The 69,689-nt window shown below is 51.6% G+C and overlaps 2 protein-coding genes across 7 annotated transcripts in view; one reads left to right on the top strand and one right to left on the bottom strand.

Annotated features, from left to right (window-relative positions):
• Positions 1 to 17,124, top strand: part of NUMBL (NUMB like endocytic adaptor protein) — a 25,112-nt gene extending 7,988 nt beyond the window's left edge. For 2 of the 4 annotated variants that reach the window (XM_070771056.1, XM_019979810.2), the window contains exons 4-10: positions 485 to 559; positions 646 to 720; positions 1,649 to 1,789; positions 6,713 to 6,902; positions 11,824 to 12,129; positions 14,183 to 14,305; positions 15,708 to 17,124. In XM_070771056.1, coding sequence (XP_070627157.1) covers positions 485 to 559; positions 646 to 720; positions 1,649 to 1,789; positions 6,713 to 6,902; positions 11,824 to 12,129; positions 14,183 to 14,305; positions 15,708 to 16,336 — 1,539 coding nt within the window. In that variant the 3' untranslated portion in view covers positions 16,337 to 17,124. Of the gene's footprint in view, positions 1 to 397; positions 560 to 645; positions 721 to 1,648; positions 1,790 to 6,712; positions 6,903 to 11,823; positions 12,130 to 14,182; positions 14,306 to 15,707 lie in introns of all 4 variants that reach the window. The other 2 variants (XM_019979811.2, XM_070771057.1) reach the window with 2 other exon arrangements.
• A 24,934-nt stretch (positions 17,125 to 42,058) lies between these two features.
• LTBP4 (latent transforming growth factor beta binding protein 4) lies at positions 42,059 to 69,220 on the bottom strand. Of its 3 annotated transcripts, XM_070771053.1 has the most exons (33): positions 69,057 to 69,220; positions 67,220 to 67,278; positions 66,925 to 67,063; positions 66,326 to 66,435; positions 61,269 to 61,460; positions 60,879 to 61,126; positions 60,700 to 60,802; positions 60,270 to 60,344; positions 60,052 to 60,174; positions 59,352 to 59,516; positions 58,013 to 58,162; positions 57,780 to 57,887; positions 57,098 to 57,229; positions 56,888 to 57,013; positions 56,073 to 56,198; positions 55,038 to 55,280; positions 54,173 to 54,298; positions 53,965 to 54,084; positions 52,987 to 53,115; positions 52,642 to 52,767; positions 52,227 to 52,349; positions 51,857 to 51,988; positions 50,562 to 50,693; positions 50,358 to 50,483; positions 49,003 to 49,149; positions 47,679 to 47,945; positions 47,294 to 47,365; positions 46,892 to 47,020; positions 46,535 to 46,681; positions 45,412 to 45,564; positions 44,067 to 44,447; positions 43,520 to 43,672; positions 42,059 to 42,470 (listed from the first exon to the last, which is right to left on the bottom strand). In XM_070771053.1, the coding sequence occupies exons 1-33, from the start codon at positions 69,203 to 69,205 to the stop codon at positions 42,316 to 42,318; spliced, it is 4,866 nt and encodes a 1,621-aa protein (XP_070627154.1). In that variant the 5' UTR covers positions 69,206 to 69,220; the 3' UTR covers positions 42,059 to 42,315. The 3 variants fall into 3 exon arrangements, with proteins under 3 accessions (XP_070627154.1, XP_070627155.1, XP_070627156.1); XM_070771054.1 differs by lacking the exon at positions 57,780 to 57,887; XM_070771055.1 differs by lacking the exons at positions 66,326 to 66,435; positions 66,925 to 67,063; positions 67,220 to 67,278; positions 69,057 to 69,220 and adding an exon at positions 64,837 to 65,114.
• Positions 69,221 to 69,689: the final 469 nt, after the last annotated feature.

The raw sequence follows: 69,689 nt of genomic DNA, 5'->3' as shown, positions 1-69,689 counted from the left end.
AGGGCTGAATTTGGGAGAGTCATATTGACGTATGTATACTACCATGAACAAAATAGATAGCTATTGGGAATCTACTGTATAACCCAGGGAGACCAGCTTGGTGCTCTGTGATGACCTAGAGGGGCGGAATGGGGGGTAGGGGATGGGTGGGAGACTCAAGAGGGAGGGGATATATGTACACCTGATTTATGTTGTTGTACAGCAGAAACTAACACAACACTGTAAAGCAATTATATTCCACATACACAAAAAAAACCCAGGGACAGAGGCAGGGTGAGAATCACTAGTCCGAACTGTGCTTCAGTTTTCTCACTTGTATATCTGGGAGGAGAATGGAGTCCCCCACCTTGCAGGTCTGAGATGCAGAGTAACGAGTTAATACGCACGATGTGCTTAGGACACTGCCTGATACAGCAGCCCGGTGAGCACCAGGGATCACTGATGACTGTGCTTGTTTCATGTCCTCCTTCCCTTCCCCACCAAGTACTTGGGCCACGTGGAGGTGGAGGAGTCCCGGGGGATGCACGTGTGTGAAGATGCTGTGAAGAAGTTGAAGGCGGTGAGTGAAGGGCTGGAGCAGGGACGGAGCAAGGTCAGAGCAGAAGAGGCAGCCCTGACCGCACCCTCTGTCTGCCTCCATTTCAGATGGGTCGGAAGTCCGTGAAGTCTGTCCTGTGGGTGTCAGCCGATGGGCTCCGGGTTGTGGATGACAAGACCAAGGTAGGAGACCTGTGGGCCTGGGAGTGGGCTGGGCCCCCCTCTCCTCAGCCTGCTTGAACGGGGCCTTCTCACCCACCTCTGGGATCTCCCTCCCTCAGGGACCTTCGAGATTCAGCTCTGTGCTCCTATAATATATTGGCACATCTCACAGTCATAATTCAGGATGAGTCCTGTGGCTATTTGTGAACCGGCATGGCGTGTGGGTGAGAGCACAGACGAGAGCAGTTGCCTCAGCTGGTCTTCCAGCCCACCCACTTTCCAGCTGGGTGACCCCAGGCATGAAGGGGGCAGGGTGAGATTTAACCCCTGTCATACCTCACTTGCCTCATCTGCAAAAATGAGGATAAAAGTGGAGCCTACCATTCAATGAGAATGTATGTGCAAATAGTTTAAAACCATGCCCGGTATAGCAGAAGTGTTCTGATCAATAAATGTTAGCTGTTATGCGCTTATTGTCCATCTACCCGGCCAGATGGAAGCACCGTGGACCAGGACCTGGGTCTCTGTCTGCTCACCATTGAATTCCCTCCCCCTAGCCCAGAGACTGCCCGGGAAGCCAGCCAGCACGTGTTGACAATTAGGTTAATGACTGAAAAGGATTCACCCCCTCCAGGAAGCTTTGCCGGACTCCCATCCAGCTTGGGTCAGGCACCTCATCTTGCTCCCAAAAGCCCCTGCACCTCCCAGATCCAGCCCTGAGCCCTCCGCCCATCAAGAACAGCGTGGCTGGGACTCTGGCCTGTCTCCATTGGGTGATGAGTCTGACTCCCGCCCTAAACTCGGGAGCCCCATGTGAGCAGGGCCCACAGCTGTTTCAACAAATGCAGGCCCCCAAGCCATTTGGGACAGGACACAGTCCAGACACGAAGGGAATACTGAATGAATACATGAGAGACAGTTCACATTCCTTTCCTGGCCTCCCTCCCAGGATCTGCTGGTGGACCAGACCATCGAAAAGGTCTCCTTCTGTGCTCCTGACCGCAACCTGGACAAGGCTTTCTCCTACATCTGCCGTGATGGGACCACCCGTCGCTGGATCTGCCACTGTTTCCTGGCACTCAAGGATTCGGTGAGTACCACTGAAGCCCAAAGCCACCTGACTCTGTGTCTCCCATGCCCTGGTATTCTGAACCTCAGCCCGCTGGGCGGTATTGGGCAAGTCACTCAGCTTACCTCTCCTCTCTGTCCTCATCTGGAAAAGGGGGTGTGTTCAGAGTCCCTGAGTGCGTGCGTGCTATGTCACTCCAGTCGTGTCTGATTCTGTGCAACCCTATGGACTGTAAGCCTGCCAGGCTCCTCTGTCCATGGGATTCTCCAGGCAAAATACTGGAGTGGGTTGCTGTGCCCTCCTCCAAAGGATCTTCCCGACTCAGGGATCAAACCCGCAGCTCTTGTGTCTCCTGCATTGGCAGGCAGGTTCTTTACCAATAGCACCACCTGGGAAATCCATTCACAGCCCCTAACAGAGGATTATTGTGAGACTTGACGAGTTTGATACAGAGTATTTGGAACGATGCCTGGCGTATAGGAAGCACTCAGAAAAACATTATTTATCATCCTCCTCCTCTTTGTCAATAATTCTTCATGTTTCTCTAGCTTTTCTCATTTGAGGAATATATACATACAGTAACATGTACAGATGACCCAGGCACAGCTCCATGAATTTTTCCTTATTTTGAAATTTTACTTATTTATGTATTTTTGTCTGCATCATGGGGCATACGGGATCCTAGATTCCCAGCCAGGGACGGAACCCGTGCCCACTGCAATGGGAGCTTGGAGTCTTAACCACTGGACCACCAGGGAAGTCCCAAAGTAATTAAGGTGTATGATTCAGTGACATATATATATACTCACAATGCTGTTACACAATTCCATCACCTCTATCTAGTTCCAGACATTTTATCACTCCTCGAAGACACCTCATACCCATTAAGAAGTCACTGCCTGCTTACTGTCTCTATGGAGTTGTCTGTTGTAGACAATGTGTACAAACAGGGTCATACAGTATATGATATTTTATGACTGGCTCTTTCACTTAGCACAATGTTTTTAAGATTCATGCTTGTTGTAACATGACTCAGTATTTCATTCCTTTTAATGAACCAATAATATTCCATTGTATGGACATACCACATTTTACTTTATTTATCCATTGATGAACATTTGGTTTGTTTCTACCTTTTGGCTATTAGGACTAGCACTTCTATGGACGTTGGTATGCAAGTATTTGTTTGAATGCCTGTTTTTAATTCTTCTGGGTTTGTACTTAGGAGTGGAATTGCTGGGGCATATAGTAAATTTAATTTTTTTTTTTAATTGGGGTATAGTTGCTTTACAATGTTGTATTATATCCCCTCCCTCTTGGACCTGCCTTTCAACCTCTCATCCCGTCTAGGTCATCACCAAGCACTGAGCTGGGCTCCCTATGCTATACAGCGGGTTCCCACTAGCTATCTATTTTACACATAGCAGTCCACATTTTTTGAGTAATTGCCAAATTGTTTTCCTTGGTGGCAGCACCATTTTCATTCCCACTCACGCTGTACGAGGGTTCTGATTTCTCCATATCCTTGTCAACACTTTTTGTATTATAGCCATCCTATAGATGTGAGTGGTATCTCACTGTTGTATTTCCCTGATGACTAATGATGTTGGGCATCATTTCATGTGCTTATTGGCCAACTGTACATCTTTTTCAGAGAAATACCTATTCAAATCCTTTACCCATTTTTAATTGGGTTGTTTGACTTTTTACTGTTGTGAGAGCTCTTTCTATATTCTGGATACTAGATACTTATCAGTTGTGTGATTTGCAGAGCTTTCCTCTCATTCTCTGGGGTGCCTTTTCCCTTTCTTGGTAGTGTCTTTTGATGTAAAAATGTACACATTTTGATGAAGTTCAATCTCTCAATTTTTTTCTTTTGTTATTTCTGTTTTGGGTGTCATATATCATATCTAAGAATTCACTGACAAATCCAAGGTCACAGAGATTTACCAAATGTCTTATTCTAAGAGTTTTATAGTCTTGTTCAGTCACTCGGTCATGTTCAACTCTGCAACCCACGGACTGCAGCACGCCAGACTTCCCTGTCCTTCACCATCTCCTGGAGCTGGCTCAAACTCATGTCCATTAAGTCCGTGATGCCATCCAGCCATCCAGCCATGTATAGCCTTAGCTCTTATATTTAGGTCTTTGATCCATTTTGAGTTCGTTTTTATACATGATGTGAGGTAGGAGTCAACCTTCATTTATTTTTCATGTGAATCTCCAGTTGTTCCAGTATCTGAGCTCTCAGTTTTGTTGGTCTGTATGTCTGTCCTTATGCTAGCATCCCATTATTTTGCATTGACTGCTTTAGCTTTGGGTAAGTTTTTAAACTGGAAAGTGTGAGTTATTCTATTCTATTCTTTTTCCAAATTGTTTTGGCTCTCCTGAGTCCCTTGCAATTCCATAAGAATTTCAGGATCAGCTTTTCCATCTGTGGAAGAGCCCATTGAGATTTTAAAAGGGATTGCATTCAATCTGCAGAATGCTTTGGAAAATATTGCCCTTTTAACAATATTAGTCTTCCAATCCACAAACACAGGATGTATTTCCATTTATTTAAGTCCTCTTAAATTTCTTTCAACAATGTTGTGTAGTTTTCAATGTTTACATCTTTTATTTCCTTGGTTAAATTTATTCTTACCCATTTTATTATTCTAATGGTACTGTAAATGGAATTGTCTTAATTTCATTTTTGAATTGTTTACTGCCTGTGTATATATCACTGATTTTTTCATGTGTTGATTTTGTATCCTACAACTGTGCTGAATTTATTTATTTGCACTAATTGTGGCTCCTTTATGATATTCTAAGTATATGATCATGCTTTCTGCAGCCAGAAGTAATTTTACTTCTCTCTTTCCAACTTGGGATGCCTTTTATTTCTTTTTCTTGTCTAGTTACTCTAGATAGAACTTCCAATACAGTGTTGAATAGAAATGATGAAAATGGCATCCTCATCTTGTTCCTGATCTAGGGGAAAGCTTTGTCTTTTACCACTGAGGATAATGTTAAGTGTGAGTTTTTCATAAATGTCGTATATAAGGTTGAGGAAATTCCCTTCTATTCCAACTTTGTTGAAAGTTTTTATCATGAAAGGGTGCTGGATTTTGTCATATGCTTTTCCTGTGAGAATCAAGAGAGTCATGTGGGGTTTTTTTTTTCTTTCATTCTATTAATGTGGTTGATTGATTTTCATACGTTAAACCAACCTTGCATTCCTGGAATAAATCTCACTTGATCATGGTGCATAACCTTTTTAATATGCTGTTGGATTCAGATTGCTGGCACTGGGTTGAGGATGTTTGTCCTCAAATTTAACTTTAAGAGGTGACTGAGCATCTTTGTTTCTGGGAGAAGGAAGTGGCAACCCACACCAGTATTCTTGCCTGGAGAATCCCAGGGACAGAGGAGCCTGGTGGGCTGCCATCTATGGGGTCGTGCAGAGTCGGACATGACTGAAGCGACTTAGCATGCATGCATGCACTGGAGAAGGAAATGGCAACCCACTCCAGTGTTCTTGCCTGGAGAATCCGAGGGACAGAGGAGCCTGGTGGGCTGCCATCTATGGGGTCGCGCAGAGTCGGACACGACTGAAGTGACTTAGCAGCAGCAGCAGCAGCAGAGCATCTTATTTAGGGAACAGAAGTCAGACATACCTCATGAGAATCCCAACTCGGCCATTCACTTGTTATAATGGGCAGGTTGACCGAACCTTAGTTTCTTCATCTGTACAATAGGTTCACAAGGTTGTCCACCTCCTGGCACTCTTGTGAGGATTCTGTAAAAGGGTGCAAACCAGGGCTCAACCCAGGGCTACACAAAATTTTTGCTGACACATATGTGGGTTTCCCTGTGCCTGGCTTTGTGCCACATGCCCTGCATAGATTCATTCACCTTTCTTGCAACGACCCGATGAAGTGGGTGCTATTACAGCCCTCATTTTACAGATGCGGAGCCTCGAATACTGGAAGGGATTTTCTTGAGGTCACACAGCTGAGAAATGGGAAGCCAGGATCAATCTCAGGCTCTATGGCCTTTGTTGTTGTTCAGTTGCTCAGTCATGTCCAATTCTTTGTGACCCCATGAACTGCAGCACACCAGGCTTCCCTGTCCTTCACTGTCTCCTGGAGTTTGCTCAAACTCATGTCCATTTGAGTCAGTGATGCTGTCTCTGGCTTTGGAGCCTCTCAAGTAGGCAAACTTGAAAGATTTGTAAAGTCAGCAGTCACTTGTACACCCTTCTACCCAGATCCGGCGATTAACATTTGCCTGGACTTATATCACTTACCTACACATCTTATTTTTTGATGCATTTCAAAGTTGCAGACATCAGAATACTTCCCCCAAACACTTCAGCTTGCATACCAGTAAGCAGAATTCATATTTGTTTCCAGCTTTCTCTTTTGGCCTCAAGTTGCAGCCCATGGGATCTTAGTTCCCCAGCCAGGGTTTGAACCTATGCCCGCTGCAGTGAAAGCATGGAGTCCTAACCACTGGACCCTCCAGCTCTTCTTCTTTTGAAGTGAAATTCATGCTGCCAACAAACCTTAAGTATACATTTGTCGAGTTTTGACAACTGTGTACACTGTGTAACGAAACTGTGTGACATCAAGGTCTAGAGCATTGCCACCAACCCAGACTGGTCCCCTCGTGCTCAGTCAGTCCCCATCCCCACTCTGTAAGAAACAACCACTGTTCTGATGTTTTTCCATCAAAGACTAGTTTTGCCCATTCTGTAAGTTCACATAGAGTAATACAATTCAACAGAGCCCTACAGTTATTACGCTCTTGTCTGCGGCTTTTGTCCCTCGTCGTGCAGTTGTGCACGGAGGCCCAAGAGAGGTGAAGGGACTCGGGGTCACCCAGCTGCTGGAACCCGGGGCTGCCGGCGTCCGGTCTGCAGCACAGAGTCGCTAAGGCCAACTCCACCTCTTCCCACAGGGCGAGAGGCTGAGCCACGCGGTGGGCTGTGCTTTTGCGGCCTGCCTGGAGCGGAAACAGCGGCGGGAGAAGGAATGCGGGGTCACAGCTGCCTTCGACGCCAGCCGCACCAGCTTCGCCCGCGAGGGCTCCTTCCGCCTGTCTGGGGGCGGGCGGCCGGCGGAGCGAGAGGCCCAGGACAAAAAGAAAGGTGGGTGCTGCCCGGCGGGCGGGGCGGGGCGGGGCGGGGCATCGGATGGGCCGGGGGTGTGGCTAAGGGATCCGGTTTGAGTGAGGAGAGCAGAGGTACCGGGGCTCTACAGTTTACAAAGCAGAAAAGAAAACACACACAAAACAAAACCCAAAACAAGCCACCCCGAAAAAGAAAAAAAAAAGCAAGGCACCGACCACGAAGTCTGGTTGCAGTTTCTACAGCGTACTTGGGTTTAAGGAGTCCTTTGGGCAATATTCTACCGGCCACAAACCCTGGCAAAGCTCACCGAGCGCTTTATTATCTGCTAACCCAAGGAGGTTCCCAGACTTTTCAAACTGTGTATCCACCCTGTTAATGGGTTGTCGAAGTCAAATTGCTGGGTTGTGGTTGGCATTTTAAGAAATAAAATAGAAAACGACAGGAAAATATCAGCGTAAGGGAATGTAGTAAGGGTAAATGTAGTTATGTACTTTTATGTCAGTGGGTCTATGTGAGTGGTGGGGGAGGGGGACGGGTTACCAGGTAACATATTTCTTACTGTGGATTGCTGTCATGAAAGTTGGAAAAATACCTGGCAAGCTCTAACATTCTAGGTCAAGGCAAACAGTTTGTAAGTTCTCAAACTGTGTTTTTTAAATATTTGAGTGTATTATGTGTTGGATCAAAACATAATTTTTCTATTTATTTTTTACTGCGGCTTTTAGTTTTTAAATTTTTGGACAACTGCTTAGAATTTACAAAGAATTTACCATTGGGATTCAGGATAAAGAAGACTGAAGAGATTTGACAGATATTATTAATAAAAAATGCAATGTTCGATCATGTATTAGATCCTGGGTATTATATAAATATATGTATTCAATGTTCAATTCAATATATATATTTTGAATATATATGTTGAAATATGAATTAATATCCATAAAGAATATGAGTAGAAATTGGAATATGGACTGTAGATTACCTAATGTATCATATCCATGTTTAATTCCCCAAGTGAGAAATTATACTGTGATAAAATTCTTTACAAATTATCTGTTTGACATATAGTAATGTGTATCTGTTAGTCTCAAACTCCTAATTTATCCCCCCCCCACCTCCCCTTTGGTAACCGTAGGCTTGTTTTCTATGTCTGTGAGTCTATTTCAATGTCTGCTTGTTTGGTTTTTTCCTAATTTTATTTATTTATTTATTTTTGGCCATGCTGTCTTCTTTGTTGCGTGGGCTTTTCTCTAGTTGCAGCAAGCGGGGGCTTCTCTTGTTGCAGAGTCCAGGCTCGAGAGCTTGAGGGCTTCCGAGGCTGCGGCAAGTGGGCTCAGGAGTTTCCGCTCCTGGACTCTAGAGCACAGGCTCAATAGTTGTGGCACGTGGACTTAGCTGCTCTGTGGCATGTGGGATCTTCCGTCAGGGATGCAAACTGTGTCTCCTGCATTGGCAGGCAGATTCACTGAGCCACAGAGGAAGTCCTGTTTCTGTTTTGTGAATAAGTTCATTTGTATCATTTTTTTTAGATCCCCCATGTAAGTGACATCTTTGATATTTGTCTTTCTCTGTCTGACTTGCCTCACTTAATATGATCATCTCTAAGGCCATTCATATTGCTGTAAATGGCATTATTTCATTCCTTTTTATGGCTGAGTAATATTCCATTGTGTATATATATATACACACACCATATATTCTTTATCCATTCATCTGTCAATGGACATTTACATTGTTTCCATGTCTTGGCTGTTGCAACTTAAATGTTACAGAAAGACAATTATGGAAGCAGAAACAGCTCGAATATGTAACGAGTTAACACTGGGGAACATTAGTTTAGAGAACCTGTGTGCTCTGTGTTCCATTTTTACATCTTTTCTGTGAGCTTAAAACATTTCTAGCTAAAAGGTTAAGAAAACAAGTTTTTATCACTTGCTATAATGTTCAGGTTTACAATGTCTATTTTTCTTGGTAAATTATGGGACCACTTACAAACCTCTTGACAAATTTAAAGATTTCTGCACAGCTTACAAAATATTTTATGTTTACATCATCTATCAGAATTTGTAAAGAACTTTATCAGTGGCAAAACAGATTACAAAGTATGGTTAACAGAGGGCCTGAATATATGATATTTTATTGTTTGCAAAAGAACACACTGAGTGGGTAAGTTTACTACTTATATAGGATATTAGAATTTACCAAGAATGTCATGTGCTTTAGAGTTTGCAATGGATTTTGCTGTTTCCATCCAAAGGATATTATAACTTCCAGGTAGAAAGCATTTTAGAGTTTGCACCGCAAAAATGAGAGTTTACAAAGTGTGGTATATGATTTGCTGAACACATCATGGTGTTTTGCCCGATGATGCACTGATTCACAGTCTGGAGGCACCGAACGTCTACAAAAGAGCTCTCTTCAGTTTAGGAGATAGGGAACAGTGCCCTTTCCACAAAGTTGTTTACCAAGCTTTTGTGGGATTCCAGAGCAGTTGAACATTCAGTGTCTCAACTGAGGTTCTCAGGAGGCCTGGGAGGCAGCAGGGAGGTGTTTATTCCAGGTTCAGTTGGGGAACCTGCAGCCCAGAGATAGGAGGAGACTTTCTGAGGCCCCAGGTGGTGGGACAGAAGTGGTTTAGTGGTTCTAACCATCCCAGCCTGGTTCCACTGCCCCCAGCTTGACCTGGAGAAGGAAATGGCAACCCACTCCAGTATTCTTGCCTAGAGAATCCCGTGGACAGAGGAGCCTGGTGGGCTGCCGTCTATGGGATCACACAGAGTTGGACACGACTGAAGCGACTTAGCAGGCATGCATGCATTGGAGAAGGAAATGGCAACCTACTCCAGTATTCCTGCCTGGAGAATCCCAGGGACAGAGAAGACTGGTAGGCTGCCGTCTATGGGGTTGCACAGAGTCGGACACGACTGACCTGGGGGAGAGCCTCATCGCCCCCTCGTGGACGATGGGAGAAGCGCTGGACAGCCTCCTTGTCTTCCTTGTGCTAAATCACTTCAGCTGTGTTCTACTCTTTGCGACCCCATGGACTGTGGCCCTGATGCTGGGGCTCCAGCACTGGAAGACGACACGCTGATCTGCATGCAGAGGGCACTGATGTCAGGGCAGACATGCATAGGCTGTCGCTGTCACTGGCACCAGGCGGCTCCATCTCAGGCACTGGGAAGTCAGAGAACAGGCCCAGGCTCTGCCCTTGACCCCAGTTCTGTGGCCCTCACAAGGTGTGTGGGTCAGCGGATTCATTCTGCGGTAACTAAATGGCCATGGCCACAGAAATAACTGTGCATGTGTGTGTGTGTCACACCTGAGTGGTACAAGAGCCAAGCAGTATGTGACTTGGGCCTCTATGCACAACTGCACGATGAGGGATAAAACCCACAGACAAGGGCATAATACCGTATGGCTCTTTTGAACTGTATACTCTATGTGAACTTACAGATTGGGCAACAGTAGTCTGTGATGAAAAAATACCAGGACAGTGGTGGTTTCTTAGGGAGTGGGGACTGACTGAGCATGAGGGGATGGTCTGGGTTGGTGTCAATGTTCTAGATCTTGATGTTACACAGTTTCGTTACACAGTGTATACAGTTGTCAAAACTCACAAATGTAAACTTAAGGTTTGTAGCCAGCATGGGGCTCCTCTATCTGTGGGATTCTCCAGGCAAGAACACTGGAGTGGGTTGTCATGCCCTCTTCCAGGGGATCTTCCAACCCAGGGATCAAACCCATGACTCATATCTCCTGCATTGTCCGGCAGGTTTTTTACCACTAGTGCAGCCTGGGAAGCCCCTGAGTTTAACCTCACTAACACTCATCTTCCCTGGTGGCTCAAGACCGTAAAGAATCCGCCTACAATGCGGGAGACCTGGGTTCAATCCCTGGGTTGGGAAGATCCCCTGGAGGAGGGCATGGCAACCCACTCCAGTGTTCTTACCTGGAGAATCTCCATGGACAGAGGAGCCTGGTGGCTACAGTCTGTGGGGTCATGAAGAGTCGGACATAATTGAGTGACTAAGCACACACACACAACGCTCAGGCTGTGGCTCAGGTGAGGTCACATGGAGGATGGCTGTGTGTTTGTGTGTAGGCAGGAGTGAGGAGAACCCTGCCATTTGGTGCTGAGTGGGGAGACCAGGTACCCACAGAGGACAAAGAGCAGCCCTAGAGGGGAGCGATCCCAAGCTGAGGGGTTGAAACAATCTGGAAAACTCCTCAGAGCAAGTGTGCCAAGCTGGGTCTAGAACAATGGGTAGCACCTGAAGGAATGGAGGAGGCACTTGAGGCGGGAAGAGTGGTGGGAGGCAGACAAGGAACAGAGCAGATGGAATGACAGAGGGTGACAGCATGACGTGGAGAGAGCAGGCCAGAGGAAGAGGCAGGTTAGCACAGTCGTTTGGAGCTCAGATTGTGGAATAAGCCTGCCCCTTCCTTCACAGTGTGGCTTAGGCAAGTCACTTGCCAATGCTGGGCCTCAGTTACCACATCTGTAAAATGGGGATAAAGATAGTTTCAACTTCATTGGGTGGTGGTGAGGATTGAATGAGTTCATCCTTTCAAGGCACTTGGAACAATGCCTGATACATTGGTCATGCACCAAAGAAGTGTTTGTTAAATTGATTAGAAAGGGAGACAGGAGATCTCAGAGGGAGAAATAGCAGAAGCAGCAGAGGAAGATGGATGGAGGACAGAAAGCTTGAGACACCCAGAGGGTCAGGTTGGGTGATGACTCCCCATGGGCCTCCTGGGGAAAGTGGTCTTGGCTTGAGAGGGGATGAGGGACATTTCAGGGCTCTGACCAGCTTGTCTTAAGGCCAGGGCACATGGGGTAAGGAAGGCAGCATTGGAAAACAATCAAGGGGATTGAGGAGAGGCCCCCATGCCAAGGTGGGGTATCTAACCATCTCTCTCTCCCCCATGTCTCTAGCAGAAGCAGCAGCTGCCCCAACTGCGGCTCCTGGCCCTGCCCAGCCTGGGCACGTGTCCCCAACACCGGCCACCACATCCCCTGGTGAGAAGGGTGAGGCAGGCACCCCAGTGCCTGCAGGCACCACTGCGGCTGCCATCCCCCGGCGCCATGCCCCCCTGGAGCAGCTGGTTCGTCAGGGTTCCTTCCGTGGGTTCCCAGCACTCAGCCAGAAGAACTCACCTTTCAAACGGCAGCTGAGCCTACGGCTGAATGAGCTGCCATCCACACTGCAGCGCCGCACTGACTTCCAGGTGAAGGGCACAGGTGAGCCCAGGACTCAGCAAGAAGGAACATTGGGATCAATGCCCCTGACTGTTCTGAGCAAGAGATAGGGAAGAGGTGGTACACATCACGATTGATTAGCACAGTCTGCCACAGCAAAGGAAAGGTGGAACGCATCATGATCAATTAGCAATGTGTGCCATCAGTCTGGGCGGGTGTAAGCTGTGATCCATTAGCAATGTCTGCTCCAGGTAAGGGATAGCACAAAGGTGGCTCAAGTCATGATCAGTTAGTACTGTCTGCTGTAGTTAGGGACAGGAGAGAGGTGGCATACATAATGATTGACGAGCAAAAGTTCGTGGGCAGGGGAGAGGAGAGCAGCTGAGCCTGGATGCCATGCTGTTGCTCAGGAGGAAACTGAAGCATCATAGGCTAATGCTCCCTTCCCAGCTTTTGACCAGTAGAGCCATGAGATACAGGTGAAGGATACAGGTTCAGAGGAATGTCTGTTTAGGGCAGGGAGAGCTGAGTGATGGCAGACATTACGGTCTCCTTACAGTGTCTGGCATGAACAAGAAAAGAGAGTAAGGTGGCACACCACATGATTAATTACCAAAATTTGTTTTGGGCAAGCAAGAAGAGAGAGCAGGATTATTACATTTTGCTCAAGAAATGAATCCCAGAATTTGGCTTATGGAAGCAGGAGATGAAGGGCACGAGTAGCCTGGGGATCATGGAATCAGGGAGCACAGTGACAGATTCGTCATGTTGCTTGTGAATAAAGGACTGTGGGAGGCAGGACCCATTGTTATTGATTAGACATGCCTTCCTGGGAGAGTGACAAGGCCGAAGGTAGTATGTCATCATTGATTAGCAATGTCTGCCATGCTGGTGATAGGAGAGAGGCGGTACAAATGTCCTTTTACGTTGGAGGAAAGATGGAATTTCGAGTCCTTTCTTCCAGCATTTGGCCAGTAGAGCCACAAGGTCTTGCCAGGTGAGGGGTAAAGTGAGCAAAGACGGGAGAAAAGCATCGTGTTTGACTACTAATGTCTGCCATGGACCAGGAAAAGGAGAGACACGGCATATGTCATGATTTAAAAACAACGTCTGCCGTGAGGAAGAGAGGAGAGGTGGCATGGAACTATGTTTTGCCCGAGGGAGACAGGCTGGAGGGCTGCCTTTCCTCCCAGCTGTCAGTGAAGTCATGCGGTCTGGCTTGCTCTCCTGTTTCCATATGCCAGATCTGTGACACCTCCCCCTTACGGCCCCGGGGATTGGTGTGGGAGGTGTTGATCTGGATCCAGGAGGCTGGGCTAGTCCAAAAGGTGACTGCAGAGCAGGTGCCAACGCTTGTTGGGAATGACGCACGCTCACTCCATATCCTGCAGCTCACTCTCGTGTCCTGCACACACCCTCGCATTTGCTGTCCTCATTAAGCAGCCTGCCAGTAAGCACACCCCCAGGGCTCTCACATCTGCTCTCTGAGGGGGCAGACACCCCAGACTTTATGTGGAAGCCTCGAGTGCCTGTAGCCAATTGCACACTTGCTTGGATGTGACTTGCTACCCAGAAATTTCATAGACTCACACAGATGGCCCACTCTGCTGTGGGTATCATGCTCGGAAGTCACATACTTAGAGAGAGGAGCAACTGAAAGTCACATACACACACAGAAGTTGCAGAACCAGGTGTGACCATTACACACACTTAGAAAACACATAATCAATACAAACTATTGTATATAAAATAGATAACCAAGGCCCTGCTGTATAGCACAGGGAACTATTAATATATTCAATATCCAGTAATACACAATAATGGAAAAGAATATGAAAAAGAATACACACACACATATATACACGGAGGTATGTATAACTGAATCACTCTGCTGTCACATACTGCTTGGCTCTTGTACCACTCAGGTGTCACACACACACACACACACACACACACACAGTTATTTTTGTGGCCATGGCCACTTCGTTACTGCAGAGCGAATCTGCTGACACACACACCTTGTGAGGGCCAGCCACAGGGCTGAGGTCAAGAGCAGAGCCTGTTTGCTGACCTCCACCCTTTCCTGACTTCCCAGTGCCTGAGATGGAGCCGCCTGGTGCCAGTGACAGCGACAGCATCAGTGCCCTCTGCACGCAGATCAGCTCGTCGTTTGCCAGTGCTGGAGCCCCAGCATCAGGGCCCCCGCCGGCCTCAACAGGTAGACTCTGCCCTTCTCCTGATGCAGATTCCCTGCAGTGATGCTCCTGCCGCCCCCCCACCCCTGCTCCTTTCAGGACCACTGCAGAGACTCTGGGAATCTTGGAATCCCACAAGCTTGGAACCCTGGGTCATCTAAGAGCTATGAGATTACCATAGAAACCATAGATTACCATAGATTATATTACCATAGAATCCATAGATTACCATGGATCATTCAAGATCATCCTAAAATCATGGAATCAATCACTGTAGAACCATGGAATCATCTTAGAGCCATGGAATCATCTTAGGGCCATGGATCATTTAAGAGCTATGAATCATCGTAGAATCGTGGAATCTACCACTTGAGAACCATGCACCATCTTAGAACCACAAGGTCATCTCAGGGACATGGATTCATCCTGCTGCTGCTAAGTCGCTTCAGTCGTATCCGACTCTGTGCGACCCCATAGACGGCAGCCCACCAGGCTCCCTTCGTCCCTGAGATTCTCCAGGCAAGAACACTGGAGTGGGTTGCCATTTCCTCCTCCAATGCACGAAAGTGAAAGTGAAGTTGCTCAGTCGTGTCCGACTCTTAGTGACCCCATGGACTGCAGCCTACCAGGCTCCTCCATCCATGGGATTTTCCAGGCAAGAGTACTGGAATGGGTTGCCATTGCCTTCTCCAGGATTCATCCTAGAACCATGAAATAACTTAAGAATTATGGGATTAGAACTTTAGAACCATGGGATCAATGTTTAAACCTTCCTGTCTTAGAACTGTAAAATCTAGACACCTACAGTCTTTGAATCACAAGATATCAGAGCCTAATAGATTTGGAGCCACAAAACCTTGGAATCTCACAGCCTCGAAAGCAGGCTCTCTGAGAAAATAATGCCAGGCAATTCCCCTCAAGCCACATGCTTATCCCAGAACTGGTGAAGCACCTTGGAATTCCAAACAATGTAAATTTAGAACTCTAGAATCTTCGAAAATGCAAATTTAAAACTACTGAAACTTACCCACCATGTTAGAATAGTACATTCTGAGAAAGAGCCATGCAATCTTAGAATCTTAGCCTTCTAAAACAATACTGTCAAAATATTAGAGCCAAGGGTAATATTGAAAAGTATTTAATAACAGGTTTGTTACTGACCAGCAGAAGGGAAGCCAGCCTGTGTGATTGTCACCCTTGCCTGTATTTTCCATCTCAGGACCTTAGAATTTCAGAACTGAATTTTCTGAGAGCTGTATGACCTTATGTGGTTCAGGAGGGGTCAAGTCATTTGTCCAAAGTCCGTGCAGTTAATGAGGAGCCAGGCTAGAAGCAAGGCGAGCAGCCTGGTGCAGAGTCTGGTCCCCAGCCTGGGGTTCTCTCTGCTGCAGCCCACACCCCTAACTGCCCCTCTTCTCTCTCCAGGGACTTCTGCCTGGGGTGAGCCCTCCGTGACCCCCGCAGCTGCCTTCCAGCCTGGGCACAAGCGGACTCCTTCGGAGGCCGAGAGGTGGCTGGAGGAAGTGTCCCAGGTGGCAAAGGCACAGCAGCAGCAGCAGCAGCAGCAGCAGGCAGCCCCTGTGCCCACTGTGCCCCCCGGCCTGCAGCCCTTCCCTGCCCCCGTGGGGCCCTTTGACGCCACACCGGCCCAGGTGGCTGTGTTCCTGCCGGCCCCGCACATGCAGCCCCCTTTTGTGCCCGCCTACCCGGGCTTGGGCTACCCACCCATGCCCCGTGTGCCCGTGGTGGGCATCACCCCCTCACAGATGGTGGCCAACGCCTTCTGCTCAGCCGCACAGCTCCAGCCCCAACCCGCCACCCTGCTCGGGAAAGCTGGGGCCTTCCCACCGCCTGCTGCCCCCAGCGCCCCTGGGGGCCAGGCCCGTCCACGCCCCAATGGGGCGCCCTGGCCCCCAGAGCCAGCACCAGCCCCGGCCCCTGAGTTGGACCCCTTCGAGGCCCAGTGGGCAGCATTAGAAGGCAAACCTGCTGTGGAGAAGCCTTCCAACCCCTTCTCGGGCGACCTGCAGAAGACCTTCGAGATTGAACTGTAGCCCGAGCCGCCCCGCCCACCTCATCATCTCCGGGTGCCCCACACCTGGGAGTGGAGGCCCAACCTCTCCCCTAGTCCTGCACCCTCCCATGGCCCCTCTAACCCCTTCTCTCGATCACCTCCCACAACCACTACGGAACTGACATTGTGACGCCCAGGTTGCAGCGGGATGGAATTCAGGGACGGACCCAGCCTGGCTAATGGACCCATTTCTCTGCCAGACATAGGGTGGCACAACCTCCTCTCCCCTCACTCCAGACACGGGGATGGCCACAGTCCCACTGAGCGCCTTGGTTCGAGCTACATTTCCCAGTTTCTGTTGTTGACCTTCTTTACCTTCCAGTGTTGGGTGGGGATGGAGGTGGGATACCCACCTAGGGACCCTCCTGGGCCCCACCTGAGTGCCCACCCCCAAGTCTGATCATCCCACCCCCATACACAGCACAAGCAAAGGGCTTCCTTCTGCCCACCTGCTGCGTTCACTGCCAATGCTGTGCTCACCCCTCCCACCCCTCCCCTCCCCTCGGGGGCCTACCTCTTCTTTGGACCAAGGTCTCAAGAGGATAGGGGGCCAAGTTGGGAGGCCAGGAGGTGGGGTAGGGGGAAGGGGAAAGGGAAGAAGAAGAAGCTCAGTTACCTCACGTTGGTGCCCGCTGGGGAGGGGTTCCAGGAAGAAGGAAGGGGTGCCTGGCGGGTACTTTTCTATCTTTTATTTCCAGATTTTTTTGTATCTAAACTTGCAGATTTGTATTATACAAGGACAACCAATAAAGGAAGAATATAATGGTGCCCCTCGAGAAAGCAGGGTGTGTGTCCAGGGGAGACGGTGTGGAGACCAAGCCTTTCCTCCCAGTCATCTAAAACCAAAGGGAGTAAAAAGGGTCTCCCTGCGTATTAACCTCTGAGTCATAGCATGGTAGCAGGTAACGCTGACTTAGGACTCAAGAAGTGGATATTAGTGGGCACCCCAAATTAATCACCCCATTTCTGATTCTTATAGATTTCGAACCAAGGAATTATGTAAATATATGTGTGTGTGTGTGTGTGTGTGTATATATAATCTACTGCTAATAAGTTTAGTATTAATATTTTAAATAGGTTTGGAATAGCGCGGCTCTGAGCTGGCTTCATGTTCCACCAATTGCATTTTCCGTAACGTAGGTCAAAGTGTCATTTGACATGGCAGCACATTTTTAAGTTTCTCTATTGTTTCCTGGGTTCCTTGATAACAATCTACAAAGTCATATATTTAAAAATATATACTATATAGATGACACGTTTAATCCTTTATAGTTCTTTAAAATAAGGAGGCTGGTCTCAAGAAACCCAACCCCATATTTGATAAATCAGGAAATTGAGTCACTTACCCAAAGTCACACATCTGACTAGTCAGGGAGCTGGGATTCAAGTCCAGCTTCTGGTTGACCTCAAGGCCAGTCATTGAACCACCAGCTGTGAGGGGAGAAGCCTAGGATCTGCCTTCAAGGGTTTATATTACAGCCCATCAACCAGCTGGATCCTGGACTAGGGGACCTGTGACAGATGGTCTGCCTGGGCACCAAAGAGGGCTCCTAGGGAGCAAGCAAAGGACTCTGCTTGGAAGGAGCTGTGCTTCAATCCAAGCCTCTGCAGATGCCGTTTCTTCTGCCTACAATACCCTTTCCGGACCTGCACCTTCTACAGGAAGAATGCTACTCATTACTTTAAAAAACTTTTTTGTGTTGCAGTTTGCTTTATTTGGGGGCTCCCCTTGTGGTTCAGACAGTAAAGAATCTGCCTGTAATACAGGAAACCTGGGTTCAATCCTTGGGTCTGGAAGACTTCCTGGAGAAGGGAATGGCCACCCACTCCAGTATCCTTGTCTGGGAAATCCCACGGACAGAGGAGCCTGGAGGGCTACAGTCCATGAGGTCACAGAGAGTCGGACGCGACTGAGTGACTAACACTTGCTTTATTTTCTCCTAGTAATACAATGTCCTGGATATGCCATTTCATATAGGTGAGTCAGATAGAGATCCGTGTCAGCTCTCCGTTAACAGTTCACAGCACGCTTCTGGTTCTTCAGGCCTCAGTTCAAAGATCTCCTCTTTGTAGAGGTGGAGCCTCTTCAAGGCCCCGCCCCCATCCAATCCTTTCAAAATTCTGTCACCCTTCAGGCTAAGTCTGGAGCGCTCAGTCTCCAGTTGGGTCCTCCAGGGCCCTGAGCGTCCCCCATCCTAGCCCTAACTCCTGTTTCTCCCAGACCAGGCCCGACCCACTCTGCGCTGTCACTATCTGATCTCCCAGTGGACTATGGGTGAAGGATGGGTCTGGGGCTGTCTTGGTCATTTTGATGTCCGGGCACAAGGCCAGGCCCAGAAGAGGCCATTTCAGCAATTCACCTCTACAAACCATGGGCGAGTGAGAGGGGCAGAAAGAGCCTAGGACTCGGAGGTGATTCGAATTACTGGTATGATGGGGAAACAGGCCACGCAGCACACAGGAAATCAAGGAGAGTCAAGACCGTCGTCTCCCATGCCAGAGGCTGATCTTTACAGAAAACCTTCTTCGCTGTGCCCAAAGCAGTCTTTCTCAGACGCCCTCCGCCTGCACGCGCGTGCGCGTACACACACACACACACACACACACACACACACACACACACACACACACACGAAGCCCCCCTCCCCCCAATCCCCGTTGAAGCAGATGTGGAGTTCCGCGGACCCGTTATCTCCCAAAGACCTCCCACGGCCTCCTCCTCTTTGCCAGTTTCCCCATCTTCCCTCCCACGCCCAAAGAAGACTCTCAGAATAGACCCAGGGACGCGGAGTTAGCGCCACCGCCCTCCCCAGTGACCTCGTCCCACCTAACACCACGTGATGCATTCCCCCCCACCCTACGCCCGCATCGAGGTCATCTTTGGGGAGACGTTCAGCTCAGGCTGCTTGAGCGCCCCCTTCCCGCTACTCTTTGGAAAGGTCCGCCCCCCAAACCCAAACCCCCGCCCCCCGGGCGCCTCCTCTCCAGGAACAGTCGGCTGCGGCCAGGGCTATTTTGGGAAATTCCACACCAGAATGCGCTTAGCGCTCCGCCCCCTTCCCGGAGCGCCTCGGAAAGCCGCTCGCTTAGCCGCGGGCTCCCGCGCAGGACCGAGAGCGGCCCCCCGCTCCGCTGACGAACGGCGGCTCCCCGGGGCTGCTTCCGCCACCCTACGAAGGGGATGCGCCGCCCTTCGGAAACCTGTCCCCGGACGAACAACCCTCATCTCCCCGCTCCGCCCTGAATGCGCCGCTCCTATCTCCGGCTCCTGCAAGGCCGAGGCGATCCCAGAGCGCAGCAGAACAGCGCCCCCGTGTGGCCTTGTCCTGCGGAACTCGCGGAAGGGCCGGATTAGTGGAGAGACCCGCCCGACCCGTGCTAAGGTTTTAATAGGAAAAGTGTTTAAGGAAAACAGCAAAAAAAAAAAAAAAAAACTAGTGTCACGGTCACGGACAACATGATCCTTTAGGGTCTGGCTCAGTCGTTCACTCCGCCAGGAAGTCCTTTCTGACTTCTCATCTGAACCTCCTGCAGCCACTTAGGCTTCCCCCATCCCTGCCCTGACCCCTGTGCCTGTGTCTCCCCGCTCCCGGCCCTGAGCTCTGGGTAGTCTTAGTCACCACGGTGTCCCCAGCATCGTCCAGGGCAGTACAGTGAAAGGCTCAGACGACCTGCGGGGCACCTCCTAGAGAGCATTCATTTGCTCCCTCACCCAGACGGTGCTTAGTTTTGGTGACATGTAATCTACAGATCATAAAATCCACCTGTTTTAAGTGATGTGATGTTACTGCGTGATGATTATTTCTACAGAGTTACACAGCCATCCCCACAATCCAATTTTAGAACATTTCTATCAGCCAAAGATCTCTCCTCTCGCGCCCTCTTTCAGTCCATTCCCATTCCGGTTCCCAGCCTCAGCCCCAGGCAACCACTGATTACTTCCCACCATTATGTATTCTTCTCTTTATTTTACAAGCATTTTCGGAATGCTTGCTTCTATTAGGTATTGAGTGTTGAGAATACTTAATGACACACACAGGCCCTGCCCTCAGGGACCTCAGAGTCCGGTTGGGTCCCATGGCTAATGGGAAAATAGGTCTGGTCCCTCATTCCTTCCTTCAAAAATATGTATTGAACACCTGTGCCAGCTACTGTTCTAGACCCTGGGGATATAGCACTAGGGGTGGGGAGAGGATAAAAACCTTGTTTTGCTGGAGCTGATATTCTAATGAGAGGATTTAAAAAATTAGTATATATGTGATATAATGGCTGGTGATGAAAAGTATTGTGAAGACAATAAACCAGGGGAGGAGGTAGCGATTTATTTATTTATTTTTGATCCATCACAAAGCTTGTGGGATGGAACCTGGGTCCCATTTAGTGGAAGTGCAGAGTCCTAAACACTGGACTGATTGCCAGGGAATTTCCAGTGATTCAGTTTTACTTATTTATTGGCCCCTCTGCATGACACATGGGATCTAGCTCCCCCACCAGGGATTGAACCGGAAACCCCTGCATTGGAAGCATGGAGTCTTCACCGCTGGAGCACCAGGAAAGTCTCCCCATGCATTCAGTTTTAGAGTGGTCAGGGAGCACCTCTCTAAGAAGAACATTTGATCAGGGACCTGACTGAAATGAAGGAGTCAAGCCTGTATCTGAGGGAACAATGTATAAACACTCCAGCAACACTGTTTATATGCAAGAGACCCCCTCCAAGTCACAGGTAACTGGATGAAAGGGATAGCAATCCATCCAAAGGGGCGCTTTGGACATTTGGGGCTGAATTGTCCTGTACACTGCGGTCCATTTGGCATTCCTAACAATCCCAGGTTTATAAATGCCTTTAGAACAGATCTCAAAGTTTGGTCCAGGGTACCCTGGGAATCCCTCAGACCTTTTGTCCACAAAGTTCACATTATTTTCGTAATAATACCAGGATGCTTTTTGGCCAGGCCACTCTCGTTTTCTCTGGAGTGTACAGTGGAGTTTTTCAGAAGCTTCGAGACATGTGATGATGTCATTGCTCTGCCAGCGGATGGGATATGTGCTTGTGGATTCCTGTATACGCAAAGTATCAGTTCTAAGTTCTAATACGGTGACTTGACATTCACAACAGTAAATACCAATAGTTATAACTTTTTTGGCAGAGCCGTGTGGCATGTGGGATCTTGGTTCACTGACCAGGGATCAAACTCTCGCCCCCTGCATTGGAAGCACAGAATGTTAACCACTGGACATCCTAGCCCATATAAATAAAAGCTCTTAGGGGTCCTCATCACTTTTAAGAGTGTAAAAGGGGCTTTGACATAAAAATTCCAGAACAGGGAAGGATGGGGGGAAGGAATAGTTAGGGAGTTTGGGATGGACATGTATACTCTGCTTTATTTAAGATGGATAACCAATAAAGATCTATTGTATAGCACATGGAACTCTGCTCAATGTTACATGGCTGCCTGGATGGGAGGGGAGTTCGGGGGAGAATGGATACATGTAAAAGTATGGCTGTGTCTCTTCTCTGTTCACCTGAAACTATCACAGCATTATTAATCGGCTATAGCCCAATAAAAAATAAAAAGTTTAAAGTTTGAAAAAAGTTAAAAGATAGAAAGTGAAAAAACTAAAATGGATAACCAATAAGGACCTACTGGAAAGCACATGGAATTCTTCTCAATGTTACATGACAGCCTGGATGGGAGGGGATTGGGGGGAGAACAGATACATGTATATGTATGGCTGAGTCCCTTCTCTGTTCACCTGAAACTCACAACATTGTTAATTGGCTATGCATGCATGCATACTAAGTCGCTTCAGCTCAGTTCAGTTCAGTCGCTCAGTCGTGTCCGACTCTTTGCGACCCCATGAACTGCAGCACGCCAGGCTTCCCTGTCCATCTCCAACTCCTGGAGTTTACCCAAACTCATGTCCATTGAATCAGTGATGCCATCCAACCATCTCATCCTCTGTTGTCCCCTTCTCCTCCTGCCCCCAATCCCTCTCAGCATCAGGGTCTTTTCAAATGAGTCAGCTCTTCACATCAGGTAGCCAAAGTATTGGAGTTTCAGCTTCAACATCAGTCTTTTCAATGAACACCCAGGACTGATCTCCTTTAGGATGGACTGGCTGGATCTCCTTGCAGTCTAAGGGACTCTCAAGAGTCTTCTCAAACACCACAGTTCAAAAGCATCAATTCTTTGACACTCAGCTTTCTTTATAGTCTAACTCTCACATCCATATATGACTACTGGAAAAACCATAGCCTTGACTAGACGGACCTTTGTTGGCAAAGTAATGTCTCTGCTTTTTAATATGCTGTCTAGGTTTGTCATAACTTTCCTTCCAGGGAGTAAGCGTCCTTTAATGTCATGGCTGTAGTCACCATCTGCAGTGATTTTGGAACCCCCCAAAATAAAGTCAGTCACTGTTTCCACTGTTTCCCCATCTATTTGCCATGAAGTGATGGGGCCCGATGCCATGATCTTAGTTTTCTGAATGTTGAGCTTTAAGCCAACTTTTTCACTCTCCTCTTTCACTTTCATCAAGAGGCTCTTTAGTTTTTCTTCACTTTCATCCATAAGCGTGGTGTCATCTGCATATCTGAGGTTATTGATATTTCTCCCAGCAATCTTGATTCCAGCTTGTGCTTCTTCCAGCCCAGCATTTCTCATGATGCACTCTGCATATAAGTTAAATAAGCAGGGTGACAATATACAGCCTTGACGTACTCCTTTTCCTATTTGGAACCAGTCCTTTGGAATAAGTTACTTCAGTCATGTCCAACTCTTTGCAAGCCTATGGACTGTAGCCTGCCAGGCTCCTCTGCCCACAGGATTCTCCAGGCAAGAATACTGGAGTGGATTTCCATGCCCTCCTCCAGGGGATCTTCCCTACCCAGGGATCAAGCCCATGTCTCCAGTGGCCCCTGCAATGGAGGCAGATTCTTTACTACTGAGCCACCAGGGAAGCCCCTAATTGACCCAATACAAAATAAAACGTTTTTTACAAAATCCAGAACAGCTGCCCTTAGCAACCCTTTCCCAAGTCATTGTGGCAATCATCAAATATCGCACACATTTTGAAAAGGCCCCCAGGCACTGGCCCTAGGTTAGAGTACAGCCATCAGTTGTGTTTTTTTTTTTTTTTTACTAGCAAAGTAATGCTCAAAATTCTCCAAGCCAGGCTTCAACACTATGTGAACCATGAATTTCCAGATGTTCAAGCTGGATTTAGAAGAGACAGAGGAACTAGAGATCAAATTGCCAACATCCACTGGATCATAGAAAAAGCAAGAGAGTTCCAGAAAAAATCTACATCTGCTTTATTGACTACACCAAAGCCTTTGACTATGTGGATCATAACAAACTGTGGAAGATTCTGAAAGAGACAGGAATACCAGACCACCTTACCTGCCTCCTAAGAAGTCTCTATGCAGGTCAAAAGCAAGTTAGAACTGGACATGGAACAACAGGCTGGTTCCAAATAGGGAAAGGAGTACGTCAAAGCTGTATACTGTCACCCTGCTTATTTAACTTATATGCAGAGTACATCATGAGAAACGCTGGGCTGGATGATGCACAAGCTGAAATCACGATTTCTGGGAGAAATATCAATCACCTCAGATATGCAGATGACACCACCCTTATGGCAGAAAGTGAAGAACTAAAAAGGCTCTTGATTAAAGTGAAAGAGGAGAGTGAAAAAGTTGGCTTAAAGCTCAACATTCAGAAAACTAACATCACGGCATTTGGTCCCATCACTTCATGGCAAATAGATGGGGAAACAGTGGAAACAGTGTCAGACTTTATTTTTGGGGGCTCCAAAATCACTGCAGATGGTGACTTCAGCCATGAAATTAAAAGACACTTACTCCTTGGAAGGAAAGTTATGACCAATCTAGATAGCATATTCAAAAGCAGAGACATTACTTTGCGTCCATCTAGTCAAGGCTATGGTTTTTCCAGTGGTCATGTATGGATACGAAAGTTGGACTGTGAAGAAAGCTGAGCGCCAAAGAATTGATGCTTTTGAACTGTGGTGTTGGAGGAGACTCTTGAGAGTCCCTTGGACTGCAAGGAGATCCTAAAGGAAATCAGTCCTGAATATTCATTGGCAGGACTGATGCTGAAGCTGAAACTCCAAAACTTTGGCCACCTGATGTGAAAAACTGACTCACTGGAAAAGAGCCTGATGCTGGGAAAGACTGAAGGCAGGAGAAGGGGACAACAGAGGATGAGATGGTTGGATGGCATCACTGACTCGATGGACAAGAAAAAGAGTTTGAGCAAGCTCCAGGAGTTGGTGACAGACAGGGAAGCCTGGTGTGCTGCAGTCCACCAGATCATTAAGAGTCGGACACAACTGAGTGACTGAACTGAACTGATCCTTGGCTCACTACAATATATTCTACTAATACAATGAAGTGAAAGTAATCTTTTTATGTCATGTTATTCCCCACCTAAAATCCTCTATCTCTATCCCAAATTAATTTCAACCACTCAGAGACAATGCAAAACTGTTCCCTAATGCTGACAAGAGCTAGGTTTTGCTTCTGGTATTACTTTCTACTTGTTTCTCTTTCTAAAGGAAATAAAACATACCAAAGAGGATATATCTCTTCTTGAGTCGGCTCTGAAGCTGCCCAGGCTGCCCAGGTTCAAATCCTGGACAGATGAGCAATCTTAGGGAAACTGCTAAAGCCTGCCTCTCTGCTCTCAGTTTCCTCCAGTTAAGATCACTTTTTACACTCACTCAGCCATCAGTTGTTGAAAGCCACCTCGAGTCTCTGTCTTTAGGCTTCTGTCGGAGGATGCTAAATTGAACTTTTCCCAGGACCTCCAGAATTGGTACTAGGTCCAAAGATGGGAAGAAAAGCAGCCAACTACCCCACTGCCTCAGTTCAAGATCACCACAATAGGAACCAGCCACCTACCCTGAAAACTCGACACAGGGCTAGCCTAACCTCTGTCATCTCCCCCAGAAAATGATGGAAAAAGGAAAAGAAGTGTCATCCTCTTTGGAGGGAAATGAAAGAGTAGAGTCCTCGGGAGAAGCTGGAACTTCCCTCACCGATGAAATTTTGAATCTGGTTTCAGCTGAAGTTTTCTTCCCCTCAAATACTTGTTAGGAAGAACAAAGTCTATGGAAGAGTTGAGAGAACAGTACAAGGAACTCCAGCATACCCTCTACCTTAGCAGGCATGCATCCTAAGTTGATTCAGTTAGTCTGACACTTGGTGACCTGATGGACTGTGGCCCGCCAGGCTCCTGTGTCCATAGGATTCTCTAGGCAAGAGTACTGGAGTGGGTTGCCATTTCCTTCTCCAGGGGATCTTCCCAACCCAGGGATGGAACTTCCGTCTCCTGCATCAGCAGGCAGGTTCTTTACCACTAGCGCCACCTGGGAAGCCCAAGAATAAGCAGTTGTTAACATTTCATACTGTTTCTCTTCTTACTCTGTATAGCCACACATACTCACACATATATGAACATTTGCTGAACCATACCGAGGCTTGGCTGCTAAATACTTCAGCATGTATCCTCTTAAGAATGAGGCCATTCTCTTACAGAGAGAAAGTAAAAGCTGATAGAACCATGATACTATTATCACACCTAAAAAATGGAAGCAATCATTTCATAAAATAATCTAGTGTTCAAGACTGTGTTTTAAAATGAATGAAAATGAGAGAAACAGGGACTTCCCTGGTGGTCCAGTGGTTAAGAATCTGCCTTCCAATGGAGATGACATGGACATAGGTTTGATCCCTGGTCGGTGAACTAAGATCCCACATGACCCAGGGTAACTTAACCCAGGGGCCACAATTAGAGAGTCTGAGCCCTGAAACTCCTGAAGCCCACACTCTAACATCAAGGGAAGCCCACACACCGAACTAGAGAAACCCTGCACGCTGCAATGAAGAAGCCACACGCCACAGCAAGGACCCAGCCCAGCCACAAACAGAAAATATGGGAAACATTAGAGAATCTGGTAACACTGTCACTACGGTTCCCTATAGCCTTTGTGTTAGTCACTAAGTCATGTCCGACTCTTTGTGACCCCATATTCTGTAGCCCACCAGGCCCCTCGGTCCATGGAATTCTCCCAGGCAAGAATACTGGAGTGGCTTGCTATTTTTCTTCTCCAGGAGATCTTCCCAATCCAAGGGCTGACCCAGGTCTCCTGTATTACAGGCAAATTATTTACCATCTGAGCCACCTATAGCCTTTATCTGGCAGGAAAAAGTAAACTAACATAGCAAAGGTGGAGGCAGTCACTAAAAAACAAAAGGAAATGCTAGTGTTTTTGATGCCGAGGAATTGAGATTTCTCAATAAACTATTTCCATCTAGAATTGGGATTGGGAGAATGTGACCCACCTTGGGCACTGATTGTACCAAGGTGGGACTTAAGTTAGTACGAAAAGAAGCCAGACTGTAATTTCCAAAGAGGGCTGCAATGACGTTTCCCACCCCACAGATTTTTCTAGAACCTTGACACTCCTCCCATTGAGAAGTGGGGTTTGCCTGCCCTCTGAACCTGAGCAGGCTTGTGAGTTGCTTGTAACCAGTAGCACGTGCTGGAAGTGATGCCGCTTGATCCCCAAGGCTAGATCAGAAGAGGTGAGGCTGTTTCGGCCTCCTGGGGGAGACACTGACGTTGAAGACCAGAGCTGCCATTCAGGAAGTCTGACTGCTGGAGGCCATGCATGATTTGAGAAAGCCCAAACCGGCCCACGGGGAGAGACCACTTGGAGAAGCCCTGAGACTACAATGAAAGAGAGAGCTGCCCACCCACCTCCAGCTTTGTCACTGTCCCAGCTTCAGCCACCAACTAATTACATCCATATGGGATCCCAAGGCAGAACTGCCCAGCTGGACCCTTCCCAAAAATCTGATCACAGACATGGTGAGAGATAAAAGGCTGATTGTTGCTTTAAGCCAACCATGTTTTGGAGGGACTTGTTACCCAGCAATAGTAACAAGAAAGAGGGTGGAGTACAAAAATAAAGTTGCAGAGAATGGCAGCCTGGCGCGCTGAAAATAATCACCTAATGACAGTAACAGCAGCTAGCATGTAAGCGCTTTCTGTCTATGAGCACCGTTCTAAGTGTTCAGCTTAATGAACTCATTTAATCCTCACAGCAATCCTAGGAGGTGAGTGTCATTATTATCTCTGTTTTACCAGAAACTGGGTAGAGAGGACAGTGGGGAATCGGATAAAAATGGAATTTGAACCTCGGTTGTGGCTTCAAATAAAAGGTGTTACCATTGAGGAACAGGTGACTTGGCTCTGCCAATCTGGGCATTTGGGTCCACCCCAGGCCACAGTGATTGGCTCTTGCACAGCATGTGACCTCAGCTGGCCAATCACAGTCAGCCTTATTACTTTGGGGGAGGGAACCTGAGATAAAGGTGCTTCCCTTTAGCTGGGGGATATGAATGAGGGTTCCTGTGGCCCAAAGCCTGCTCATGGCTCTCTTGGGAGATGCCCCTGGAAAAGGTCGGGTAGAGAGGTGAAAAGACATAGGGTCCTTGGTGACATTGCTGAACAGATGTGTCAATTTTAGCTCAAGTCAGGCAAGTGTGGAATTTCCAGTTACAAATTTCCTGTACCCTTTAAGCCATCTGAGTCAGCTTTTCTGTTCTAGTATCCAAGATTAATAAAAACATTTAACAACCAGTAATTTGGGCACTGAGCGATCAGGATGCTTCAATGTTGTGCCTCATAGTAAGGCTTTTTTTCCCCCCCTGCATTGTGGGAGGTCTGGGAAGTGGGGGAAGTTGGAGAGGTCATAGTAAGGGAAACATGCAGGTCTTGGGGCAGCACGATTTACCAACCAATACAGAAATAATCTAGTATCTCAACAGTCAACATAGCAGGATAGCTCATCCAAACTGTGAAAATTAATAAACAGGAGTCTCACTTAAAATGAAGTTGAAGGGCTTCCCTGGTGGTGAAATGGATGAGATCCACCTGCCAATGCAGGAGACAGGGTTCCATCCCTGGTCTGAGAAGCCTCCACATGCTGCAGAGCAGTTAAGCCCTGTGAGCCACAACTACTGAAGCCTGAGAGACTATGTTTGGTAAGGAAGAGTAGCCCTCCACTTGCCACAACTGCAGAAAGCCTGGGAAAAGCAACAAAGATCCCGTGCTGCCAAAAATAAAATTTATTTATTAATTAAAAATATGAAGTGGAGAGGCCGTAAGGGGGAGCTGTTATGCTCTGCCTCTCTGGGGCAATTATAGACTGAACAGGAAGAGATGTAACTTTGTATTTCCAACCGGAAGAAGGTTACTGCTTTACTACCCAGTAGGAGGAAGGAACGGAAAAAGCAATGGCACCCCACTCCAGTACTCTTGCCTGGAAAATCCCATGGACAGAGGAGCCTGGAGGGCTGCAGTCCATGGGGTCGCTGAGGGTCGGACAGGACTGAGCGACTTCACTTTCACTTTTCACTTTCATGCATTGGAGAAGGAAATGGCAACCCACTCCAGCGTTCTTGCCTGGAGAATCCCAGGGACGGGGGAGCCTAGTGGGCTGCCGTCTATGGGGTCGCACAGAGTTGGAGACTACTGAAGTGACTTAGCAGCAGCAGGAGGAAGAGTTTCTTCTTGCCTGGCAACTCCATGGCCAATGAGAGAAAGTTACAGCTCAGCCAATGAAAAGCCACTAAACTTCAAGCTCCCAAGTTTCCTCCAATGGACTTCCTCCAAGAGCTCCGCCCAACCCTCCCCTCTATAAAAGAATGTTCTTCTGCTTTGTTCTCGCCACTTGCTTGTGCTTCTCTGTAGAGTGCGTATCCCAAATTATAAGTTCCTGTTGTTCCCAAGTAAACCCAATTTTGCTGGTAAAATACCTGGCTTATTGTTTCAGGCCAACAAAACAATATTGGCTTTACTTGCTGGCTGACACAACCCTCTTCTGACATGAGCTGGTGTGAATGAATTTCTGTTTCCTGCAACTGGGGGGAAAAATACATCCTCTTATGAACTCGAGTCATGAATCAAACCTTTAGGAAATAACAAATAGCAGTGAAATCTCACTTTAACCGTATGAGGTCATTTCAGCTTCGGGTCAGGCAGAAACACTATGGAGATTTTGCCAAGGGATCCGCACCCTTTGGCCCAGCAATTCCACCTCTGGGACGCACAAGGCTGTGCATCGAGGCATTATTTATAATGGGAGGAAATTGGAAACAGCTTCAATGTCTGGCAACACTGCCCCGTTGAGTAAACACCATACAAACATTAGAGATTGTGTTTACACAAAGATGTTTTAACAAGGGAACAGCTTACGTTTTAAGAAGGGAAAAAGCAGGACTGTATAAACAATTTGCTCACATAGTTATGTAAAACACACACACACACCACTTTTAAAGCCTGAGTAAAATAGAAAACGCTGAAAGGAAATACATCAAAATCTTAATTACAATAGTGATGTGGGATTGGGAAAGTACTGTCTTTTTCTAATTTTCTCTATTTTCCAAATTGTGCTTAACCAACAATGAACTCTTCTTTTTAATTTTATTTTCAAAAATTTTAACTTAGGTCGTGAACATTTCCAAACCGATACCAAAAGCAGAGAGACAATAAAGCCACATAGGCCCATCAACCAACTTCAAGAAATATCAACATTTTGCCATTTCATCTTCTTTCCCCTCTGTTTGGGACTATTAAAAAAAAATACAAGTGATGGACATGCTTATTCTTAAATACCACAATGAACCTCAAAATAAAGAAGGGGTGCATATTTTTATATAACTACAATGCCTTATCAGAGCTAACAAAATTTAAAATATCACCTCTTGTGCGTGCTAAGTCACTTCAGCAGTGTCTGACTCTTTGTGACCCTATGGACCATAGCCCTCCAGGTTTCTCTGTCTATAGGATTCTCCAGTCAAGAATACTAGAATAAGTTGTCATGCCCTCCTCTAGGGGATCTTCCTGACCCAGGGATCAAACCTGCTTCTCCTGTGGCTTCTGCATCACAGGTGAATTCTTTACCACGGAGACAACGGAAAAGGGCCTGTCATCTCCCAATTATTTCTTATTCAAGTTTTCCCCCCATTGTTCCCAAAACATCGTTTTACAGTTGTTCTGTTTGAATTGGGATCTAGACAAGGTACATTTACTTTTTTTAAATATTCTAGCTTACAAACAATACAAGTCATCAATGGCTGGATATCTGTGTGTATTCCGTTTTGACAAATGCATAGAATTGTATAACCACCACCGCAAGCAGGATTCATGGCAGTTCTGTCACTCCAAAAATTCCCTCAGGCTTTGTAATCAAACATGTTTGCTTTTTATCTTTCTGTATTTTTTTTTCTAATGGAGAAAAAGCAGCAATCGGCGGTGGTCGAAGCCCTGAAGTTATGATTTCAAAGCACAAGGTTAAGTAGGAGACCAGAGCGCCAGTCCTGCTCTAAGGCTTGGGGTCTTCCTCTTTTGGAGCCTCAGTTTTCCCATCTGTAAGATGGGTGCAGTGAAGACCCAGGTTGTAAGGAAGGGCTCCCTTCCTTACAATTATAAGGAAGCGCTCAATGATGGCAGCGGTTAGCCTGACTTGCCCTTCCTTCTTTATTCACAGCCCCACAGGTTGAGCCATCTCCTAATGTGGGGACCAGGTCTGCCCAGAGTGGCCACGCCCTCCTTTTACCCTCTCCTCCCTTGCAACCAACATGACATTGTGTTCTGTGGTTTTACTTTCAATGGCACTGGAATTCACCACCTCTTCCAGCCCAGAGTCCCCAAGGCCTGTCACATCTGGGGTCCCTGCCTGACCTCCTGTCTTCCCTTAAGTCATCTGGGCCCCCTCAGCACCCCACCCCCAGCCCCCAGCTTCCTAAATGTCACCACACCCTCTGGCATGCCGCTTGGCTATCACAGAGACCGGCCAAGCACTTCCATTCGCTATACAAGATAATTTCCCATAATAATCGGGAAATGAAATGAATAATATTAATGGCCAGAAAAGAAATATGAAGGCTGAACTATTCTTGAACCTCATCTATATAAAATCCTGCCAGTAAAAAAGAATTTAAAAATAAATTTTACAGTACAAAAAAGAAAATAAAAAGCCCTGCTATTTATTCAAAGTTTATTGAAAGATTTAGAGTTGGAACGTGGTTCCTTTGGTTACAGTCTGATGTAATAAAAGTTTATGTAAATAGTTGTGAGTTTTTTTCTTCTTGAGGAGAGAGAGATTGTGAAGGAGGAAGGGAGACAGGGAGGGAGACAGAGAAAAAGAGACACGGAAAGAGATAGAGAGTGCAAGCAAGAAGGTTGTATTTCCAGTGACTACTTAGCAGGAAGGGTCAGTGCTGAGTCTCACCTCCCAGACACTGGCCCTGAGCACTTGGGGGGCTCCCTGCAAAGTGTCCCCCCATCAGTACTCAGGGAAAGGGCATCTCAGGAGCATTAACTTCCCGCTGCCTGGGTGGGAACCCAGAAATCCCATCCCTCTTCCCTTCCCCCACCCCCAAGACCTCCCCGATACACTGCCTCCCCGCTAGCTGCCAGAGTGGGAAGATGTGCTTAGTAAACTGGGGAAAGTAACTGGGGTGGAGGGGCTGGGTGTGTGGCTATAAAAGCATATTGTGTAGGGAGAGCAGGGCCCTGAGGGCTGGAAATGTCTTGTTTCTTAAGCTGAGTGGTGGGAATATGGAGGGTTCATTGCATTTTGCATTCTTTTGTTTTGTTTCTTGAAGTTGTTTATTGAAGTTGTCGCACTTGCAAAGCAGGACAGACCATCAGTGTTCAGTGGAGTGAATTTTCACCAACTGAACACACCTCTGTCACCAGCTCTCCAACCAAGGTGGGCTCCTTTCAGCCCATCTGCCCTCCCATCAGAGTCGCCCTCATTCTGACTTCGTGACATGGACTGGTTTTTCCTGTGTTGAAGTTGATGTAAATGTAATCAGAAAATGCATTATCTCAAATGTCTGCCTTTTTCCACTCAACACAATGTGGGACTCATTCTTGTAATCATGTGTAGTTATAGGTTATTCTGGTAGATCCTGCTGTGTGGCTGTACGCAGTTTATTTATCTGGTCTCTGTTGGTGAGGGAGTGAGCCAAGTGGAAAGAGTCCTCGGGGCAGAAGGAACAGCCAGTGCAAAGGTCCTGAGGCGAGAACACATCTGGTTTCTTAGAGACAGAAACAAGGAGATCCATGTGCCTGGAGAAGAATAAGCAGGGAGGGGAAGGAGGTGTGGAATGAAACCAGAAGCAGATGGTGCAGTGTCCCATGGGCTGCAGTGGGGGCCCCAGCTTTTACGAGTGAGATGGAGCAGGGGAGGGACTGGATCTGACTTGGGTGTTTAGAGTCCTTCTAGCTCAGCGGTTCCCAATCTTTCTGGCACCAGGGACCGGTTTCATGCAAGACGATTTTTTCCACGGATGGGGTGGGGATGGTTTCGGGATGATTCAAGTGCATTACATTTATTGTGTACTTTATTTCTATTATTATTACATCAGCTCCATCTCAGATCATCAGGCATTAGATCCTAGAGGTTGGGGACCCCTGCTCTATCTGCTTGAGAAAGGGACTCAGGGACAGGAGTGGGAGCAGGAAGTCTGGGTAGGAGGGCGGTACACAGGTGGGAGCAGTGACGTTATCCAGAAGCATTTAGACCCAGAATACACTTTTTCTCTGTTATTAGTGTTGTATTTCATTCACTCCTACCATCTTACTTTGTGGTTTTTAAAAAATATTTATTTATTTAGCTGTGCCAGGTCACGTGGAGAAGGCAATGGCACCCCACTCCAGTACTCTTGCCTGGAAAATCTCATGGACGGAGGAGCCTGGAAGGCTGCAGTCCATGGGGTCACTGAGGGTCGGACACGACTGAGCGACTTCTCTTTCACTTTTCACTTTCATGCATTGGAGAAGGAAATGGCAACCCACTCCAGTGTTCTTGCCTGGAGAATCCCAGGGACGGGGGAGCCTGGTGGGCTGCCGTCTATGGGGTCGCACAGAGTCGGACACGACTGAAGTGACTTAGCAGCCAGGTCATGTGTGTGTGTGCGTGTGTGTGCTCAGTCGCTCAGTTGTGTCCAACCTCTTCACAGCCTTTTGGGCTGTAGCCCACCACGCTCCTCTGTCCGTGGAATTTTCCAGGCAAGAATACTGGAGTGGGTTGCTATTTCCTACTCCAGGGGATCTTCCAGACCTAGGGACTGAAACAGCATCTTCTGAATCTCCTGCAATGGCAGGCAGACTCATTACCACTAGCACCACCTGGAAAGCCCGAGTCAGGTCTTAGTGGGATCTAGTCCCCTAAACAGGGATTAAACTGGAGCCCCTTGCATTGGGAGCTCAGAGTCTTAACCACCAGATCACCAGGGAAGTCCCATTACTTTGTGGTTTTACTGTCCTCATTTTTTTTTTCTATGCTTCCTGCCACCCTTGCTCTTATTAAGACTTCTTTGAAGTGATTGTGGTTTTTGTTTACTATGTCATATTTTCTTACTCTTCCTTTTCCCTGTACTAATTTGGAATCTAGGTACCACTTCTATTCTTTTAGCAGTAATCCTTGAAACTTTACTATACACACTGTAAAGAAAATCAGATCTGAAGTTTAATTAAAAGTTTAATCTTCAGACCAAATACTACCTGGAATGTAGAGCATTTTATCTTTATCTCCCCACTTATACTGATATTGTTGTCCAGAATTTTAGATCTCTCACTTCTCAAAACATGTTTTTAATTTTTTTTTTAGATAAATTCACATTTACCAAAAAAAGTTGCCAGACTAAGAACAGTATAAAGAACACTCATATACTTTTTACTCAGGTTCACCTCTTGATAATATTTTTACTCTCTTTTAAAAATACTTGTATTTATTTATTTTCCAGCTGCACTGGGATCTTCTTGCTGCATGGGCTTTTCTCTAGCTGTAGTGAGCAGAGGTTACTCTGTTGCATTGTGTGGCTTCTCTCGATGCAGAGCGCTGGGTCTAGGGCAGCAGGCTGCGTACTTGTGGCACATGGGCTCAGGAGTTTCAGTCCCCTTGCTCTAGAGCACAGGATCAGTAGCTGTGGTGCTCGGGCTTAGCTGCTCCAGGGAATATGCAATCTTCTCCAACCAGGGATCGTTGGCAGGCAGATTCTTTACCACTAAACCACCAGGGAAACCCCATTTTTACCCTCTTTAACATTTGCTCTGTTAGGTGGGTGGGGGGGAGTTGTATAATTTGAAGTTAAGATACACCATAGCCTTTCACTCCTAAATAATCCAGTGTGCATTTCCTAAGAATATCAATATTCTCTTACATAACCACAGTACAATGACTAACTTTCATAAATTTAACATTAATATGCAAAAGTTTCCTGCTCTACTATTTGTATTCCAATTTTGTCATTGACCCAATAATGTTCTAATTTATATCAAGAACCTAACTTTTCTTCCAGTACAGGACAGGAAGATATATTGTACGACACAGGGAATACAGTCAATATTTTATAATAACGATAAGTGAATTGTGAATCACTATTGTACACCTGTAACATATAATATTGTACATAACTACACTTCAATTAGGAGCTTCCCCAGTGGCTCCGCAGTAAAGAATCTGCCTGGAACGCAGGAAACGCAGGAGAAAGCGGTTCAATCCCTGGGTCGGGAAGATTCCCTGCAGAAGGACTTGGAAACCCACTCAGTGTTCTTGCCTGGGAAATCCCAGTGACAGAGGAACCTGGAGGGCTAGTCTATAGGGTCGCAAAGAGTCAGACACGACTGACGCGACTTAGCAAGCATGCACATACTTCAGTTAAAAAATACAGGACGGAAGATCTTTTAGGGGTAGACCTGACAGAATTTGCTTACAGATTTGATGTAGGATATGAAGGAAAATGTCCAATTCCTGAAATATTCTGGGGATTCACTGGACCCAGAGGCACATATGTCAGGAACAGTGTCTCTATTCATCTCCCAGCCTTGTTTTTGCCTGTGTTGGCTTCACTTTGAGACTAGGTTTTCCCTCAGGGAAGTCCCCAACGCTCCACGCTCGTGCCCTTCCCGCACAGCAAGTCTAGGAGGCCCCTCCCCGACAATCCCGCAATACTCCGAGGACTGACTCTCATTGGTCCGACTTCAGGGCCACCCCCATTCCTGAACCAATTGCAAAGGCTAAGGGGAGGGATTCACTCACTGGCCTGGCCTGGAGTCTTCCAGTGGGGTCAGCCTTATGGACTCAAAGTGAAAAAGGTAATTCTCCCAAGAGAGAGAATGAGCAATAGGCATACAAAACAACACCCGGTAAGGACCTGCATTCCAGTGGTTCTCAGAGTCTGGTCCCCAGATCAGCAGCAGCCCCTGGGAACTTATTTGAAATCCAAATTCTAGGTCCCTTTTCCAGACTTACTGGGAGTGGAACCCAGGATTCTGCCTTTTAACAAGCCCTTTAGGTGATTCTGGTGCCCTAGTTTTAAGATCGAAGCTAAGTCGCTACAACAAAGAGACTTCAAAATTTGTTGTTGTTCAGTTGCTAAGTTGTATCCGACTCTTTGTGACCACATGAACTGCAGCATGCCAAGCTTCCCTGTCCTTCACTATCTCCCTGAGTTTGCTCAAACTCATGTCCATTGAGTCGGTTATGCCATCCAACCATCTCATCCTCTGTCGTCCCCTTCTCCACCTTCCCTCAATCTTCCCAGCATCAGGGTCTTTTCCAATAAGTCAGCTCTTTGCTTCAGGTGGCCAAAGTATTGGAGTTTCAGCTTCACCATCAGTCCTTCCAATGAATATTCAGGGTTGATTGCCTTTAGGATTGACTGGTTTCATCTTCTTGCAGTCCAAGAGTCTTCTTCAGCACCACAGTTCGAAAGCATCAATTCTTTGGCACTCAGCCTTCTTTACGGTCCAACTCTCACATTCGAAATGACTACTGGAAAAACCGTAGCTAAGAAGTTTATTCTCATTGAATACCCACAGATTAAATAATCCAAGTTAGCAACATGGTGATTCTGGGACCCAGGTTCTTTCCACTCTGACACACAGCTGTTCTGTGGAATTAATTGGAAGCAATCCCCAACCATCCTATTACTTCAGGATTATTTTTGAACAGTTCAGAAAAATGGCCTCTGGAGACAAGCTGCCTAGGTTCAACCCAGACTCTGCCACTTAGTAGCTGTGTGATCTTGGAGAAGTAGTTTCCTTACCTCTCTGTGCTTCAAATGAGGGAAATGGAGATGGTAACAGAACCCATTTCACAGGGCTGATGTGAGGATTAAATGAGATGATATGTATAAAGCAGCATAGTGCCAGGTACGTAGGATGCACTATCTATGTATTAGCTATGATGATGATGGTGATAGTGGTGATGAAGAAGGAAATGACATTGACGACGGCGACGAGGATGACTCTAGCCAGCAGACCAAAGGTTGAAAAGGAGCAGTCGATGCTAGCTATTCAGTTCAGTTCAGTTCAGTCGCTCAGTCGTGTCCAACTTTCTGCGACCCCATGAATTGCAGCACACCAGGCCTCCCTGTCCATCACCAACTCCCGGAGTTCACTCAGACTCACGTCCATCGAGTCAATGATTCCATCCAGCCGTCTCATCCTCTGTCGTCCCCTTCTCCTCACAGCCTTGTCTAACTCAATGAAACTAAGCCATGCCCGTGGGGCCACCTAAGATGGACGGGTCATGATGGAGAGGTCTGACAGAATGTGGTCCACTGGAGAAGGGAATGGCAAACCACCTCAGTATTCTTGCCTTGAGAACCCCATGAACAGTATGAAAAGGCAAAACGATAGGATACTGAAAGAGGAACTCCCCAGGTCAGTAGGTGCCCAATATGCTACTGGAGATCAGTGGAGAAATAACTCCAGAAAGAATGAAGAGATGGAGCCAAAGCAAAAACAATACCCAGCTGTGGATGTGACTGGTGATAGAAGCAAGGTCTGATGCTGTAAAGAGCAATATTGCATAGGAGCCTGGAATGTCAGGTCCATGAATCAAGGCAAATTGGAAGTGGTCAAACAAGAGATGGCAAGAGTGAATGTCGACATTCTAGGAATCAGTGAACTGAAATGGACTGGAATGGGTGAATTTAACTCGGATGACCATTATATCTACTACTGTGGGCAGGAATCCCTCAGAAGACATGGAGTGGCCATCATGGTCAACAAAAGAGTCTGAAATGCAGTACTTGGATGCAATCTGAAAAATGACAGAATGATCTCTGTTCATTTCCAAGGCAAACCATTCAATATTACAGTAATCCAAGTCTATGCCCAACCAGTAACGCTGAAGAAGCTGAAGTTGAACAGTTCTATGAAGACCTACAAGACCTTTTAGAACTAACACCCAAAAAAGATGTCCTTTTCATTATAGGGGACTGGAATGCAAAAGTGGGAAGTCAAGAAACACCTGGAGTAACAGGCAAATTTGGCCTTGGAATACGGAATGAAGCAGGGCAAAGACTAATAGAGTTTTGCCAAGAAAATGCACTGGTCATAGCAAACACCCTCTTCCAACAATACAAGAGAAGACTCTATACATGGACATCACCAGATGATCAACACCGAAATCAGATTGATTATATTCTTTGCAGCCAAAGATGGAGAAGCTCTATACAGTCAACAAAAACAAGACCAGGAGCTGACTGTGGCTCAGATCATGAACTCCTTATTGCCAAATTCAGACTGAAATTGGAGATGCTAGCTGATGACTGTGTAAATTCTGAATAAGCATTGGCCACTAGGGGGCGAGGGTAGTTTGGGACGCGCTTGCTCGGTGACCGTCAGGGGGCGCTGCGGCGCTTGTCTGGCGAGAGGGGACATCCTAGGTTATATCCCTCTGGACATTCCGGAGGAGAACGCGCTGGTCTCTGCACGTGCCAAGGGCCCCCCAGCGCCAGAACTAAAGGTTAGTGTGAAGGATGTAGGCGGGAAAAGAAATAGATGTTCGGCACACCCTCTCGTCTCGGCGGTGGATGAGAGGGATATTTGGGTCTCTCAAAACCCCACCCCACACCCAGGATGCTGAAATTTCATCCCAAAGTTTTCCAGCACTGTTGGCCACCCCCGGCCCTGTTCTTGGGACATTTAGATAGCAAGGCGGTCGTGGCAGGGGTGGGGGGTCATCGGATAATTATGGGCTGCCTAGGCACAGGCGCTTGAAGGAATGATAGTATTTGGGAATTGCCCACAGCATTTGTGTGTTTTTTCTTCTGTAAATGTCCAGAGCGTTCAACAGATTCTCAAAGGGATCTTTGAACAGAGACTGTTCAGAACTCTATCTCTTCCTCCAGGAAGCCTTCCCTGATGTCCTCTCAGACTAGGTCAGGTGCCTCCTACCCTGGGAACCTACAGCCTCTAATCTTCCTTATCCCAGCCCTGACCCCTCTCCTGTGACTCTCCCATCTCAGTACAAATGATCATGTCTGATGATGCATTGTCTTTGTCTCTGACAGGAGCTCAGTGAAGGCAGAGACCAGGGATTGCTTGGGCACTGAAAGTGTCACCAGCATTGTTCAAACCAGCACTGTCCAACACAAGGAGTGATGTACAAAAGAAAGGGGAGGGACTTCTCTGGTGATCCAGTGGTTAAGAATCTGCTTTGCAATGCAGGGGACATTGGTTTGATCTCTGGTCCAGGAAGATCCCACAGGCCTCAGGGCAACTAAGCCCATGGGCCACAGCTACTGAAGCCCACGTGCCTAGAGCCTGTGCTCCGAAACAAGAGAAGCCACCACAGTGAGAAGCCCACTCTCGCTGCAACTAAAGAAGGCCTCTGAGCAGCAACGAAGACCCAACACAGCCAATAAATAAATAAATATTTTAAATAAATTTTTTTAAAAGAAAGGAGAGGACATTTAAAAGATATTGCCTTCCTGACCTGTAGCCTTTGCAGAAGCTGTTCGCTCCATCTGGAACACCCTCCTGCACTGCTTGGTCTGGCTCATTTCCCCATATTGTTCAGGTCTTAGCTCAGACGTCTTCTCCAAGGAACCTCCCTAGCTCCTACCTCCTGCTGCTGCTGCTGCTGCTAAGTCGCTTCAGTCGTGTCCGACTCTGTGCGACCCCATAGACAGCAGCCCACCAGGCTCCTCTGTCCCTGGGATTCTCCAGGCAAGAACACTGGAGTGGGTTGCCATTTCCTTCTCCAATGCATGAAAGGGAAAAGTGAAAGTGAAGTCGCTCAGTCCTGTCTGACCCTCAGTGACCCCATGGACTGCAGCCCTCCAGGCTCCTCCGTCCATGGGATTTTCCAGGCAAGAGTACTGGAGTGGGGTGCCATTGCCTTCTCCAGCTCATACCTCCTAGGGCTGGGCTAAAGTTCGTGTTCTCAACACTCATTTTTACAAAGTAGGTATTATATAGAACATATTTGTTGAATGAATGAATGACAGGTCAATGTCTGGGCTAGGTTCCCTGTGTCAACTGACAGGTCACTTCTTGACTCCCTCTGTGGAGTTTTCTTTTTAACTGCTTTATTGAACTGCATACCATGCAACTCACCCATTTAAAGGATACAATTCAGGCTTCCCTGGGGGCTCAGTGGTAAAGAATCTGTGCGCCAATGCAGGAGACACAGGTTCAATCCCTGGTCTGGGAAGATCCCACATGCCTCAGAGCAACTAAGCCCACGCGCCACCACTACTGAGGCCCTGAAGCCCTCTTGCCTAGAGCCTGTGCTTGGCAACAAGAAAAGCTGCTGCAGTGAGAAGCCCACACACTGCAAGGAAGAGTAGCCTCCACTCGCGGCCACTAGAGAAAAGCCCTCACAGTAGTGAAGACTCAGCACAGCCAAAAATAAATAAAATTATAAAAGAAATAAAGTGTACAGTTCAGTGGGTTTCAGTGCAAAATCGTGCAACCATCATTGGCTTTGTTGGAGCTTTGAGCCCCTCACAGTCTGCACCCCTCCCAGCTAAGGTCCCTGTGCTAGCTTTCTCACTGCCCCACGGGAGGGGGAGAGAGTCTGGCCTCAGGGAGGGAGACTGAGTGAAGAACGAGCTCTGGCCACCTGCCCTCGCCATCTGATCAGGGTTATGGTAACAGTCACTGAGCACTTGCCAGGTGCAGGGTGCAGTTGTAAGCACTTGACAGATGGCTCACGCAACTGCCACCAGCACTCCTGCAGATCAGGCGCTATCTGTGTGACCCTCTACGTGGCACCAGGGAGAAAGCGACCCTTCCTGAAGCTCATGAGGGGTCAGGTCAAGAAAGGGCCCCTGTTCCCCATTTACACAACTTGAGCTGAACCTGAAAGATTGAAATCGGTCTCTCGCGGAGCAGATCCACAGAGTGGTTATAACCGATATTTTTGTCTAAAATAAGGAGGGAATTCCTTGATGGTCCAGTGGTCAGAACTCTGTGCTTTCACTACTGAGGGCCCAAATTCAATCCTTGGTCAGGAAACTAAGCTCTGGCAAGCTGCAGAGCGTGGCCAAAAAAAAATTTTTTTAATGGGGAGATTTCCCTCTCTGTTCCATCCAACCCTTAAGCAGAGTGTCCCTGGTTGTGTGTCCTTTCCCTTGTACTTTGACTTTATTATCCTGCACCAGCTTCCATGTCACCTGGTCCCTGAAGCATTTGTGTTCAAGACCCTCACACTAACAGGGGGGTGAAGAATGACTCAGGTTTGAATCTGTGTATTTATTTTGATTGTGCTGGGCCTCCATAGCTTCATGGGCTTTCTCGAGCTGTGGTGCATTTGTGTATGGGGTTCTCACTGGGGTGCTTCTCGGTGCAAAGCGTGGACTCTAGGATGTGCGGAGGCTCAGTAGTTGCAGCTCCCAGGCTCTAGAGCACGGGCTCAGTAGTTGTGGCACAGGGCTTCTGTTGCTCTGTGGCATGTAGGATCTTCCTGGACCAGGGACTGAACCTGTGTCTCCTGCACTGGCAGGGGAATTCTTTTTCACTGGACCACCAGGGAAGTCCAGATACACTCTTTCGTATTTTTTTTTTCAGTGTTAAAGAGCTCCCCCACTCCCAACTGTCCCCAGTCCGCTGAGCTTACTCCCATTCAGACCATTTTTTGTTCTTTCAGAGAGAAGAACAGTGGATTCCTTACATGGCCAGGAAGCAGGCAGGGACCAACGGGGAGGGGGGGTACAAGCTAGACTCTTTACCACCACACACAGAGTTCATCCCGGCTTCCACATGTCCTTGCACAGGCCACCCACCAAGAGTGCCACTCCCTGCCTACCACAGCCAAATTCCAGCTGGAGGCCCGGTCTGGACGTCCCCCTCCAGAGACTCCTGCTCCCACCTCCTCCCCATGGCCCACTTGCACCAGAGAAGCTTGAAACTCCTTTGGGAAGTAAAGGAAATCTGGGGTTCCCTCTAGCTGAGTAAGGAGGGAGCACTCTGATCAGGGGTTAGGCTACCCTATCCTACCCCTTCTTGAGGCCTACGGCAGGGGGAAGTTAAAGCTATGGACAGGATTTATCGGGAAGGGCAGGAGTATTAAAAATCCAGAGGTATGACCTCGAGATTAGAGACAGAATGAAAGAGGGAAAGAGAAAGTCACAGAAACAAGGAGAATTAGGCAGAGAAAAGAAGCAGAAAGACAAGAGCCAGAAGACAGAGACAAAGAAACAGACACAGGAGAAAAGCAGGGACCAAAGGAGGCAGAGAGAGAGCAAGCGACAGAGGCGCAGGAATGAAGAAGCAGGAATGGGGAGAGGATGTAACTTAGTGGCTCAAAAAACAAATTCTGGAGCCAGATGTTGAGAAATATCAGGCAGACAGAGGCGGAAGGTACAAAATAGGTGTTTTTTAATTGAACATTTTTATAAAAAGGAGCAGGAATGTGAAGGGGACCGTGGGCTAAGCCTGGGCCCGCGACGTCGGTAAGAAGGCTGCTCCTTCTGTCCATCTGTCCCACTGACCCTCCTTTCCGCCGGGTGCGGCATCGCTGTGCGCATGCGCGCAAGCGGGTGGGTGGCAGGGTTGCGCAGCAGGGACCCCGCGTGCGCAGGCGCGGAGTGGGCGGCCCAGGGCTGCTGGGGACTCAGGCCCGGGGTCTGGCGGGCGTGCAGTGATGCGGCTCGTGTGAGGGTGCGAATCCTGGGCGGCAGATACAGCGGAACGAGCCATCAGTGTTGACGCAGCGCGCGTTGACACAGAGCGGGGCGGCCGCCTCGGCCTCGTCACACTCGTTGATGTCTGGGGAGAGGAGATACCAGGAGTGCTATTCAGGGCTGGGGACTCAGGTGCCCGCCTCCCTGGCCCCTGAGGATTGTGGATGCTGAGTCTCCTGTCGGAGTGGAGACTGTTGGCTGTGTGAGCTGGACAGGTGACTTAACCTCTCTGCGCTTCAGCTTTGTATTCTGTGAGATGGATATGGTAGCCCCCTAGGACACTAGGGTTTTGCTACGAAAACAATACTGATGATGGTATCAACACCCACAAATGCTTGTTGTGCCAGACATTGTTTTGAGCATATTACCTGTATTAACTATCCTCCTAATAACCCAATGAGGTAGGTACTGGGCAAACTGAGCCTCAGCATGGGGAAGCCCCTTGCCCAGTGTCACACAAAAAGCCCAGGAAGTTCTCAGACTAGCTGGCAAAGACTCTGAGTGCCCAGCCCCCTGCTGTTTCTTAGTTCTGAGTCGTTCGGGAAGTCAGTTCTCTTCGCTGAGCTTTGGTTTACACAAAGGCCTCACTGTCATTGCAAATCGATGTTCTCGGCTCTGTGAAATGGGTTCTGTAAGATATGCTCATTTTTCAGATGAGAAAAACTGAGCAAGGGACAGTGACCTGTCCAAGATCACATATCACGCTGGTGGACAGAGCCTGAGGTCTATCCAACTGCCCCAGAGTCCTGGCTTGTAACCACTCCGCTTTCCTGCTGTCTAAACCAGGCAGACATGATGCATATTCCCATTTTACAGATGGGAAGACTGAAGGTTCTTCAAAGAAGTCAAGCAAATCGCTCAAAATAGCTCTGGGAGTCCTTAACAATCACGTCTGCAGGATTCTATTCTCTCCATCCAGCTTCAAGCCCAGCCCTGGTGTTGTGGTCACAACCTGGCTTTCCTCACAACCTGACCTCTGCTGCAGGCATGCCCCATCCCTGAGCAAGAATTTTTTTCTGTTCCCCTGCCTAGCCGTTTGGCCGGTCTCCCTGATGACCCTGATTACCCACCGCTAGTAAAGGTTTTCCACCCTATCTCCAACCCCTCGATGCTGGCCCTGGCCCACCGCCTCACCAACGCAGGACATGCGAGTCATGTCCAGGCGGTAGCCGTCGAAGCAGTCGCAGGTGAAGCCCTCGGGGACGCGCACGCAGCGGCCGTGGGCGCAGCCATCCAGGATCCCACACTCCTCCGCCTCCAGTCCCTCGTAGCGCCCAGCCTGGGCGCCTGCGGAGAGTGTGGGGATTCCGGGGTTCGAGTGGGGCCCTGTCCTGATTCCCTGGGTCCCCTTCTAAACTGTCCATCCCGCTCCAGGGCTGTGGGCGGTGCTGTGGGGCCAGGATGTTTACTGTGTTGCTCTGTTCTCTCTAGCTTTTCCCTCTGTCCTCATCGTTTTCTCGGTTCATCTACCGAGATGGCTCTGTTGCTCTTCATCTCTGCTCTCCGTCGCTCTCTCCAACAATATCTCTGTTTTCCTGTCTCTCTGAGTCTGTCTCCCCCCGACTTCTCTTTGTTTCTATCTCTGTCTCTCCCCATCCCTCCCGCCTTCCCTTCTCCTAGTGCCATCTCTGTACAACTTGGTCCTCATCTTAGCGCTCATCACTCAGGCCTCAGTACTCACCAGCATAGCTTCCACCTTCAGGTGACTCCTCAGGCTCTGGGAAGGAGCCACGGGTGTCACGGGACCGGTAGCGCCAGCGGGTGCCCGGGCCGGATGGAGCAGGAGCCTCAGATTCACCGTAGGGGCCACCATCGTCCTCAAAGTCCGGCATGTCGAAGGGTGGCGTCCCGTAGGGGGCCTCCCGTCGGGCGAAGGGCCCAGGTGGCGGTGGGTAGGGGTCATACGGTAGGACGGGTGGTGGGTACAACTCAGGCCCATAGGGAAGGCCCTGGTAAGGTGGACCTAGGTCTGGGCCATACTCGTAGGGGAGTCCAAAGCCACCTGGCCGTGGGGGTCCATATGCAGGGGGGCGCAGCACGTTGCACAGGGCTTCAAAGTCATCTGCAAATAGGAGCCAAGCCTAACAATCAGCTCGGCTTCCCCGACATCTGCTATTTATATCCCCCCTGAGGGAAGAGGAGCCTGGAGGAGAGGGTGGGAGGGGCTTGGGCTGAGGCATTAGAGGGGTGTCAAAGGAGCGGGTTGGGGTTTCAGGGTTGGGATCAGGGGTTCTGGAGCCAGGACTGAGGTCTGAGGACTGAGACCGGGATTCCAAGGCACTGAGGCAGGAGTACTGAGGACTACAGCTAGAAGTCAGGATTCAAGTGATGGAATTTGTGGACCCATGAGATCTGGCGCTACGGGCCTATGAAGGTGGGATGGAGGTGTTTTAGGACTGGGAAGTATCAGGGACCTGAGGGATCAGGATGCATGGGAGTGGATCTGAGCCATGGGACCTGGAAGTCAGAGGACCAAGGACCTGGGGCTGGCACTGGTTTCCCAAGGGCTGAGAAATAGGGGACTCTGGGCTTTTAAGAGACAAGGCAAGGGGGATCTCTGTTGCTGTGGGCTGGCCTTTTAGGCACTTGGATGTGAATATCCAAGCCAGTGGAACTTGGAGGTTTGTGAGCTATGACCAGAGTCTGGGGGCCAGGATGGCAGGATCTGAGCAACTGGCATTTGACTTCTAAAGGTCCAGGCTTTGGGGGAGGGGTCTCATGGGCTGTTTTGTTTGGGGTACCAGAGACCAGGGGTTGAGAGTCTAAGAGCCCAGACCTCAGGGCCCTATGGGACTGGAACTATGACACCTGCTAAGTCAGGCCTTGGGTTTTCTGTGGTTGAGGCTTGGAGGTCTTTGGGTTGTGACTTGGGGCCTAAGAAACCAAGATTTAGGAATGGGCTGGGACATAGGGGTCTGAGGGGCTGAGTTTGGGGGGATCTTGGGGTCTAAGACTGGGAGTTTGAGGACTGGATTTGGCGCCTGAGGGGCAGAGTCTCTGAGTGTGGCCCAGGCAGGTGGCGGTACCTGAGTCCTGTGCGGGGCAGAGGGCACAGTCCATGCCCCAGGCCTCGCCATAGAGGCAGCAGCATTCTGTGTAGGTGGCCTGGCGATCCAGCCGAGGGCGACTGCACACGAGGTCAGCCCCCACTTCCTGCCAGCACACTCCCAGATTGTCATCTGAGGGCAGAGACAGCATGCATCAAGGCAGGAAGAAGACACTCAAGTCCTCCCAAATTGCTCAATCTCCTTCAGCCCAGCCAGCCCCTCCCTATCATTCAGCCCTTCACATCAGCTGTGATGTAGCTTCGGGAAGTCCTCTGAAGTAGCTCCAGGTGAGTACAGGGCTTGGCCTGGCACGAAATTATCAAATAGGAGGGAGCTAGGGTCTGGAGAGGAGGGATCTATCCAAGCCTGGCCTCTGGAAGGCTCTGTGACCCCAGGGCAGTTGCTTTTCCTCTCTGAGCATTGTTGTTTGAATGACGTCTTAGATAGAGTGTGGAAGGATGTTGTAGGAACAGTAAGCAAGAGAGTTTGTGTCAATGGGCAAAAAGAAAGGACCCAAAGAAATAAAGACAAACATATCAAAAGAGTCAGAGATTCAGTGAAACACAGGAAAGCAAAGGTGCAGAGAGAAAGACTTAAAAGCGAAGACAGATGCAGAGAGGGTCAGAAATTTAGAGAAAAGCCTAAAGACAGAAACTCATAGAGAGGTGCAAAGAGAGACACACAGGGAAATAACAGAAAGCATGCTTTTAGCACTTAGTGAAACCAGGTCCTCCTTCTGTTCTTGAAAACAGAATTCTTTAGAACCACCCTCTAAGAGAGGGGCTACTGCCAATCTACCCAATATGCTGAAAACAAGCTGTGGGGGTCCAAGAGGGAATAAGCAAACGTGCTTGTGTACACCGGACCAGCAAGTGGCAGGGAGGTTCCTCTGAAACCTTAGTCTTTAACCACGCCAGCTGGCCTCCAGTTCTGAGAGCCAAAAGCCAAGACCAGAGGCTAAATGGAGCGTTAAGGGGCGTGACCGAGCCACGCGCGAGGGGCGTGGCCTGGGTGTAGGCAGGAGGCTGAGCTGAGGTTAAAAGGGGCTGGACGGCGTGGGCGGGACTGATAATCGACGGGGCGGGGCGCGGGAAGACTTCACCAAGGCTCTGGCTCTCGTTAGAGACGCAGCGGCGCCGCGAGCCGTCCAGCACAAGTGGGGGCTCGCACGTGCAGTGATAAGAGCCGATAGTGTTGACGCAGCGGCCTCCCTCACAAGCTGGCTCCTCGTCCGCGCACTCGTCATTATCTAGGGAGGCATGGAGGGAGTGATTAAGAAGTAGCCTCCTCCCCTTTTGCCCTTTCCCCAGTGCATTGACAATCTGATAAATGGAGTCTAGACTTCAGGAACGACTTCCTGCTGGTGGTGGTCACATTCCAGAGAGGCGCTGGCGTGACCAAGGGTTGGAAAGAGTCCCAGGCGAGGGTGGGGGTGATGGTGGAGGTGGGGGACTCTTACCAATGCACTCCAGTCGCTGGGCGTGATAGTAGTAGCCGTTGCTGCAGTAACACGAGTAGCCTGGGGCTGTGTTCACGCACACGCCGCTCTTGCACACCTGATCTCGGAAGAGCTGGCACTCGTCCACGTCTGCGGGAAAGATGATCAGAGGCACGCGCCTCACCAGAGATGGGGGAGGGCCAGGTTGTGGGATGGGCTGGATCGGGGGAGGGGAGTGTGTGGCTGCAGGGCAGGATCAGGAAAGAGAAGGAGGAAGAGATGGTGACAAAGACCCAGAGACAGAGTCAGAAGGTAGGGGTGGGAAGGGGAAAGACAGAGAAACAGGATGAGAGATAGAGATGAAGAAAACAGAGACAGGGTGAGACAGAGCTGGGCTGGAGGCTGAGGGTGGGTGGGCCTTACCTCTCCTGAGACTCAGATCTCCGCTGGGCGCCAGGTAGCCCCGGCCATGGGGGCACAATGACTGGTACTCAGCTGCACACAGAGACAAGGCTGAGCCCCCACACCCTGGCCCTAGCCCCTGCCTTGGGCCTGCTTGTGCCCACTTGCCTCAGTGCTTACTCTTGCCCCATGCCTGCCCTTCACTGCCCAAGACTTCAGCCCCTGTGCCTATTTGTATCCACCTCTCAGCCTGATGCCCACCTGGCTGGCAAGTCACCCTTGCCCAATGCAATACCAGCACCTCTGCCCCTTGTCCAAGTGTGTCCCCTTGTCCCAGCCCAGTCCCATGTCCACCTATTTCTACCCAAACCCTCAGCCCTGCGTGCACCCCGAGGCCCATGCCCACCTGTCTCGGTGCTCGGGCACTGCTGGATGCGGCAGCCGCTGCCCCAGCCCTCACCCACAGTGCAGCAGCACTCCTGCCACGTCACGTTCCGGGCCAGGATGTTGTCACAGGCATCCGGAGCCGCGGTGTCAAAGTAGCACTCTCGGCGCCCGCTGCTCACAGGGCCCTGCCTGGGTGGGCTGGGCCGGCGGGGCGGGGGTGGGGGCGGGGGTCTGGCTGGCAGACTGGGGCTGGCAGGTGCGTGGGGCTGTGCGCCTGGGAATGTACCTGGGGAGACAAGGGGCTTTAGCCCAGTGCGGGCTGAGCCTCCAGCCTCTCCGTTACGGATGGGGAAACTGAGGCCCCGGTGTGGCAGAACCAGGCTCCACATCCCTCACCATCGATCTGCCATGGTCTCTTCCATTCTTGCCTCTTCTGGTTTCTGCACCTCTTGCCTCCCTATCTCCCTCTCCCAAGCATCTGGCCCCTCATCCCACCTGCAGTTCAGGTCAGAGAAGAGGGCATTTCCCTGGCCTCCTGGAGGCCTCCTAATCAACACATCCCAAAATGGCCTGGGAATCTTCATACTCAGACCTAGGCCTAGACACTGTTTCCTGACTTAGGCAGCCCCACAACCTGTCCACGTGGAACCGCTCAAGTCCCTCTCTCACCTGCCTTCTCCTCCCTACCTACCCCGTGGCCCTTGCCTCCATCACAGTCCTGATTTCTCTATATTATTACTGTCAGGCTATATTGCTATCTGTCCCCCTTGAAGACAGGGTGGTCTTTTTTGGTCACTACTCTGTTCCCCGGAGAAGGCGATGGCACCCCACTCCAGTACTTTTGCCTGGAAAATTGCATGGACGGAGGAGCCTGATAGGCTGCAGTCCATGGGGTCGATAGAGTTGGACACGACTGAGCGACTTCACTTTCACTTTTCACTTTCATGCATTGGAGAAGGAAATGGCAACCCACTCCAGTGTTCTTGCCTGGAGAATCCCAGGGACAGGGAAGTCTGGTGGGCTGCCATCTATGGGGTCGCACAGAGTCGGACACGACTGAAACGACTTAGCAGCAGCAGCAGCACTGTGTTCCCAGTGCCCAGAAAAGGGCCTAAACACCGTGAACATTTGTTGAATGGAGGAATCTGGTCAAGTCAGAACCAGGATCTACTTCTGACACTGAGTCCCACACCTAGGTTAACTTCTGTGTTTTGCAGTTTTTTGTTGTTTAAAACAACAGCATCTAACTGATGGCAGCTGTCCACATCAGGAATGGTTAGATCCCATTACTTTCCTGTGGGGCCAGCAGCCATCAGTTAAGTAGACTTTGATCTCAGTCTCACCAGCAGAGGTCCGAGGGGGAACACAGCGCCCGGTCATAGGGTCAAACTCCTCAGGGCTGTTGGGGCAGACACAGAGGAAGGAGCCTTCCACATTCTCACACAGGGCAGCTCCACACACGCCCTGTAGTGTCTCACATTCATTCACATCTGTCAGCAGGAGACAAGACGGAAGAGGGAGTCAACGGTGGTAAACTTCTGGAATTCCATCAAAGTCTGAGCTTTCAAGCATTTTAACGGCTCAGATCCCATCCTCTGCTTATGTTCCAATGACAAACCCTGATTTCCCCACGGGAGCCCTCTGCTTCTCCATTTTTCAACCCACGTGTTTTGAGTAGGTCAAGCAGATTGATGCATTTCTCTGGGTCAAAGACAGGCAGTGACCCAGCTGGGCCAATCAAAGCCAGTGCTGGGACTTGTTCTAGAAATACTCAGAGCCTCCCTCTGTAGCTAGGGATGGCAAGCTGAGGATGTTAGCCAGAGGTGCGACGGCCCCTTTTGTCGTTGTGAAAAGAGAATCTGCCTGAAAATAAATGCAATAGAGGATAGCAGAGCTGGGAGACAGCTAGCCTCGTTACAATTCCTATATTCACGTATCCCCAAAGTTCAAGTATTTCCCTGAACTTCACAGTTTTGATTCCCTTTAAAGAAATGAAGCCTGATGTGTTCATATTTGTCAAAACTAAGAGAATGTATAATTAAGAATCATGCATTGCACTGTATGTAAGATGAACCTCAAAAATATCTGTGAACACATATTGATCTCTGGTTAATAATATGCATTATTATGCATGAAAAATTTTGGGGAGTGATATAGTGATGCCTGCAATTTAATTTTAAATCTCTCCAAAAAATTAGGTGGATTAATGGAGAGACATGTGAGGAAACAAGTATAATGATAATAGAATGCAGGTCATGGGTGTGCAGAGATTCACTCTACAGGCCTTTTAACTTGCCATATGTTTAGAAAATTTTCTCATAAAATGTTGGCAGACTTCCCTGGCGGCCCAGTGGTTAAGACTCTGCATTCCAATGTGGGGGACAGGGTTTCAGTCCCTGGTTGGGAAACTAAGGTCCCATGTGCTGCCAAATATTTTTTTGTAAATGTTTGGGGAAAAAATGTTTACATACACTTAAGGTTATGGTACTTCTACTCCCTATGCATGAATTTTTAAAGCATACCCCAAATAAAATCTGAGTTAATAGGGACTCCTGACTGACAGGAAGATGATCTTCTATTCCAAGGTCTAAATTCCATACCTCTAAAGGTTACATGCACTCAGATCTATGGAGAGGATCAGGGTTTGACCAGCCTCTTCCCCACCCTTTGGCCCCACCCTCCCCCAGGAGCCCCGTACCCACGCAGTGACGCCCGTCCCGCGCCCCCTCGTAGCCCTGGTCACAGAGGCACTGGAAGGAGCCAGGCAGGTTCTGGCACACGGCGTGGGCCCCACAGAAGGACCGGTTCCGGCATTCGTCCACATCTGCAACCACCAGACAGTCAAGCCAAGGCTGGAACTTCTATCCCCTCCGCATCTCACCCAGGCCCCAGGGACACGCACCCTGGCATCCGCCCCCTGGCGTGGGCTGGTAGCCAGGGTCACAGGCTGGCGTGCAGCGGTAGGAGCCAGGGGTATTCTCACAGCGCTGGGCTCCACAAATCGCTGGGCCGTATTCCTGGCACTCATCTATGTCTGCAAAAGCATGGGGAGGGCGTAGGGGAAAGAAAGGAGAGTCACAGGCCTGATTTCACAGGTTCTTGGTGCTGCTTCCAGTTCCTATGCCTGAGAGGTGTCTGAATCTGGTATTCTACGAGTCCGACCAACAAGCATTGACACCTCTTAAGGCAGGCAAGGCCTCATTACCATTTCTCAAATAGCCTAAATGTGACCCCACCTCAGGATCTTTGCACTTGGTGTTCCCTTTGTCAGGAACACTCTTCCCTCAGCTATCTGCATGGCTCCCTCTCTTGCTTCACTCCAGAGTCTAGGTCAAGCCCCCTTAACCAGCGCCCCCACCCTTATCTAACCTGTCCTCTGTGTCCATTTATCCTGCTTTACTTTCCTTCTTAAACTTCTTATATCCATGTATTTATTAGCATGCTGATTGTCACCTCCCTAGAATCCAAGCTCCACGTTGGCAGGGGTTTGTGTCTGTCCTGTTCCTTGCTGTATCCCCAGGTGTAGCTGCCCCTAAATCATTTGCTGGATGAATCAGAGTTATTTACATATTTATTGTCTGTCTCTCCCCGATAAAACATCAGCTCCATGAGGACAGAGATTTTTTTGTTTGTTTACTTTTGGCTGTGCTGGGTCTTCATTGTGGCATGTGGGATCTTTAGTTGCAGCATGTGGGATCTAGTTCCCTGACCACGGATTGAACCCGGGCCTCCTGCATTGGGACTGCAGAATCTAACCCACTGGACCACCAGGGAAGTCCCATGGGCAGGGATTTTGTTGGACTTATTGCCTGTTCTGCTCCCAGTATCCCACACGGTAGGGCTTAATGAATTCTTGTGAAATTAGTGAATGAGGTCCATGAAACTAGGTTTCCATGAATCAGGGGTCTGGCAACCCAAGAACGCAAAGCAGTTCACAGTCATTTCATCTGTTCCACAAAATGTTGACCTGCATACCATCCCCCCTAACCCCAAATCTGTGCTGCTTCTGGAAGCGAGGTTTGGTCTGTTTCCTGATAGAAGAGTCTTCCCTCAGCTTCCTGTTTCCCCACTACAGACAATGTAAAGACACACTAGTAGCTTGTTTGCACCACCGATGGGGAGAGAGTTAAGTGAAGCCTGGAGCCCCTCCTTGGTCATCGAGAAAGCTCTTCGTGGGGGCGGGGGCAGTGGTCTCACCGTCACAGGTGCCCTCGGGGCCTGCGTGGTAGCCGGGGTCGCAGTCTCGGACACAGCGGTAGGAGCCCGGGGAATTTTCACAACGCTGGGACCCGCACAAGGCAGGGCCCCGCTCCCGACATTCGTCAATGTCTGAGGGAGGAGGCGGGGCAGTCAGATGGGGGAAGCGGCGCGCGGGAAGAAGGGTGGCAAGGAGGGAAAGGAGAACAGGTTGGGGAGTCAGGGAGGGGAGAGCAGAGTTAGAAGCTGGAGGCGGGAGACGCAGGAAAGGGGGAAGGAGGAAGAAGCAGAGGGGAGGCAGAGAGGGAGACAAATAGGGGAGACCAGGAGGCAGAGGAGAGAGGGATCTGGCCAGGGCGGGGCCTCGCACCGAGACAGGAGGCGAGGTCTGGGCCGGCGCGGTGTCCCGGAGGACAGATGCACTCGAAAGAGCCGTCGGTGTTGGTACAGATGCCGCTCTGGCAGAGGTCCTCCTCGCTGCATTCGTCCACGTCTGCGGGACAGTGTCAGCAACCGCAAGCCAGTCTCCTTCTCTGCCTGACATTCCAGACCACGCCCCTCCACCGCCTTTTCCCGGCCTCTACGGCTCCGAGACTCTAACGCCTTCCCCCACCTGCCTTAGGCTCCTCCCTTTCCTGCAAGCCCCACCTCCCCGACGAGCTTGGCTCGAGCCTGTCCATTCACTGCCCATTTTATCCAGACTCCGCCCTTTCCCCCTTTCCTCTCCAACTCCGCCCCTCCCTTTCCCCACCCTTTCCCGGTTCAGGCCCGGCGTGGGTACCGACCGAGGCAAGAGGCTCCGCGGGGTCCGGGCCGGTAGCCGGGGGCACAAGTACAGGCGAAGGAGCCGTCGGTGTTGAGGCATTCGCCGTGGGGGAAGCAAAAGTCGCCCTCCAGGCACTCGTTCACGTCTAGGGTACCCAGAGTTCAGACTGGGTCACCAGACCCGCCCCAGGACCCAAGCCCCGCCTACAAAGCAGCAACCCTGCTCGCAAGCCACGCCCCAGACGGCCAGTTTCTTAATTCCACCTATACAGTCCCTTAGTCCAGCTCCCACCTCCCCACCAGGCTTTGCCCAGGAAGCCAGGGCCCACTCCCAGGCTGTCCAGCCCTTTCCCCACCCAGCCCACCTGCGCAGGGCCCGGGCCGACCAACTGGCGCCCGGTAGCCTGGCTCGCAGCTGCAATGGAAGGAGCCTTCGGTGTTAGTGCAATGGCCATGGGGGCCGCAGGAGGCGCCCGAACTGCATTCGTCCACATCTGCGGGAACGGGGATTTCAGAGGAGGTTCTGCTTAAGGACACATGGATGAGGGTCAGAAAGAAATGATGGGAAGTGTCTTGGGTTGGACGTGAGGTAAAGAGTCAGCAGCAGAACTGGGTAAGGGAGACCAGGGCTCTCTAATCCTGGGGACCATCTTCCGGGGATCCTGTGTCTGGGTTTCTGGGAACTCCCTGTGCCAGGATTCTAGGGGCAGGTGAAGGGACTGGGACAGGGTTCAGACATTAGTTAGGGTAAGGGGTCAGGTATTATAAAGCAGGATAATTGGATGCCATTCTGATGAGTCAGGGGTCCGAGTCTCTGGTCAGGGTTTGGGATCCAGATCATGAACCCAATCAGGTCCCAGAGAAGGGACCCTGAGAAAGGGCAGGGGAAGTGAAAAAGACAGGGTCAAGCATCACACAGAGTCAGGGGTTATGGTCAGGGTTATGGTTGGTAGTTATGGTTAGACCAGATGTCACAGTCAAGTTTAGGGGTCACAGGTCGAATACAGGGCCAGAGGACAGGAGGGGCACAACTGCTATCAGGGTTGGGGTCCCAGGGTTATCAGCAGTGTACACAGCTAAGGTCAAATGTCACAGTCAAGTTGAAGGTCATTGATCACAGAGGCAGAAGTCACATTCAGGGCCAAGGGTCATGGTCCATATCAGAAACTGCACTCTGATCGGAGATCAAGTCTAGTTCAAGAATCACAGTCATGCTCTGGGGGTTGTGATCCAGGTAAGAGGACTGAGATCCAGGTTAGAAGGCTGCAGGTCAGGTCAAGGGTCACAATCTCGGTCAGGAGTCATGACGCAGGTCCAAGGTCACACCCAGGGCCTGATCTTACCAGTACATCGGCCATGGTGCAGGTGGTGACCAGCAGGACAGGCCCTGCACTGGAAGGATCCAGGTGAGTTCACACACTCCTGCCCAGGACATGCCAGGTGGTTCTCACACTCGTCTACATCTGGGGAGCAGACAAGAGTGCGGCTTTGAAGTAGTGGCCCAATGCCCCCCTCATCCATCCACACTCCTCCCTCCCTCCCCGGCCTCACCCTCGCACTCGGAGCCGGCAGCATTGGGCTGGAAGCCTGTGGGGCAGACGCACTGGAAGCCACCTTCCGTGTTCTCACACCGGCCATAGGCGCAGGGCGGGGGGCTACGGGCACACTCATCCACATCTGGGGCAGAGGAGGCCAGTGGGGCTGAAAAAGGGACCTGGACCCCCTACCATCACCACCCACCCCAACATTCCATTCTGGAGGCAGTGCCCTGGACCTTGCTCAGGCTGCCCCCTCCTGCCAGAAGGACGGATCGTTTCACTGCTTCCCCATTAATGGTCTCTCCAACTGCCATGAAGTGGCCAGGACACCACCTCCTGCATGATGCCTTCTGTGCCTCAGCCCTGTCCCTTCCTGAGAGTTCCCACGAGCACAAGGTGGTGGTTTAGTCGCTAAGTTGTGCCTGACTCTTGCGACCCCATAGACTGTAACCCACCAGACTCCTCTGTTCATAGGATAGCTTGGACAAGAATACTCTGGAGTGGATTGCCATTTCCTTCTCCAAGGGATCTTCCCAACCTAGGGGTCGAACCTGTGTCTTCTGCATTGTACATGATCTCCTGCATTGCAGGTGGATGCTTTACTGCTGAGCCAGTGGAGAAGCCCACAAGCACAAGAGCATCATCCAAGAAAGGGGGGAGGACTGGAGAACACCCTCATATTTGGAGAAAGGGGGAAAGACTCTGGAGCCAGACCCTTCCCACCCCGTCGTTTTCCCCAGGCCTCTGTCCCTGTCTTCCTCCACTGAATCTCATCCCTCTGCCTCTCTGCTGCCCCCACCTCCCACCCCAAACCTGTCTCTCTCCGGTCCCCACAGCAAAGAGCGGGGGTGGAGTGATTTTAGACCTGGTCCCCTCACCTTGGCAGGGCGCCCCAGGCCCTCGGGAGCGGAAGCCAGCAGGGCAGGCACAGTGAAAGGAGCCCACTGTGTTGTCACAGCGGCCAGGCCCACAGGGTGGTGGCTCCTGGGCGCATTCATCCACGTCTTCTTCACACGCAGAGCCCCGGAAGCCAGCCGGGCACACACAGCGGAAAGAGCCAGGCAGGTTCTCACAGACCCCTCGGCCACACAGGCCTGGGCTCTGGATACATTCATCTACATCTGCTCAGAACAGGGACTCAGGTCATACCTCCTTTATGCCCCTCCCCCCATACTCTATTCTGCCTCCCTGACCTCCATCGCTCTGACCTTTCACCCTGCACCATCCTGCCACCCTGTCCTAATCCCTGGTCTCTCCATCTTCATCACTCTGCCAGCCTATCCCTCATCATCCTACCTCCATCCTCTGCTGCTGCTGCTGCTGCTAAGTTGCTTCAGTCATGTCTGACTCTGTGCGACCCCATAGATTGCAGCCCACCAGGCTCCGCCGTCCCTGGGATTCTCCAGGCAAGAAGAACACTGGAGTGGGTTGCCATTTCCTTCTCCAATGCATGAAAGTGAAAAGTGAAAGTGAAGTAGCTCAGTCGAGTCCGACTCCTAGCGACCCCATGGACTGCAGCCTACCAGGCTCCTCTGTCCATGGGACTTTCCAGGAAGAGTACTGGAGTGCGGTGCCATTGCATCCTCTAGCCCTCTATTTTTTCAATCCCTATGAAGCTGCTTGTCTGCTTCCTAGAACTCTTTCTAGTCCATATCAGCGGGCCTCCTTAAACTCTGTCCTTCATAACTCTACCCTTCCATCTCCACCCCCTCCCTCTGTTTCTCCAACCTCCATGACTCAGCCTTTCTGTTTTCCATCACTTGGCCTCTCCGTCCCCAACCAGGCTGCCCGTCTGGTTCTCAGAGCCTGGCCTCTGTCTCGAATCAATCAGCTTCCCTCTGCCTCCTGGCTCCGGCTCAGTATCCCGCACCGCTGCTGCTCTTCCCTTCCCCCCTACATGCCCAGTCCCTCACCCTGGCAGCTGGCTCCGTGGGGTGCAGCCTGGTACCCCGCGGGGCACACGCACAGGAAGCTGCCTGGCGTGTTCTCGCAGCGCCCACGGTCACAAGGTGGCGGCACGCGGTGGCACTCGTCCACGTCTGCGGGCACAAACAGGGTGGCTGGGGCAGGGGCAGACACTCCGCCTCCTCCCCTCCCCCAGACGGCTTGGCAGGGGGCGGGGGGGCCAGGGACAGCAGGGGCGGAGTCAAGCTGGGGCAGGGGCCAGGCTGAAGCGGGAGCCAGGGGCGGTAGAGGGGCTCGGAGTGGGTCGGTTTAAGGCTGCGGCGGAGCTTCAGCGGTAAGGACAGGACCTGAGTTGGGGAACCAGCTTGGGCAGAGGCAGAGAGGAGAATCGTGAGGGGGACAATTTGAGGGAGGGTAGGGACTGGGTAAGGCAAGGGCGGGAAGGGCAGCTTTGCAGACTCAGAAAAGGGAAGGCAGGAGGGGGCAAGGGGTGGATTGGGGATGGGGCAATGGTGTGACAGGGCGGAAATCACGAGTCACGGTGAGGAGGTGGGTTACAGCAGTTGCGGGTCAGGGGACGGGCCTTGGAGAGGGCAGGCACTAGTCTGGAACATAAAAGGGGCGGGGCCAACGGAAGGGCGGGCAGGTCGCGAAAGAGGGAGTGGTGGGGCCGGAATCGGTCTGGAGACTGGAGACGGGGCTGGGGGCCAGGCCAAGGCAGTAGTTGGGCTGAAGGGACGTGGGAAAGCGTGCGAGGGCGGGGACTGCTCTCGAGGGAGAGCTGGAGCGAGACCCTGGCTGGGGTGGGGCCTGGATTTCTCACCCAGACACTCCGTACCCCGCGGGCCGGCTCGGAAGCCCGGCCCGCACACGCAACGGAAGCTGCCTGGCGTGTTTTCGCAGCGTCCGGGAGCACAAGGAGTGGGAACGCGGCGACATTCGTCCACGTCTGAGGGTACAGAAGGGCTGGTCAGGAGGTGACACCGTACAGCCTCCCGCCCCGCCTCCATCCTCCCCACCCAGCCTGGCTCACCGATGCAGTGTGTGCCCTGCGGACTGAGCCGGAAACCGGAGTCGCAAGCGCAGGTGTAGCCACTGGGCCGAGGGATGCACCGTCCACGGCCGCAGACCTGGGGATTGCGTTGACACTCGCCTGCAGAGGGACCTGCGGGGGTCCAGTGAGACAGGGTTCCCCCATGTATGAATCCCGTCCTTTTCACCCCAGTACAATTCCCTCAGATCCTCTACCTAAAACACCATCCTGGGTGTCCCTCCTCAAACCAAGTCTTCTCCCTCTGATGCCCTTCTCTATCATGCGATGTTCTCATCAGATCTTCTGCCTGAATCCTCCCGTACTGCCACCCCAAAGTCTCCATTTTTTAATATTTTACTTTAGAATCCCGTCCTCTGCCTGAAATATGTTCTTAGTGTCCTCCACGAAAATCACTTGTCTCACATTAACTGAGCACTTACTATCTCCTAGATACTTCACAGACAGGTTGTTTAATCCTCACAGTAATGACAGAGAATTTGCACCCAGGCCTGTCTGACTCCAGTCCCTGGTGTAAACACCACCTCATCCAGCAAACCTTGATCTTTTCCCACCAATTTCTTAACTCCTCTGGCTGTCACATCCCTATTCTATTCTAGAATCTTCACGGTGGAGCCTCCCTCCCTGGAACTCTTGCCTGTGCCCTCATTTCCCTCTACCACACCTGATTCAGGGATCCCAGGACCAGTCCAGGCAGGGATGCTAGGCAGGGGAAGCTCAGGGCCTGGCCGGGGCTCAGGCCGAGGTTCTGGGCGATGAGTGGGCAGAAAGCCTGGTAAAGAAGGGGTGTCAGCATTGGAGACCTTGATTTGGGTGTCCCTGATCATCTCCCCTTTTTTTGGTGAGCCTGGGGCAGCCCCTTGGAGACAACACCCCCTCCTCCAGAAACCAGCTCACCTGAGGGTGGTCGAGAGGTGGAAGGTGGGGCACGGGGCTGGCTGAGGGACACTCGGGGTGGTTCCTGGCCTAGGGGTCTGGTGTTGTAGCGGAGGTCGGAGGCCGAGTAATGGTAGCCAGGGCCGGCTGGGCAGATCTCCCGAAAACCCTCTGGTAACAGGAAAGGGAGAAAGATGGGCAGAGAAAGGGCAAGAGAGTAGGGGGAATGAGAGGGAAGGGTGGTGAAAGAGAAAGAGAAGAGGGAGTTGAGGGTCTGGACTTGATCGTGGGGAAGGCTTGGCCTGGGGGTGTGTTAGGGGTTTGGTTTGGATGCTGAGATGGGGTGGTACCCTGGCAAAGAATGGGATATCTCAGAGGCTAAGGGTGGGACCAAGGATGTTTTTCCCTCTTTGGGATGATGGCAGGGACAGGAGTTGAAGGCAGGGTCTGGTTTGGTGTCTACAGGGACAGGCCAGGAACCAATCAGGTCCATTGTGGGATCTGGTTTTATGCAGAAAAAGATTGCCAGGGAGGTGTCTCGGAGAGGAGTGTGTCTTGGGCAGGGCCCAAAGCTGAAGTTAGATAGGAGGCAGTGTCTCAGAAGCTGGGTACTTGGCCAAGCCTCGAGACAAAGTTGGGCAAGTAGTCTATCTCAAGGGCTATGAGAGGTTGAGGCTGGGGGTGACGCTCGTGGGACACAGCCTAACTTCAAGGTCTCGGGCCTCAGGTGTCGTTGTGGCCCAAGGTGGGGTGGGGGCCCAGGCGGAGTCCAGTCTGATGATAGGTTGTCTCAAAGGCCGGGGGTGTGGCCAAGACTAGGGTCTAACTTGATTGGAGAGTCTGGGGGCGGAGCCTAGAAGGCCTATTTGCGTCAACTCTGAAGAAAGGCAGGAAAGATTGAAGGCGGGAGGAGAAGGGGAAGACAGAGGACGAGATGGTTGGATGGCATCACCGACTCAATGAACATGAGTTTGAGTAAACTTCGGGAGTTGGTGATGGACAGGGAGGCCTGGTGTGCTGCAGTCCATGGGGTCGCAAAGAGTCGGACACGACTGATCGACTGAACTGAAATGAACTGAACTGAATTGAAAGAAAGGCAGGCTTCCAAGGTGGCCAAAGTGGTAAAGAATCCACTTTACCAATGAAGGAGATACAAGAGACCCGAGTTCGATCCCTGGGTCGGGAAAAGCCCCTGGAGTAGGAAATGGCAATCCACTCCAGTATTCTTGCCTGGGAAATTCCACGAAAAGAGAAGCCTGGCGGGCTACAATCCAAGGGGTTGCAAAGAGTCGAACAGAGAAAACGAAAGCAAAAAAAAAAAAAAAAAAATGCTCGAGAAAGACAGGCAGGAGGCACTCACCTGAACCGAAGGGTGGGCAAAGCTGGCAACCCCGGCCCCAGGCTTTGCCCACACGGCTGCAGCAGCAGATCTGTTTGGTGATGTTGCGTAGAATGGGCAGTGAGCAGCCGCCATCTCGAAGCACGCGGAAGCACGGCCCCTTGGCCTCTGAGATCACGTGTTGGGCTGGGGAGGACGGGGAGGAAATTCTTCAGGGAAGGGTTGGCAGTGTAGTGGTCTAGGGGATCTGGAAGGTAGGGGAATGGTCCCAAGGAGAGCTCGGTGGGTGCGAAGGGCATCTGGGAAATCTCAGAGTCTGAAGAAGAGCTGGGGCGGGGGGCCTAGAGGTCTGAGAAGGGTTCTGGGCTTGGGGAAAATCTGAGGGGGTGAAAGGGGGTCTGGGAAGGATCTCAGGATCTGAAGAAGTATCGCGAGAGATGAGGAAATGTTGGGGCTTGAGAGGAGCTGATCAAAGTCTGGAGATCTGAGTTCAAAAGGTTTAAGGGGTTCTTAGAAGAGCCAAAGAGGCTCCAGAGAGTCTGAGAGTCTAAGATGCGCGGAAGGGGAGGTACGAGTGACTGGGAGGCGGGGGACGGACCAGGGAATCTGGGAGGATCTGGGAGGGTGTGGTCTAAGTAATTCCCTAAGTAAGTAGACCCAGGGATGCTCGGCCATGAGGATAGGGTGGACACGGGACCAGCCTCAGACCCCGGCGGCTCACAGATGCAGCTGCTGCGGGACGAGTCGAGCAGAAAGCCGTCGGGGCAAACGCAAGTGTACCCGCCATGCGTGTTTGCACACTCTCCGTGCTGGCAGCGCCCTCGAGTCGCGCACTCATCCACATCTACGAGGAATGGGGTGATCCCAGAGGCATCAGGGCAAGCTCTCCGACAGCGCCTTCCCTAGACCCGAGCTCTTCCCACCCTGACTCCAGCTCACCTTCGCAGGACCCATTAACCCTTTCAAAGCCAGTTGGACACGGCCCATCTGGGGCGCCCCCCTGGTGGGTGTTACCTGTGGAGAAAGGAGAGGGGTGGGCCAGTGGCTGGAGGAGCGAGAATGGAGCGGGCGGGGGCGAAAATGGGGTGGTAGGAACTAAAAGATGTTGAGTGTGGTTTGAACGCAAGGTCAGCCTTAGGTTGGCGAATGGCGTGAAGGTCGGGTAAGAATAGGGTAGCTAGCCAAAGTCAGAAAGTGGGATGGATGGTCCCAGCAGATATGGGTGGGTCTAGACTGGAAAGGATCCCCACAACGGGATAGGCATGACTAGAATTCGTATAAGGCTACATCCTAAGGGCAGAGTACAGGGAGCGGCAGGGTTCTCAGTCCTCCCCAGCTCCGAGCACCTTGGGGACATCCTGGGGCTTACCCAGGAGCTCCGAGCACGACTGACAGTCGTGAACGCCCCAGGCCAAGCCAGCCCCTCGGCAGCACACCTCCTGCGTCCGGAGCCCGGGCAGCGGGGACGCACACTGTGGGGAAGTGTAGGGTGAGCGCGCCCCCGCGCGGTGGCACGCTCCGGGCCCCTCCCCACCGGCCTCCTCTCACTTCGCCTCCGCGCAGCTCCCGAAAGCAGTAACCGAAGCCCGAGGCGTCCGAGTAGCCGTCCTCGCGCGGCGCGCTCTGTGCCAGCACTGTGTAGGGCGCTGCCGCCTCCGACCGTGCCGCCGCCTCTGCCCGCGCCACTGCCTCGGCATCCGCCTCCTCCCAAGGGCCGGACACACGCTCCACCTGGTGCACCACTACCGACGCCTCCTGCGGGTGCTCCACGTGGACGCTCACCATAGACGCCACACCTGGAGAGAGGCACCGCGGGTAGGAATGCAGGAAAAGGGCGCGATGGAGAAGGGTACTCAGGAGAAAGAAGGAAACATGGGAGTCAGAGGAACGACGAGGTGGTGGAGGGTACGGAGGGAACTCTGGCCGCACTCTCCTCACCATGTTCATCATCGCGGTGGTTGGCCAGCGGCATGGTGTACACAGAGCGGGTGAAGCCTGGCATGGCCGGGGCCGGGGGCCGGGCGCCCGATGAATGCAACTGGCAGAACTTGCCAGCGAAGTCCGGGGGACAGAGGCAGCGATCAGGCTTCACGCACACTCCTCCATTGTGACAGATCAAGGGACACAGGACTGGGGAGAGAGCGAGGACACTCAGGGTCGGCAACCCTCCTTGCAGCCTCTCTTGGGACGAGAGCACCCTCACTTAGTTCAGCCCCTAACGTTATAACTACACCGTCAAAGGTATCACTCAGTTCTAAGTCGTTCACCCTTGAGTCGTCTTGCGTCATCTCACTAACCCTGACCACTGGCATAGGCTGGGTCCAGGCCCCGGAGGTGTAGCCCCGCCCTCTGAGTCCACTCGCCACGCCCCCAAGCTCCTCCTTCACTTTCATATCGCCCCGCCCTCCCTCTCAAGTCCCACTTTCCCGCAGAGTCCGAGGCTTACTAGCCCCGCCCAGATAGTGTTGGCCCCGCCTATAGGCTCAGTCACGTCCACTCTAACTCGCGCCTTCGCATTTAGTCCTGCCCATTTTTTGCTGTTCCAGCCCCGTCAGACCCAGCGCTTGTCACTTCCATTGACTAAAACTACACTTCAGTCACTCCTTGGCACCATCCCGTGCTCGCAACTCTGTCTCCTTACCATTCTAGGCACGTTTGCACCCCGGGCGGCAGGTTCAAGCTCCGCCCACAGGCTGTCCGTTTCTCCCCGCCCCGTCCCCGCCTCTCGCTTCTATGCGCCCCGCCCACATCGCGTTCTTCTACCCTAAGGATTGCAAACCCCGCCCATCGAGGCGTCTAACCTGCTGCGTTTAGCTCCACCCACCTTCCCCTCCTCACGTTAGTTTGCCCTGGCTCGCTCGCCCGCGCTCCTCTCATCCCACCTCCCCGCTATCTGCGCGTTCTAGCCCCACATCCCCGCGCTCTGTCTCCGCCCACCTCCCCTCTGGCTCCGGCTCCCCGGTTCCAGCTCTGACTTCCCGCCTCCGGTAGCCCCGGGGCGGGGCCAGCGGGAACGCGCCTGCTCTCCCCTGTGCGCGTCCTCGTTGGGCCTTGGGCCACCTTGGGGCGGGGCACTGCCAGCTGTGCGGCGGGGTAAACAAAGAGAGGGGTGCGGCGGGGGCAGGGCGGCGGCTCCTCGTTCTGGACCCTTGGGGGAGCCCCGAGCCCGCTGAGCCAAAGAAGGCCGGACACATCCTGCGAGGGCACCCCCCTCCCTTTCTCCCCTGGGGCTGCCGAGAACAGCTGGAGACAGCTGTGCGGAGGGGAGGAAGGGGGCAGGCGGCCGGGACCGTCCAGAAAGGCGTGTGTGGGATTCTGAGCCACACACTGGAGACAGGAAAACATAGAGGGAGCCCCCTCAACTTATAAGGGTACGGAGACTGGACTCCTGAGAAGAGATCAGTTAGAAGGCAGCACTCCGCCGTTCGAAGACCTCAGGAGGTTTCTGGAACAGAAAGGGAGCCGATCCCAAAGGAAAAGGAGGCAGAAGGAACCTCTTTAGTCCTTTTGGGGAGAGTTACCTACTAACAGGACTCTAGTGACTTAGAAGGAACGGCCAATTTGAGGGTGCTGAGAGCAAGGTGGAGATGGAGTAGTGGAATTCTTTCCAGCACATGAGAGCCTCCGCTGTTTGAGAAGATTCTAAGATATTGTGGAATACCCGCTTCCCTCTCAGCTAAGGGATAAGGTGCCCCAGTCTTTAGATTAATGGCTGCTTGAGGGGAGCACAGTATCTGGAGTCCTCTTGGGAGAATCAGCTGATCAAGACCAACTTTGGGTTTTTCTGAAAATAGAGGAATCAGAAGTTTCTGGGGGAGGGTGTCAGCTGGGAGGGAAGGACTTGGATACCCAGCAATCAGGGATCTCTGACGGGATTCAGTTGGAAATAGAAGAAAACGGGAAACTTTTTCAGGAAGGGAATTCAGCTAGAGTAGTTATCACTGTACAGCCTTTGTAATCTGGGGTTTCCCCTGGAAGTGGGGAGGAGTAGCAGGGGGACAAAACTAGAGCTCTCTGGTGAGGGGTGCAGTTTGGGGCGATTACATCAGAAGAATGGGCGGGAACTTCACTGAAGGGGCTGGTCTCTGGAGTCTGTTGATAGCGGTGCGGAGGGGCATGGGGACTGAGGGCAGAGATTCTTGGCTCCCCTAGTTAGGGGGCTCAGGCCAGGACTACAGGGTGCTCTAAGAGGGGTCCTTAATTAAGTGGCAGGCTTAGGAAAGGCTTAACTAGGAATGAAGTTTCCAAAATAAGAAGAGTCTCTGTTGGGGGCAGCGGTCGGGGGAGGGGGCATTTCCGAGCCATCAAAGACACTGCTTTGTCTTCTCTTGTCCTGAATGTAGCCCCCCCACCCCCATCCAGCTCCCTGAGGGCTCCCACACCCAGGGCGGGCCGCTAGATGGGCACAGGCAACTCCATGTCCCACACCCCTGGAGGGTTGAGGAGCTGAGGACATCGAGGTCCTCCCGAGGTCAGCCCCCCGCCCCGCCCCTCGCAGTCCCCTCCTTGCGCCTCCAGGGGCTTGGCACCCGCCTGGGCACGGCGCCTGGCAGAGGCCCGTTGAGGCTGGGCCGGGAGGGAGTGAGGGAAAGAGGGAGGAAGGGGTGGAGAGAGGGAGTGGCAGCGGGCGGGGGCTCCGGCGAGAGATGAGCTCACGCCGGCCAGGGCTGCGTTGGCCGGGGGCCAGGCTGGGCGAGTTCTCGGCGCCAGGGGCCCCCACTCCCCACTCCAGAGGGCCTCCGGGACTGGGGGCAGGTAGGCCCAGACTCTGAGAGCCCACCCACCATCACGCCCTGGAGCCAACAGGTGGCCCACTACCCCTACCTCACCTGACTCCCCCCGCCCCCACCAGGGCTCTCCATCTCTAGAGGAGCCTGGTGCGCAGACCCTCCTGTCCCCTCTGACCCCCAGGGGGCGCCTTTCCCCCCAGACCGCCTGTTGGATTGCTCTTCCACGTGCGACCCTTGCAACTCAGGGTCTTGCAGAGACCCTCCTATGAACACCTTTCCTCTCAGCTCTCAGGATCGACTTTCCACACCCCAATCCCCCTCCTCACAGGCACTTCCATCCTAGACTTTCCTAATGCCTCCCACCCAAAGAAGCAGAAACGGAAAACCGCTTCTCAAGGCCCTGGAACTTTCCCTTGGACTCTGGGGACCCCTGCTCACAGTCGCAGGATTCAGGCCCCTTTCCCCCAAGTTCCAGAGCCCCTCAATTCTGAGATTCCCCACTTTTACTCAAAGGAAAGAAAGTCAGCCCCCGTCGCCTCACATGGGACACGACAGGTCCCTGAGAACCCTCACTACTTGCAGAATCAGGACTCTCAGGATCCAACCCCAAAAGCCAGGAATTTGAGGCTCTCTTCCTCAAATAAGCTGGGGATCCCCCAGCACTCTGGCACAAGGAATCTGGGATCCCTCTTCCTGGGGACTGTCTCCCTCATCCCCAGGGATCCTCCACCTCCCCCCCGGGAACCCCTCCCTCTGGACCACCACCCCGCACTCACAGGCGCGGAAGCCGGGTCCCCCCGGGGCCGCCCCGCCGGGCGCGCCGCTGTCCACGCTGGTGGTGTTGCGGGGCGCGCAGGTCGGGGTGCAGCGGGGGCCGGTGGGCCCATGGACGCAGCTCAGGCCGCACACGGCCGGGGTGAAGCGCACGCGGAGGCGCTCTCGGGGTCGACCTAGCCCGGGCTGCGGCCGGAGCAGCGCCAGCAGCACCAATAGCGACACCCAGAGCAGCCGCGCGCCGCCCGCCATGGCTGCAGCGCCGCGCTCCGCCGCGCCGCCGCCCCAGCCCGCCCGAGGGGCCCGGCCGCGCCCGCCCGCCCGCGGGGGAGGGCGGCCGCGCCCCCGCTCAGGCCCCCCCTCCCCACCACTCCCTCCCCGGCGGCCGCGCGGGGGCGCGTGGGGCTGGGCGCGCAGCCAGAGACGCGCAGGCTGGGCGCTAGACTCGGAGCGGGGAGGGGGGCGCCCCCTCTGCTCCCGCCCCGCATCAACAAGTGAATGGGGCCCGCAGGGGAGCGGCGGGGAAGGGAACAGGTGGGGGCGGGCCGGTCCCCCCCACACCCCACCCCAGACCAAGCTGAGTGTTTAAAGAGGAAAGAGTAGTGGGGGCCGCATTTGGGGAGAAGGCTAAAGGCTGTCCCCGCCTCAGTCACAGAGACAAGGGCTTCATCTGAGTAGGCGATTGTCATGGCACATCTGGGCAGCCAGGTGGCACATCTTGGGGGTGGGAGGAGAAGGGTCGGTGCACCTGGGCACACGAAGTGACTGGGGGTCTGCCTGGTGGGCAGGACGCTGGAGGGGCCCACTTGAGGACGCAGTCACATCTGACCGGGATCCTCACACCTGGGAGGAGGAGTCAGAATGGATTAGGGGAAACGGTGGAGGAAGATGGTGGGCGGGGGTCCTCACATCTGGCGGAAGGCCCACATCTGGAAGACTTTAGGGAGGAGGGGACACATCTGGGCTGAAGGCCACAGCAGGAGGGAGACTTTTGAGGGTAGCGGAGACTAGGGGGTGTGCTAGCCCAGGGGCTGAGAGCTGGAGCAAGAGGAGATGGGGAGGAGGGTTGGGAGAGCAGTGGGAGGCCTTTGGCCCCTAGCCGCCCCGCAATTTGGGGCATTAGGTGGCCCGGCAGGCGCCAACCCGCACAATCGCTTTTGTTGTCTGGGCTAGTTCGGGCGCTCTCTGCCGGGACAGCGCCCCCCTCTTCGGCCGCGGGGAGCCCGGACGCTTGGCTTCCTGGCCCCACCCCCGCGGGTCACCGCCTCTGGCCCGCGTCTAGTCCTGTCCCGGACTCACCTCTCGCAGCCGGACGCCGGGGTCCCTAGAGGGGGCTGAGTCCTGGGGAGGGGTGCTGAGCTACAGTGGGGGACGGCTAGGCGGCGGCTGCACCGTGGGAACCAGACGGCTTTATCTGGCCCGGAACCCCCCCATCCCCCTTCACCGCCTCCCCGCCCCCCAACCCGGCGGAGGAAGGGCGGATGTTCTTACCCCGGGACTGGCCGGCAGGGGCGCGCTGTGGGGGCCTCCTTCTCAGCAATGCCCGGGCCCCCGGCCCGCGGGGCCGCCGTCGCCTCAGCAGGGCTCGGGCTTCCTGCAGCCTGGGTGGGAGGGGGCAGAGAAGAAGTTGTCACCGGGGTTAGGCTGACCCCCTCCCCCCAACTCCCGCGGCTGGAAGGGACCTCCTACATCAGGAGGTCTTCCAGTGGAGGCTCTGCATCCCCCTTCCATCTCTTTCTGGGGATCAGGCCTGGAACATTCTTTAGAGTCTAGGAAGGACAAAGTCAGTGGGAGAAACCAGGATGAGGGAGGGAGAGAGAGAGAAGACAGAGGAAAGAGACAGGTAACTAACTATGAGAGAAAGAGACAGAGGCAAAGAACCAATAGAGAGAGAGAGAGAGACACGGAGACAGAGACAGAGAGATAGAAACTGAAAGACCTAGAGACAGCCATAGGCAAGAAAAGGAGAAATAGAAACAGAGACACAAGTTAGTAGAGAGAGCAAGGAAAAGGAGACCCAGGGAGCAGGGAGATATGTGCTGGAAATGGCGGGGTTGGGAGCATCTAGCAGGAGAGGGTCACACACTCACGTCAGTGGCTGCCAGTTAAGGGACACCTGTCTCTTCCTCACGCTGGGGCTGGCGCTCTGCAGCTCTGGGGGCCCTGGAGCCAGGCAACGCTGAAGGCCTGCACACTTTTCGGGCCGGCAGCTCCGGACCCTGCAGGAGGCTTCAGAGACAGCCAGGGACTAAGTGGAAAAGGAGGCAACCGAGTTCTTCTTTCATCCAGCTCTCCAGATGGAGTGAGGGATGAGGAAGGGACCCCCAGCTCCTCTGCTTCTACCATCTTTCCCCTCCAACCTATACCCCGCCTACAAGAACCCACCTCTAAAGCAGCGGCTTCTCCTGGGCGATCGGCTTGGACAGCAGCGACAAGCAGGAGCACTATAAATAGAGGGATGGAAGTCACTCAGCCTCTAGCACTATAGAACTCCCCAAAGGACAGTGATGAGGGATAGGGAAGGGGAAGCCAAGATAAAGCTGGAGGGTGCTTGGGGTTGATATGTGACCAATCTGAGGCACTTCGCTCGATGCCTCAGTTTCCCCATCTGTACAATGGGAGGCAAATTTGTTTAGGTAAAGGTCACAGCAACTTCACGTTTATTTTCCTTCTGAAATGTTTGTGGATAAGGCATTATTGGAAAAGACATTTTAAAGTCTTTTTTGAAAAAGAGAGAGACTCAGAGGATTTCTAAGGGCACTTCCAACCCGGCTCTGGGAATCTAGAACCCCGCCCTCCCCGCACGTCCCTGTCCTGGACTCAGCCGTCATCCCGCAGTTTGCCGGCAGATGGCACCACGTCCACAGGCCTCAACCGCTGGGGAGGGAAGTCCTCTTTTGACTGTGGGTCCAGCGGGGTGCAGAGGTGGACAGGGATACAGGAGCCACAGCTCAGCACTGAGAATCCCGAAGTCTGAGTTCTAGCCCGTTCCTGCCCTTCCACGCTGTGTGTCCTGGAGCCAGAGTCTCCTGGTCTTTGGGCCTCAGTTTCCCGCCTGACCACGAGGAAGGAGTCGTTCTTCGGAGGAATCTCCGCGCCGGGAGGGTCTCCGATTCAGGCTGGCGGAGCCCTCAGCTTGGGCGCAAGTGCGTCGCAACCCAGGGGCCCCCCAGACAAATCCATTATCCCCAGGCTAAGGGGGACGAGGACCGTGGGCGCGCGCGCAGGTCAGGAGAGAGGAGCAGCGCGGGATGCTGCGAAGGGGATGTCGGCCGTATGGACTCTTTTTAGACGGGTGGGGCCCGGTAGAGAAGGGGGCGGCCCGGGTGGGAGCCTCCCTGACCCCCGATCCTGCCGTCATTCCCTCCCGCCTTTTCTCCGGGTTAACCCCTTCCCAGCCCCGCCCCCGGAGCGGCTCGGGTTACTAAACGTATTCGCAGAGACCGAGGCGGGAGCGGAGCCCGGGGCCTTTGTAACGGAGCGCTGGGCCGCAGGGCGGGGGGTGGGGATACTGGGCAGACTGTTTCCTCCGATCTCGTCACCCGTAGACAGGAAGAGTGGCTATAACTCCCAAATCTATACGAAATTCTGGATTTCTTGCCGCGAAATCACTGGTACCTCATTCAACCCCAGAATCCTCTAATTCTAGAAAACTAAAGCATCCTTAACCCTCGTGAAATCTGAGCAGCCCCCACCCCACCTCCGCACAATTTCCCACAAGCCCCTCCGCCATCAACACCAAACTCCAAGTCTTATAGGGAAAGGTCTCTATTAATTAATTCAAGCATTCCCAAACCCCAGAAAACCAGGACGTCTCAACTCCTCCTTAAAGCGCCTTGATAACCTCCCATACTCTTCCTCCTTAAGCATCCCAGAAACCTGGGGGACCCCGTCTCAGCTCGGCCCCACCCATCTATCATCCTAGGAGAACCCAAAGCCCCATCCCTATATAAACTGGGACCCTGCTCCAAATAGACTCTAGAATTCTCTGGAGCCACATCTGTCTCTACCGCACCGGCGGGGAGTCCCTCCGCCCAGAACCTCAATACACCTCGGATTCAAACCCCTACAAAACAGAGGGCCCTAATAAATCCAAGAGCTCTGGTTCTTTATCCCTATCACGAAGCAGTGGGTTCATGTTCCCCTAAATCCGAAATTCCTGGACCGCCAGACTTATTGGGTAGAGGAGGCACAAGGACGAAGGGGCCGCAGCGGGGCTTACCCGGCCGGACGGCCCGGGATCGCCGCGACCTCGACGGCCTGGCTGGTGCTGGGGCCGGCGGCGGAGGCGGCAGTGGCGGCGGCTGCAAGGAGCGGCAGCAGCAGCACCAGCAGGAGGGGGCGGCGGCCGCTGGGGCCAGGCAGCCGCATCGTGTCCGGCGTGGAGTCGCGCTCCAGGCGGCCCGTCTGTCCAGCGGGTCCGGCTCGGCGCTACCCCGCCTCCCGCCCCCGCCGGAGGCCTACTCATTTTCTCCACAATCCCAGTCGCGGGCTGCGAACTTCCCGCCAATCAGAGCCCGGTGCCACCAGGGGGCGCTGCCTACACGGCCAATCAGGAGACGACAGGGGAGGGGCTACGTGGACAGGTGCCGGGCGGGGGGCGCTGGGGCCCGGAATTTTCAGTGCCTAGAAGGGTACTGGCTCAGTGAATCCTGTCTTAAAGGAGAGGCCCCAAGTGTGGAGCTGCTGGGGCTCCTCTTAGTCGATGCGTAGGTGGTAGGCGTGAAAGCTTGCTGAGTCGCTTGAGTCGTGTCCGACTCTGTCAGACTCTATGGACTGTAGCCCGCCCGGCTCCTCTGTCCATGAGATTCTCCAGGCAACAATGCTGGAGTGGGTTGCCATGCCCTCCTCCAGG

Source organism: Bos indicus, chromosome 18, assembly GCF_029378745.1.
Source record: "Bos indicus isolate NIAB-ARS_2022 breed Sahiwal x Tharparkar chromosome 18, NIAB-ARS_B.indTharparkar_mat_pri_1.0, whole genome shotgun sequence".
NCBI classification, from domain to species: domain Eukaryota; kingdom Metazoa; phylum Chordata; class Mammalia; order Artiodactyla; family Bovidae; genus Bos; species Bos indicus.
Note: the sequence above shows the minus strand (reverse complement) of the source record. Positions and strands in the feature narration are given on the sequence as shown.

Excerpts from the sequence above, each read along its gene's own strand:
- LTBP4 (XM_070771053.1), bottom strand. The coding sequence starts at position 69,205 with ATGCGGCTGCCTGGCCCCAGCGGCCGCCGCCCCCTCCTGCTGGTGCTG. Across the intron at positions 59,517-60,051 it reads GTCCCGCAGCAGCTGCATCT|CCCAACACGTGATCTCAGAG; the intron begins GTGAGCCGCCGG and ends CGTCCTCCCCAG. Across the intron at positions 57,014-57,097 it reads GCAGGGCACACACTGCATCG|ACGTGGACGAATGTCGCCGC; the intron begins GTGAGCCAGGCT and ends CTGTACCCTCAG.